Raw genomic sequence first — 72,089 nt, forward strand, 5'->3', positions numbered from 1 at the left:
CTTTGAACTCGACTCTGGTTTGAAAAATCCCGAGATGATTTTCTGCAGAAAAGTGCTTTTGATCAGTATCAGGAATGTTTCCACAAAATAATAGTATGTAAAATGAGGTCTCCTTCTATTGTGAAATTCTGGGGATTTTTTTGTTTGTTTCTTTGCTCATTTGTTTGTTTATCACAAAGAAGACACAGGTATTTACAGTGAGGAGGGACACTATGATTTTCTATTCTGAATTTATTAGTATATGACCAGAATCTTGAACAGATCGTTGTTTTGTTTTTTTGTTTTTTTGTTTTTTAAGTATTCCATATTTAGCCATTCAACAATCTGGTTTATCTCTTAGAGAGTTTCTATTAAGACTGCCAGTATGTTCACCCAACACATAAACGTTCTGTAAAGTCACTAGCAATACAAATTCCTCATTTCACCTCCTTCTATATCTGTGGCGACTGCAAATTCCATTCTCATTGATCAAAGTCCAAAGCAAAGAATAATCCCTAGTAATTGCTTACTTATTCAATTTGCTTTCTAACTCAATGTTCTAGTGAGATTCATTTTGAAAGGTCAGCAACTTGTCTCCAATTCATTTCATTAAATATGAGAGGGAAAGAAAGGAGCTTTATATTATTTAGTAAGGACAAGGTGCGTAATCACAAAGTGAAAGGTGTTAATATCTATTCTTACCCAAAATGGATTACAGCAGTTTTCATCTTCCATCAGAACTTTAATTGGCATTTGAATGAGAATATCTTATAAAGCCACTGCATGGTAAGGCAGACAATAGTTAGCAAGAATCCCCATTATTGAAGAATTCTTTTCAACATCTGAAAGTGGAAAGGCTTAAAATAGGTTATTAAATGGCTATGGTTATAGTTGTAGCAGACCAAGAAGTTATTAAAAATGTGGACTCTTATTAGCAAACTCTACCTAAATTTGATTGAGAGATTAATAAAAAATTTATTCATATATTGCTTTTTTTTTGAATGGGATACAAAATCTCATTTCTATTTTTATCTCAACACCAACCATATGCTCCAGCAAGCACGGGTTAGTGTTCAGAGGTTAAGGTTTAGTTCTTAGATCAGACCCTTTCTGGCCACAAGATCTTATCAAGTTGTGGGGAATAAATTTAGAAATTTCCTGGGCTTACACCAATGGGTTAACAAGGCATAAAGAAGTACAAAGCCATAGGTTGCTCACATCCAAGTTTGGGTAAATAAGACTAGGTGAATAAGGATTGAGGGGGGCGGCTAAAGCCCCCAGAATAGAGAGGGGGCAAAGGTCTCCAATACAAAGGTATATGAAGTAAGCAAGATTAGGTATTCAGGGCAAAAGTGCCCCCCCCAACTTAGTACTATAGCAGAAAGCTGCTTTTACAGGAGGGAAGGACCAAGTTAGGTGAACAGGTGAATAAGGCTATAGACCACTGTGCTGCAGGTGAAGCTGCCCACAGTAGAGATGATTTACAAAAGAAAAGGTGCCTTGTTAACCCTGAGGTTATTCCCCCTGTCTGTCTCATCCCCTAGGCTAGCTAAATGAAACAGACATTGGAGCCTCCTGTCTGCTGTTAACAACCATCTGCCCATCCGACTGGCACCAGGATTTTGTTTTATATTGACCCAAACCCCAGACACTGTATATCTTCAAAACCCCCTTTCCCTCATGCCCATGAGTTAATGTTCACATATTCATTGCCTCTTTGTGCATGCCCACCGTTTATAAGCCTTCTGATCTTAATAAATATGGAGCAAGCATCCTTATTCGGGGCTCTTGTCTTTTCCCGGACTTTAGCCATCACTTGTTTTTCATCCTGCGTCCACTCTTGTTGGCCAAGAGAGAACTTTAGACTTAGAGCCTATAACATCAAGTTATTTATCCTCACTGAGCATGGATTTTCTTATACGGAAATAAGATAATGAAATGCACTCTTGTACCTGTTTCATAAAGTTGTAGTGAACACTAAATCATCCATGTAAACTGCTTTGCACAGGCTGGTGATGTAGTCATCATAAAGATGGAACTTATTAGCATTGTTATTCCATAAGCACATCTTTTTTCAAAACTTTCTTCTATGCTCATGATGATATAGAAATGGTTTCCTTGAATGCTCTGCCATGCCTCTCCACTCACACAAATGTTTTCAGCTTCTTTAGTGAATACCTATCTGATTAACCCGCAGTGTTTATATTATCAATATTACATTCTTTGCAGTCTTAAAAGTCTTCTTTCTCTATTTGGATAGTTTCTCTTCCCATATACATTTACCTATTTCTCTACATTATAACTTTTAAAACTTTCATTCCTTGGAGCACCTGGGTGGCTCAGTTGGTTAAGCATCCAACTTCAACTCAGGTCATGACCTCGTAGTTTGTGAGTTCGAGTCCCAAGTCTGGCTCTGTGCTGACAGCCCAGAGCCTGGAACCTGCTTCAGATTTTGTGTCTCCCTCTCTTTCTGTGCCTCCCCTGCTCATGCTCTCTCTCTCTCTCTCTCAAAAATAAATAAACATTAAAAATTTTTAAAAATAAAATAAAAATTTTATTCTCTTGAGTCTTAGTATTTGTTGACAACTTGATGAAAGCTGTGAAATATTTTTTGGAAAAATGTATCAAAAACATGTATATATGATATATATGTGAGATATATATGTATATATGTATGTTATATATATATATATGTATGTATATATATATATATATATTTGTACAAGCACACATACATAACTTTTTGCACCCAATTTCATGGGAGTTCATAACCTATATCACATCTCAAATCCATCTAGAAGTCATGTAGGGGTCCATGAGCTCAACCTTAAATATTGTGAAATCTCTTGATTTCTAGAGTTCTTCCAATGGAATACATCTGATTCTGGATTAGAAGGCTCCAGTTTCTTTTTGCTTAAAATTACAGAAAAATGCAGATATTGTATAAGATACTTGGAAATTCAATGCAAAGTCAATTTGAGACCAGAGTGGATATTGTCTTTAAAAGAGGGAACTAAAGTCTTACAAAGGAGCTAAGGGATGTGAAGATATAGCAAGTACAGACAATATTGTGGAAAGGTTTAAGGTAAGTGAAAAAAGACATACCAGTACCTTGTTCAGAATGGAGATACAAAAGGGTGCCTGGGTTAAACATCTGACTTCGGCTCAGGTCATGATCTCACAGTGCATGGGTTTGAGCCCCGCATCAGGCTGTGTGCTGACACCTCAGAGCCTGGAGCCTGCTTCAGATTCTGTGTCTCCCTCTCTCTCTAACCCTTCCCCACTCATGCTCTGTCTCAAAAATAAATAAACATTAAAAAAAAAAAGGAATGGATATACAAAGAAAGAAGGGTTCACCGTGGATGCCCAGCAGAGGAGATGGACAGATTTGGGGATGTTTGTGTGTAGGAGGGAAGCTATCAAAGGGTAGTGAAAGGTAAGCATATGCAATCACTTTTCTGTTTCTGTATGTTGGGCCAAGTCAACAAATTCCAACTGTAACTGTGGGCTAATGCATCAGTGGAGATTTACCAAGACTATTAACTCTTTGGCACATGAAAACATGTCTATTGGTGGAGATGTTTGCTTCAAGACATTAATTAAGCAAATATTATCCCTCATTTTACTTCTTTTTGTCTGTCCTAGCAACCAGTACATATGAATGCTCATTAACTATTTGTTGAGTGGTTTTACTAAATAGACATGTGCCTGTGCAAAAACCTGGCCGGCTCCACCATATATTAAAAGTTGTCCAGCTTATTTTTGCTTTACAAGAATCTTTCTCATCAAAGAGAGGCCCAGGCTTTTTGGAAATCAGTGTGGAAAGACAGTGAAGAGCCAGAGAGAGTGAAGGAGTAAAGTGCCCCTATGTCTAATGCACTCAGGTGGAAAATTAACTGTTCACCATCTAGGTCATTAGAATGACTTGGGAAGACTCAGGTAGGCTTACTGATTAGGCCGCTGTAGTAGGAAATTCAGAAACCTCAATTTTGTTACTAGCTTTCTGCCTTTTGACCTTTTGAAAAAGTAATTTCAGATCTCATTTTCTCTGGCTCTTAAATAGAATCATACTTGTCCATAAGGCAATTTTAAGATACTCAGATGAATGATGTTACACGTGTTTAAATGCAATTCTCTGCTGATTCACTGGAAGACATATATTTCTTTATTTGGAAAGTGTCTTATATATTTTCTTAGCTCTTGCTATATAAAAACATCTGACATAGGCTACTGGTAGAATCCCCACTTTGCCGATATGTAAACTGAATTATCGGAGTACAGATAAAAGTCTCAAAAATCAGAATCTCAAAAATCATACTTTGTCATTTATCCCCAAAATGACAGTGAATAAAAAACTTTGATAAATCACAACATTGAACTCTGGATAAATTGTCGTCCTGTCCACTATACCTACTTAGGGTTAATAACAATAGTTAACACAAAGCAATGATTATATATGCAGGCACTGCTCTGAGTATTTAACATATATTTAGTCAGGCACTCTCACAAGAACGCCGCAGGATATATACTATTGTTGTTCTCATTGTCCACTTAAGGAATCTGAGCCACAAAAGAATTATCCAGTAAATTTGAGATCAATAAGTGGCAGAGCCAATATTTGACCCTGGGAAAAAGGATTCAGAACCTGGCCTCCTACCACTTTATGCATCTATGCATCTATGCATCTAGTTGGATTGCTTTCATAAATTGTTAGGTCACAAATCCAAAAGTTATTTCTATTTCAACATTGCTTACCAACTCACTTCAACTACTTTAAAACTTGGTTAAAAATATTTTTTTTAAACATGAAATAATTTAATTCCTACAGTGTGTAAGGGGATAAGTTGTATATTGACTGAATGAAAAGGTAAATAAGACAGTGTTGATTTCTTGATGTTTTCTACATCCTAACCAGAAGCAAAAGACCCCACTATCAGCAGGAAGAGAAGATAACAGCAGAGTCAGATATTTACTATTAAAATGGACCTAATTACCCCATCGCCCAAGATTTATTGATTGATATAATAAGACTAGGATGTGAAACTTATGAAACATATTAACAGTTCCATGAATATTTTGTTTTGTTTTGCTTTGGCTTAAGACTAAGTGTTTCGGGGTGCCTGGGTGGTTCAGTTAAGCATCCGACTTCAACTCAGGTCATGATCTCGCGGTTCCTGAGTTCGAGCCTTGCGTGGGGCTCTGTACTGACAGCACAGAGCCTGGAGCCTGCTTCAGATTCTGTGTCTCCTCCTCCTCTCTCTGCCCCTCCCACGCTTGCTCTCTGTCTCTCTCTGTCTTTCCAAAATAAATAAACGTTATAACAAACAAACAAAAAAAACACTAAGTGTTTCAATGATTTTCCTAAGCTCCACTTACTTAAGGCTCACATACATTTTAAGGAAAACTATTGGAAGTGACACTTTGCATTTTAGAAATATGTGACAATAACCCCAATATTTTAATTGCTGGTGTGTTAATGGCTGATTCAAAACACAGGTGGCCCAAACATTTGTAACAAATGAATGTATAATCAAGCTGACTTAGAGAAAGCATGTTTGGACTCACAGCTCTCAGCCTATAGCTCATCCACTGCCACAGGCCAACTCTACCTAATTAAAACTTGGTTTCAAATTCTGTAAGGTTTGCCAATGGATTTGAAGGAGTATTATTTATGTGAACACATCTCAACAAGTTCTTGTAAATTTGTTTCTTAAACGAGCCCATGACTATCCTTTATTAAAATGCTCATGGATTTTCTTTTTTTTTAATATTCTAATCATAATGGGTGGCTCAAATTGCTTCATAAACCACATTTTCTAAATCACTTCAGCAGCTGAGAGGTCCTGCTTATGTGTAAAACAGTGCATTATTTTCATGTGTTTACTTTTGTTCACAATAAAAAAGATTTTGAGGAAATAATTTCACCAAAATTGTTTTTTAGCTACCATACAAAGTGCATACATTATTTTAGTTTCCAAACTGTGCCAAACTATATTCCTTGGCTTTCCATTTTGAAATCTTGTGTGCACATAAAAATTCTTCTACTTTTTTTTTGTTGTTCTACTATACAAATTATGTGCAGCTATTTACTTGAAATTGTGTTCAACTTGTTAGGAATGAGGTATAATGAATATAATTAACTGAAATTATATGCATATTTTTTTCTCTCAATGGCTACAATTTGTGTTTAGGATACTACTTATGTAGTCTGGATATATTTATGTGTTGCTTCTTAGAGGAAAATGAGAGAACGAGCACCACAATTTCTAAGCAACTTAGATTACAGTGTGAGACAGGTATTGGTCTTTCTAAGATAATGTGGTATATGGTGCATGACCAGTTAGTCTCTTACTTAAATTACAGACTAATCTATATTGCATAATGCAATGGAAGTAGAAGACTTTGATTCAAAAATGGTAATTGTAGAGTACAGGTTGTAGGGGTTACATTCAATAACATAAAGGCAAATATCAGCAGGGAACACATTATTTCTGTTTTTCTTTAGTAATATCAGATGCAAAGAAATACAAAGCTTTGTGTAATAAACACTCAGTGCCTATAAATAGAATAATGTAATAAGGCAGGTGCAATAGACATAGGTCTATAATTTAAATAAATAGGAAAACCAATTTGGATATCTGTCATGGAATATAGGTTTGATTTTACAAAGATTGGAGGAATAAATCTTATGTTATAGCACAAAACCAAATAACCATAGAGTCTAAATTCTTAAGTGGATTCATAGTTGAAGCAAATTGTTACTTCCACACTGTGAATAAGGACATCTCAGGGTTTTCTATACTGAATCTGGGGAAAGTGGCACACCTTTTCCCTCCTATTAGATGTTACAGCCTCATACTAGTGGAACAGACAGATGTGCCTTTTGTGGCTTTCCTCTGACAGAATGAATACTATAATAAATACTAATAAAGGAGTTCAAAGTAATTCTTTATGTTCCTTATGATTTCCACCATTACAGCTTATCAAGTCTCTTGTTCTTTCAAACTGGATACTACTAGACCCTCAGAGATAATACAGCAGTGTTCTCAATCTGCCCTTTGAATGGGTATATTGAGCAATGTTCCATCAACCACCCTTAGTTGTATGGGAAAAAAATTACCACTTCACACAACAGACAGGATTCTTCTTTTGAGACCAATGTATGGGGCTGCCAATAGACCGCATGCTTCTTTGCTACTTGTGCCATTTATTTTATTTCATTTTTTACAAGATGCTTCTGCAATTATCCCATGGGCAGCTGCATTGCTGTGCTACAAATATAGAGTGATGCTGCACAAAGAATGGGCATGCTCAATACAACTGTGTTAAATGTGTTTGGTTAGCAGTTCAGAAGAGTTACTTGAACTTAAGGCACGTGCATTCAAGTCCAGTTCTGCCACTGTAAGCAATATAACATGGGCTCATTTATCTCATCTGCACGAAAAGGATAATGATGCTTAAATATGTTGTTACGATGGTATGATGATAAATGTGGTAGTATACGAGAAAGGGGCCTTGTGAACTCTAACGTGGATCTGAATTTAGCTACTTAAGTGCCCATTTTAAATTCTACATGTAATTGTATTTTATAAAATACTTTGCATTCATACAAATTATTTCATCTATGAGCTGCTTTTATTCATGAACATCATAAAAAGTTTAATTTTTTAATATAGAAGCATCAGTCAACTCTTCCAAATTTTTACTAGGTCAGGAACCAATGAATTTACATAGATTCACTTTGTCTCCAATTTTGTATGTGCAAAAAACCAACAACATTAGTCAAGAGTATTTGTGATTGTAAAGAGCCCAAGTATTAAATGAATTGTTTTCAAAGTGTTAATTCGTTCTAATATAGCGTTATTAAGTTCTTCACTCAAAGAACAAATATGCATGAATAAAGAGACACAATTTTTTGAACCATTCTCTGTCACAGAGAATTAATTTTTCAAGACATAAAAACTATTAGCACAGTAAGAAGCAGTCAATAGTCATCCTAAGCCAGATAATACGGCATTCTAAAGAACAGGCAGAATCATTTACTTTACTTGTTTCTATGTTTCAAGTAAATGTGACATTGGCCATCAATGTCTTGTTTTGAAACTACAAAAGAAAATAGTGGGCATCACTTATTCTGCTCAATGGGTATTAACTGTAGAGATATCTGTATTTGAGAACAGGACTTGAATTGAACTATTCAATTATCTGGGGTTGAACTTTTGGTTTCATTTTAGTACTGAAGGAATGCATTCAGGCAGAAAGACAATTTATAGGTCTTATAGGTGTCTTGTTCTTAGGACTAGTAGACTTGTATCCAGAGGCAAACGTCTTTTTCCTTGTTTTAAAACAATATATTGCAATAACCCTGTATGGCGACAGATGGTAACTATACTTGAAGTGGTGAACATTTCCTGACGTATATAAATGTTGAATCACTATGTTATACACCTGAAATAATATAATACTGTATGTCAACTATACTTCAGTTTAAAAACACACATGCACATAGTATAAAGAAAAATAAACAAAAATATATTATTTTATATTTTCCCTACTATTCTTCTGACATTACACGCACACATAAGAGCAAATACTCTGCAAAATCATTATGTGGCAAGCATTTTTCCCTCCCTTCATGCTTCTCCTGACTGCTTAGACTCTTCACTACAGTGATAGCTTTAGTGTGTCGCTCTACAGAAATAATTCCTGAATCAGGTTCTTCCCACCTTGTAAGTACTTGTCGATCCTGTATCTCCTATTCTGTGCATGGAAAAGAAAAACGATAATATGACATGATTTTTTTTTATTTATTTTTGAGGCAGAGAGAGACAGAGCATGAATGGGGGAGGGGAAGAGAGAGAGGGAGACACAGAATCGGAAGCAGGCTCCAGGCTCTGAGCCATCAGCCCAGCGCCCAACGCGGGGCTCGAACTCACGTACTGCGAGATCGTGACCTGAGCTAAAATCGGATGCTTAACAGACTGAGCCACCCAGGCGCCCCATAATATGACATGATTTTTAAGGGATGGATTCAAACATTATACTGCTATGGCACGATTTTTTAGAGGATTTCAACCCTTTCTCCAGTGATTACCAATGTAAACGTGATAATTTGGCAGGAAAGTCAAGGAAATATTCTTGGGAAGGAGGATATATGTTTTTAAAATCTTAATGAAAACACTATCATACATGTACATATCAGTATCATATCTTCTTCTTTCCAATTAAATAATGAACCATTGATCTTAATTTATACTTATGAAGAACAAACAAAGGTTAATTGGCAAATAAACCTTCGCATTGTTAGCTACCCACTTTAATAATACTGGCACAGATTTTTATAAATCATGGATTTTAATTACCATGGAGAGGAGCTATCTAATATTTTGCACTACTGAATACCTTTCTTTTATGTTTCAGAGACACTTTCTTTTTTAGAAGACAAGATATTATGTTGTATTTTAAGTTAAACAGTATCTCACATGGCTCTGATTCATTTGGAATGATTGTACTGAATATGGACAGAAGAAATGCGTTAAGTACCCATTTTTCTCTCTGAGTAAATATAATTCAAAGAACTTTCTTTACTCTGTTATCTCTTACAAATTATTTTTGGTGGTTTACTATAAATATTATATGTATAGGAGCTATTATGGTAAAAATAAAAAAGCTATAGTCTGTAGGAAAAGCTAGGAGAAATATTTTAAAATTCATTTTTGAAATCATAGTCTGTGTCATTGATCATCATTGACAATGAAAAGATTGAGGTGTAAAATGTGGGACTGGAAACTAATTTCTAAAGTTTCAATGAAATCCTGATATCTTTATGGAAACAACAGACAAATATTTGCCATAAGAAGTACATATGTGGCCATCTCAATAAGTATCTAAAAGAGAGATCTCAAATCTAAAAAGAGCAAAAGAAGCCTGTCTTTTTTTCCCACAATGTACATGTTTTAATAAATACTATGGATAAAGAATTGTCGATAGAATAATGATCAAATTTTCAGGTATGAATCCTAGTTTGAAATTTCCTATGCACCCAGGCATTTATGGAAAGGGAAAAGCAAAGGGTGGATTAAGTAAACAAACATACAAAACAATGAACAAAATCAAATGGAAAATAAACAATAATAAAAAATAAACAAATTACCTACCTAACTCAAATTCCTATCTTATTGTTCACTCCCCTTATCCCAGGAGATGTCGTAACAGAATTCTGGAGATTGGTCAAGTACAATAAGATTATTGTACATTATTAGATGCACGGAGGAGATGGTCATGCCAACTATTAGAAGATATAATCCCTGTTATATTGTAGATGAAATTGTTTTGGAACATCTGTTTCTCTCTGTTGTACCCTGGAAATGGCAGTGTGATGCAGAAAACACTGTACATGATCCTTCATAACTTCTAGATGAATACACAAGAAAAAAAATTGCAAACACAGAAATGTATTTCTCTACCTTTCTTTTATTCTATCATGCCAAAGAAGATATGCAATGAGTAGAAGAAAGTAGTTATAAATACCAGTTATAAATACCACCTATGACCATGTCATGAGTTACAGAAAGGTGGACTATAGTAGTTCTGATTTAAGTATGTTTGTATATTTATTAACCAAATATTTTTTTTCTTCTCTCCCATTGTCCTCCTACCTAACATTGAATTTTTTAAATGGCATTTGTTTATATATCAGTATTTATGTTACAAATATCAAAAAGGAAATGTGAATCAACTAAAAGAATGAATGAACATCACCCATCCACAAAACAAGGACTTTGTATACATTTCTCAGGGAGTTGTTATCATTTCCACACGGTAATTGAATCATGTTAGATGTAAGCATGACTTTGTTGTCTTTCTTTGGAAATAAAACATATTCTAAACATAAATGTATGAGTACAAATTTGATAATGGGTGTACTGCAGTGACTTTGTCATATATTCACTAGACTAGGCTGAATTACGTTTCTTAGATTAATTCTCTCTCCTTTATGTTTCCAATTAGGAAGAGAAACAAACAAAAAAATTGCCCGAGGCTTGGAAAATCGATAAGTCAGGGGCAGTTTATGTAGACCCAGTAGGGTAAAGCTAGCTGGGTTCCCAGTGGATTGGCTTATTTGAATAATATTCACAAGCTCCAGAGCATTCAGGCTAGCCATAGTGGTCTGAAATGTGGTCCCAAGGTGGTTAAGGCACAATGGCCTAGAATGTGAGAGTTCATTAATGGAAATGCTTGGAATATGGACCAAACTAGCTACCCAAGAAGGGGAAAACATCTGCCTCTAGCCAGTGGCTCAACACGTGGTCAAGCCAGTATTAAAAACAAAACAAACAAACCAAGTTACACTGCAGTTGAATCCTTGATGTCTTGAAATCGAATTTTAGCTTGAATATTTGGGATATTTGAGTGGCCAAAATAAGACAGGAGACTTTTAGAGAATAAGGTAGAAGTTGCCTTAAACACCACGGAGAACATCTTATTTTGAAAGTAAAAAGGAAGAACACAACATGTAGAAGTATAAAGAGTCTTTGTAGGCCAACCCGTTGCCATGGAAACATTTATACAACACTAGCCAAAAATAAATAAATACCAGATTTAAATTTTGATGGCCTCAAACAGTATCTTGATGGAGTTGTAATGTGTTTAAAGTAGGAGTTACGCATTTATGATAGTAACATATTGGTATATTCCTTAGATCGAGGTGGGAGGTCTTGCAGCTTCATTTTTAGAAGGCATGAACTAAAAGTTCAGTAAAGTATATGTAAAAGCTAGTTGTATTCATAACCAAGAGTAAGGGGCACATGTAGGAAATAGGCAGAACCTCTTGATAGCAAGCAGGAGGGCAGTAGAAGAGGCACAAAGCAATGGGAGGTCCTCTCCTCAAGAGGCTGAGAGATATGCCTATATGAAGAGATTGTTGCCTCAGGAAAGCAATAATTTCCACTTAATTTTAGAATGGCTTAATTCCACTTAATTTTAGAATGGCTCAGGTAGTGGCAACCTGTGTAAGATTCTTCTCTTAGGCATGGGGCAGAGTGTAGGGGTATATGTTCTGGAAGAGTGCAAGGTTCATGGGCTAAGCAAACAATGAGCTCAAGAAACAGAATCCCTGATATCGAAAGAAGAGAAGCAGTAAATGCGGTAAATGTCTTGTGTCCAAATTTGTCAGTGTCTTAGAAGAAGCAGTTTTGGATTAAGAGAGATTAAGACCCAGTTGGTGGGTTATTTTGTTTGTTTCTTGGTCTTTTTGTTTTTTTGTCTTTTTTCTAAGTTGTTGGGAAGTCAAGTAGGCATCTCAATCAAACTGGATGCGTGGGACCTACTGGAGAAATAAAAGTTCTATTGAATGCCTTTTCCAAGAGTGCAGCATTGTGTATTTTGAGAAGTGAAATGTGTGCATGGGCACTAAAGTTCATTGATGTCTGAAATGCTGAAGGAGATAGGTAGAGTCCTAGTGAGTCCTTGTATTGTCATCTGACCATATGTGGAGACATTTGTGACTTTGATTTCTATTTTGGGCATTGGGAGACAAGAGATTCCCAGAATTCCTTAACCTGAAGGGGACACCTCTTCTCTTAAACGATAGTCAGGAGTTTGTACAAATGTGCAGATTGCACCATTAGCTCACAAAAGCCTTCAGTCTTCAGAAGAATTCCCAAATTTTCACCAGATGTGCTGATCTAGGGTCCCATCCTCTATCAGGGACATCCCAGTTAAGGGATGGTAAGCTGCAATATTCTACTGAACTATATAAATTATGATGGCAGAAATATCATTGGTACAGTATATCGACTGATTGCTGTTCACTCAGTTTGTTTTAAGGCTTCCCAAGTAGCTAAGGGGTGTGGGGAAAAGTGATCTCCAGCACCATGATATTTGGCAAGGGACTGAGGACAGGGAAAGCCACTCCATCCTACAGGTGGAATATACCAGTAGCTTCAGATTTGGCTCTGTCCTATTTAAGAAGGCTTTGTTAACCTTGCCAAGCTTGTAAGGTGCAGTTTTCATGACCCAAGGAATAATGATGGAAAACTAGGTAAGGAGGGTTACAGTCTTAGAGTGTGTGGCAGCCTCTCTTTTCAGGAGAGCCCAGACTGTTGCCAGCAATCTGCACTCTAATGGTGCCAACAAGGGCAGTTGATTTTTGTTTGTTTTTTTCTTTTGTTTTTTTCTTGTTTTTGTTTTTGTTTTTTTGCCTCAGGACCCCATATGCAATTTAGGGCCATCATAGGTGGTCCAGAGACTCTAGGAGGCAGACAAGGAGGTTGCTAACGTCTTTACAGCGAAGAGTCTCTGAGAGCACTAATGGGAGTGCCTGTTGATTTTGATTTGGATGGATTCTAGAGCCTATTTTTCAAGGTAGGTTGATTTGTAAGTAGCACCATTAGTGAAATTAAGTAACATCTGTAAATGAGGAGTATAGTGCTTTCAGTACTCACAAAGAGTTTTTAAGAATGTGCCAAATGCATTTCCTCAGTGGAGGATATCATCAATGTGACGTCATACCTGTGCTCCTGAAGAAAAGTGGATGCAGTTAAGATCTTGTCTGCAAAGATGGTGTGCACATACATTATAGGGAGGCTAGTAAAGGTGTGTGTGTCCTCTGGAGGTGAAGGTTAACTTCTGCTGAGAGGTTATTAAGTAAGGATGTAGTAGAACATAAAACATATTAGCCCAGTATGTAATAGCAAAATATTTACTGGCTACTGATGAATAGAGTTAGTAATTTCAATACTATTGGGTGTTGGGGACTTAATGGATATGACCACAGCCTTAAGGTTGTGGTAGTTTACCATGACAAGCCATTTAATCTTTCCTTGTTTAAGAACAGGCAAAACGAGGCTGTCAAATAAAGAAGCAATGGAGATAATCACCCATTCATTAATTAGGTCTTATATAATAAATTCTGATCCTTGAAGACCCCGTTTTGATTTATTTGGGGATGTATTAACCATTCTAACTAGGGGCTTATGGGGTCCCATTTTATCAAGCCAATTTGTAAGTGTCAAAGACTTAATTTAATTTAAATTTATTACTCAATATGTCAGAGTGTTTATGTCTAAGATGAGCTATTTCAGGGCAAAGGGTACTATGACTATGGGAAATTTAGCCAAGGTTGTAATTAAAATGAGCCATGGCTATTTTTTTGTCTAATTTATATTTAGTTATTTTCCCAAGATTATTTGGGATACCATGTTTAAATTTAGTGGGACCCAGGTATAATTATAATTTAAGTCCCAGTATTGATTAAGTCCATGAATCCTTGTCATTGGTGCATTTTAGCAAATGCAGTTAATCTAGAATCTATGTAGTAGAAACACAAAAAACACTTCCTATTCTTATATATTATTGCTATATACATTTTTAAAATAAATTTTGGATTTTTAATTGGCTCACATTATGGATTTTTATTTTAATGAATTTTGTGCATGTGTATTCTGTTGTTAGTTCCCCCACAAGTATCTTGGGTTTTGGTTCTATTTAATCCCTCTCCCCTATTTTTTTTTTTCCTGTTTTGAACTTCTAGCAGCCTAAAGCCACAGTGTTCAGTTTCTGTGTCTGTCTGCTAAGTCATAGTGAGGACTTTCTGTGTGATTACAAGAAAGGGGAAGGAGAACGGTAGCCTACCTCATAAGCAGCCATCTTTTGTTCTCACCCTTCCCAGTCCACCTCCCAGGGACTGGGGTCTATACTTAGAGAGGTGTAGCTGGCTCTCCTTGGGACAACACAGCCCCTTATCCAAAGTGTCAGTCAATCCACATGTTGACATGGTGTGGCACTTCGTAAAGCACAAGTACACTGGACAATGCTTTTTTTTTTTCATTATTTATGCAATTGGGTAACTTTGGCAGCTGCGGGAGGACAGAGGTAAGATATTCAACTCTGGTCTAAACATTGGGCCATTGACCTAGATGCAACCCACAATACCCCTCAGGATCTGGGCAACATGAAGTTAGTTGACAACAGCAAGGTGTGTAGCAGCACAGAAGATGGGCCATCTAAGCAACATCAACAAAAACAGAGTGTCATTCCTTCTACTCTGAGGAAGTCTGGTCGATATCTTCTTCCACAGGAGTCACCAGAAGTGCATGGATAAACCAGAATTCTGCCTCAAATAACAATTAAAAAAACAAAAACAAAACAGCACTGGTGTTGAAGAAGTGACAAGACCCTGAAATAAGCCTCTGCTAAATGTAGGAAATGACCAGGAAGATACTGGAAAACTGCCCCCAGAATTGCAGCTCAAGTGATCCATCATTCCTACTGCCCTAAGGGAGGACCTCACCTTGGCTGGTATGCAGCCAGTCCCCTGAGTTTAGTCAGTATTTTGAATATTCCATCACCAAGGACATTTGGGTAAAGAGAGACGTGGAAACCACCAATAGACACAGATTAAGTTTTTGATGGCAGGACACGACACTGACACCAAGATAAATGACAGGCAGGACTCTATTATAGACATGTCCAAATGAGAAAATGGTGTCAGTCAGGGTCATACAGAGGGTGTGCCTGGGGATGGGGTAAGAGAAAGGTGGAGCTGTAAGCGGCAGCTTATGTACGGTAAGTGGGGTGGGGTGGCTAGGTTTCTCTGCCTCTTCTGAATTGGTTTGTTTGAATAAGTGTTCAGTTTCTGGGTGTCAAGGCTGTCCCTAGTCGTCTGACACCTGGCCCTAGGTCAATGAGCTCAGGTACATAATGACCCAGAGTGTGAAAGCCTATGAATGCAGGTGGTTGGAGTGTGGACTTAACTAGAGAAACTGGCTGGCTTCTAGCTAGGACCTCAGAACTAGGTCAAAACATATTTAAAACAAACAAACAAACAAAAAATTATATTACAGGCCTCATCCAGTCCTACTGAATCACAATCTGCATTTTGATATCTCCAGAAGATGCCAATGCACATTCAAGTTTTAGAAACATTGCTGTATACCATGCCTTTTCAGGAACAGTTGAAACACTGGAAGTATTTAACTTGGAAAAGAACAAGTTTGAGTTGGATACTGAAGAGTGAGTCAAACCACTTTAAAAATTTAAATATATAAGGGCTCTCATGATATGAAGGATCCCTTAGTAAAGAAGGGATATTAATGACCAGTTCAAAAATATAGATTTTGTTAAGGTAAGATCATGGTTAAATGACTGTATTATTTGGTGACCCTGTCTATGGAAGAATTGTACACCCTCATTCTGTTTAACTTATGGCCATATAACTTGTTCTGGCTAACGAGATGTGGAGGAAAAAGACATTTGTTATTTCTAAACTTTAAGAAGTGGTGAATATTTCACCATTTTTTTTCCTTTCTTGCTTCTGGGAGCATGGTAGCATATGCCAAGATAGAACTTCTCACAACTTATATACCTCAGGAAATGTCATAAGCAGTGTCTTGTCATGCTGCAATGGGTACATAGGGTGAACAAGAAATGTTTTCGTTTTAAAGGCCTACTTTCCTCCCCTATTTTTAAGCCTCTAAAATTTGGACGGTATTTGCAATTGGTATAGTATAAGTTAGGATGACCTGACTGATACAATGAGGAACTTTCTAAAACAAGAATTATACAAAAATGCAATGCACTTTCTTCAGAGGAATGAGAATAAGGCTGGGCAATCAATTAGACGTGGATTTAAATCTCAGCTCTTTTGTTCCTAGCGAATTACATGTATATGGTCGGGCATCTCATGGATATTTGATAAATGTTATTTTCTCTCCATTAATGCAATAGTTTCCAAATAATCCTATGGAGTTCCATATTTCCAAAGTAGTGCCTGAGGGATCATAGCTCTGAGGGGATGCTAAAGGTATAGAGTTGTGGGTCTTCTGTCACCTATTTAATCAGTGTGACCCTACTTGAATATTTTTACATACCTTGTGGTATTTAAATTTAGCTGACTAAAAAATCCCTAAGGGAGCATAGAATGTAAAAACTGCTCCTCTAGAGAATTCCTTGTGAATGGAAATGTTCTAGGCATTTCAGGTAACTGTAGTTGAGCATAGCTAGAGTGGCCAGATGTCCTAGTTTTCCCAGAACAGGCCTGATTACTTCATTAGTAATCACTCCCTAATTTAATTTCAAAGGTTGCCCGGTTTGGATGATAAAATTATACGGCCACCCTAATAAAAAAGTTGAGTATAATGATATGAATAGATGATGAGGAGGACAACAAATAGTTAACATTAACATACAAGTTTACAATATACTACAGATTTATTTTTAAAAAGTGATTTTTGGGGCCCCTGGGTGGATTGGTCAGATAAGCATCCGACTCTTGATTTTAGCTCACGGTCTGATTGAGCCCCTGGTGAAATGGAGTCCACGTTGGGCTCCACACTGGAAGTTTGGAGCCTGCTTGGGATTCTCCCTGTCCCTTTCTCTCTGCCTCCCACCACTTCCACGTGATCTCTCTCTCTCTCTCAAAATAAATAAACTTAAAAAAAATTAAAATGTGATTTTTTTAAAAAGCAATTATTTTCTGTCTGATGAATAAGTGGGCTAGATGTACTTTAAAACATGTTTCAAACTTGGAGATTCTCTCATATTATACATATTAGAAATAACCTAGAATAATCCAATCTCTTTAGAGGATGAAGCAATTCATTGCTAAAAATAACACATTTTCATAACACCAAATAAGCAGAAGCCCTGAGAGACATGAAAATTTCAACTGGACATCATTTTCATACTTGAAAGTACTACTTGGTTCTAAAAGAAGATGTGTCTTATAAGGATGCAGGATTTCATCAAGGTCTAGTATCTTTAGAGTTGCAGAAGAGAGTCAATTACATAAGAGCAACAGAAACAATATCCTAACCGAGAGCCAGAGCCATCAGGCACTAAACATGGGTCCCAAATCTTAGGGGCATGTTTAACTTCACCACTTCCATCTTTTTGTGATGGAGTCACCAACAATTTTAAATAGCGTTTATATGTATCCTTGGTATTGCAGTCAAGGGTTCAGCTTCATCCGAACCAATAGTTCTAGTTCTTAAATACTCAGGAAATCAAAAGGGCAGTTCCAAAAATATTGCTTTAGGAAAGCAGCCCTCCAAGTTGTGTAGGTTGGTATAATTGCGGTGTCAGTGGTAAGCATTTAAAATTTTATGAAAGTTTAGAATCACACAAAATGTAATTGACTCTATATTATTATATCAGATTAGAAAATCTAAGCTTGTACATTTATATTGATATTTTGACTGTTTAGGACAATGTGATCTTTAGAAAAATGTTTTCGATATGTAACTCCAATTTCAAATGTAGAAGCAGGAGCTTAGATTTCAAGTTAAAGTCTTGCTAAATTTAAAATCAATGTTGGAGTGTTTAAGGTAACTTTGAATCACTCCATTAAAGACCTAATGTATTGCAATTTTAAGGATCACCTAAGTGTTTGCCAACCAAATAATGGAGGAAGTTAGAAAGGAAATCAAGTATTTCAAAGTATCTGATTAGTAGAGGGACTATATGTAGAACCTATCATAGTTTGTTTAAGTAACTCACATTGCCACTTAAATCCTGTGGCTATTATAAATGGAATTTAGAAAATTCATTCTTTTGTAAGCAGCTTTGTTAGTGGAAGAAAAGGCAATAATCAAAAGTAGTTCAAGAGATATCAGTGTGCATTCTTCTAAGTAGCCATGCATCAATTTTGTTTCCTGATAACTTCCAGTCTTACTTTACAGGTGTAAAAATAATGGCATGTGGCCCACATAATAAAGTTTAAGTATTTAAATATCATCATAAAATTGACAGAATAGTAGCCTCTTGTGAGCAATAGGGATTTGGGAATAAATCTAATCTTCTCCATGTAGAACATTATCTCTATATTTTATTAATGGAAATAGACAATTTTCAAGGATTTTCAAATCATAAATGCAACCCAGTATGAAAAGTCTAAAGCTCAGACCTTGAGTTTTTATCCAACGGAAAGTTTAATCATGAAATCAATATTTTGTGAACAAAAATTCTGGTGAGCTGTGTGTGCCTGGGGAGAATATTTTCATGGCTCAGTGATGCTACTTAGTAAGTGAAAATCATTGAGGCATAACCAGAGAAAGAAATTTGTGAAATAAAACATTCAGCTGTTTTTACAAGATATTGGGCAATGCAAATTATTTTGTCTAACCACAGTGATTTTTTAAAGCTTGCTGATGCCTATATAATGGCCCATCAGGGCACTATAACTCATAGTAGTGTGATTTTCATTCCCTTGAGTTTATTGGTACCTAATGCTCCATTGTAAGTCATTCTGCATCACCATTGCATAAGCTTAAAGTTCTTAGAAGAAGAGATTTGGGGTGGAGAATAATAGTGCATCATTTTCTCTTCTCTACTTCTCTTCTCTTCTCTTCTCTTCTCTCTCTTCCCTTCTTTCTCTTTTTTCAAAGAGGAAGAGACTAAAAGAAGTTGCTCTGTGTGGGGTCATATAAGCACCCACAAAGCACTGGGGAATCTATGGGGAAAGAATGGGAAATGTAACCAACACCTTCCCATCTGCCATAAAGCTCTACAGTGATGACTCATTTGGTTGTGCTCAATGTACTTGAATGGTGATTTCCTTAATTCTAGAAAACTAAACAGAACAAGCAACAGAAAGATGTTTCTTTCCTTGTAAGAGTGAAAATTATGAGGTTAAAAAAATGAAGGAATGAATATGAATATAAGTAAGCAATATAAATGTAAATAATAAATATAAATATAAATAAATATAAATACAAAAAATACAAATATAAATATAAGGGGAAGTCTGGTGAGACAAGATGCAACTTACACAGGGGAAGATAAAATAATTAAAAACTTGGTTGATGCTTTCTATGTAAATCAATGGGTATGCTGATCTGTCACAAGCTTCATTCATCTTTTTGTTTCGGGGTTTTCTCTTTTCTCTAATTGTCCTCACTGTCGATGAATTCATGGTTTAAGTTTCTCTGGTGGGGAAGTAGCACAAACATGTGATGTAACTCACCAGAAACAGAATCTGCATCAAGTCCCCCAGCAGTGTGTGTTATCATTATCTCATAGAACCTAAGCCCAATTCACTTCTTTTCAAATACAGCTGGTAAATCTAAGTGTGATGGACAGGGGTGTGAGCCACCCAGATCTCCTGCAGAAAGGACAGCAACCTGTCCCTAGTGACCCCAAGGATATATCAAAAACAGGAGGAACCAGAAAACCAGGTAAGCAGAGGCACAGAGACAATATTTTTGAATAATCAGAGGCAATAGAAATATAATGTATTAAGATGACTTAAGGGGCGCCTGGGTGGCGCAGTCGGTTAAGCGTCCGGCTTCAGCCAGGTCACGATCTCGCGGTCCGTGAGTTTGAGCCCCGCGTCAGGCTCTGGGCTGATGGCTTGGAGCCTGTTTCCGATTCTGTGTCTCCCTCTCTCTCTGCCCCTCCCCCGTTCATGCTCTGTCTCTCTCTGTCCCAAAAATAAATAAACGTTGAAAAAAAAATTAAAAAAAAAAAAAAAAGATGACTTAAGAGTCTCAAGTCTATGTGAAAAACAAAACAAAACAAACAAACAAACAAACAAATAAAAACCTTAATTTTGACCTTGTGACCCACAAGTATTTGGAGAACTGCTCACAAGTATGTATACTGTTTTCTCATTTTTCATATAGAATTCCCTGTACGTACCAAACTTCAGAGCAGTTCTTCAAAGCAAGCTGAAAGACTGTCTCCCAGGCTGTAGTCCTCAGTAAGACAAGGAATAAAGCATTTACTCACCTACTTTGCCATTGACTTTCTTTCAGTCGACACTCCTGAAAACACAAAGACTTACCCAAAACAAGCATTCTAAAATGCAAAGATCCTCATAGCTTGGTAGGCTAGAAATCTTTGCAAATGTTTGGAGGGCAGGAAAGTTTCCCTAGAATCATTTTAACACCCCCTTAGGAGGCCACTCATTCTATTTTTTTTTAAGTTTATTTTTACTTATTTTGAGATACAGAGCAAGCTGGGTGGAGCAGAGAGAGAGAGAGAGAGAGAGAGAGAGGAAGAGTATCAATCAGGCTCTGTGCTGTTAGCACAGAACCCAATGTGGGGCTCAAACCACAAGATCATGAGCTGAGCAGAAGTCAAGAGTCCAATCCTTAACTGACTGAGCTACCCAGGTACCCCACTGTTCATTCTTTATCAACCATTTTATCAATACAAACAGAAAGAAAACATCAAATAAATCCCTATGAAAAGACAAATGGTTCATTTTTGATAATATATATAATTATTTTAAAACCAACAATGTGTCAGATACTTTATTAACTTATGTATATTCATTATCACTAATCCATTCATGGATCAATCTGTAACTTTATATAGATAAGGAAACTGAGGCTCAAAAGAAAATGAATGAATGAATGAAGAGTATAGCAAAGGAAAGACATAAGCCAAAATATATATCTGAATTCCAAAGCCTATGATTCTGGCTTTTGGGCAAGGGGTGGGGGAATAGGATAAAATTTGAGAAGAGGAAATAATGCTGATACAATTACTAGTTCACCCAGTGGCTGAGAGCAGAGGTAGGCTAGAAAGAAGGAGAAATGAAGTTTAGAGGCCTAAAAGAATTTCACAACTGTTTTCCTTCGAAGTTGCCGCAACCAATGTCAAAACTCTATCAAATTACTTTTGCATGAAGTTTGACATAAAATAATATAAATAAAATATTTTAAATTGGGCTTCCTATTTATAAACTAAAACTTTTAAAAATGTAAGGAAAGATTAATATAGTCCTATCAAGACCTTTGATAATCACTGACTAAGCGTATGACTAGAAGCTCAGCATTATCACATATTTTTGTGAGTCTCTGGAAAATACCACGTGAAACACAAAGGCACATTACCTTGATAGCTTTTATTATTTACATGCAGTCAAGGTTTTCATGTATCTAATGATAAACTCCTAAAGGCAACACACAACAGGATGGTTACCTTGGCAACTGAGCCTGGCCAACCACAGAAACATTTTAATAAGGCAGCCGCACCATCAGGGATAAAACAGTCCCAGTTTGACAGGGGAGTAAAATTGGCACACTGAACCTGAACGGGGCAGGAACACACATAACATGGGCACAAGCAGATGCTGTAATATGATGTGTTCTAAAATTCCACTTGCAACAAAAATCATTACTGCTCAAAAGCTACACTAGTTACTGAGGAAAGCTTAATATTCTGCTGTGCACTGAGTTCTCCAAGGTTGAGATTTTGGTCTGCCAAGATCTTTAACATCATCCTGGATGGTCTCAGTCAATTGAGTCTAAGCACACAGATGATATTTTGAATGGGGCTTGCAAGGACACTGAAAAACTTGGTACTGTGCTCCATGAATGCCTTTGAAATAAATAGATTTAGAGATAACTCTAAAAGATCTAGAGATAACTCTAAAAGATCAAAGCTTGGGATGCCTGGGTGACTCAATTGATTAAGCATCTGACTCTTGATTTCAGCTCAGGTTCATGATCTCATGGTCATGAGACCAAGCCCTGCATCAGGCTCTTCTGCACTGGGCATGCAGCCTGCTTAACATTCTCTCTCTTCCTCTTCTCCTGTCCCTCTCCTGTTTCCATGTGCTCTCAAGAGCTTTCTCTCTCTCTCTCTCTCTCTCTCTCTCTCAAAAATAAAAAAAAAATAAAGGGTCAAAGCTTAATCCACTGATCTCACCTATTAAGTAAGTAGGTGTGGAGCACTGGGAAGTGAGAACTGTGCTCTTCCTCAGTCCCTTCAAGCATATCACATGGGCATTTCCAACACTCTTCCTTTGTAAGTCTGAGTTTTAGTTGATGGTCTTCTGAGAAAGTTAATTGGAATGTTATTTTTTGTAGACCTGACTAATACCCTACAAATTCGCTTTGGCACCATAGGATAAGGTAATTCAATACATAGGTAATACGCCAAACAGAGGAACCCAAATCCTACACTATTATTTCAGTATGTACAGGCAGCTGGGTTGCAAACACCACACTGTAATTAACATATTCACTCAAAAATATTTCAACTGTTTAGGCTGAATGAATATGTGCATAATATCCTCCAAAAAATGTGCTCTATATTCCTTGCATTGAATCAGTGGGCCCTGTTAGAGGTAGTGAGACTTCCAGTGTGTTCTCTGACCTAACTCCCAAGGCTGCATTGGGTACCCATTTTCCACCTGCTTAAAGAACCCTATAAATAATACTATTTATCACATTATTTTGCATTTTTGTATGCTGGCTTGTGTCTTCTTTTAACTGAAAACTCTTGGAGAATAGTAATCCTATTTGTATAAACGTATATCCCCAGGACTTTATCGGTATCTGGCTCAGCATAAGTGCAAAGTAAATGTATTTTGACTGAATCAGAAAAATAGGAGAGAACACATGTGAATATAATTCTCCTTGCTAGTGGAACCCCTGTTGACTTCTGATCTTTCCCGGGATGCAGTTTCCTCACACAGTCACTTGGTAACTTGGGTTTTCCTGATTTACATGGAAATAAATGCAGAGTGAGAGGACAGCTACTATTTCCCCCCTCTTTGTTAGATTACACTTACTCTGCATTATCGGTTATCTAGTCTTACCTGCTGGAATTTTCCCTGCCTGAGTACCCCAGATATAAATCTCAGAGTTAAGACCTTACTTTTCAATGTGTCACATATACTGGTGTCTCCTCGTGCTCGCTGTCGACTGGCTGCTTCCCTAAGAAGCAGCTGACTAAGCCCACTTAGGCTGTCTAATCATAGCCCCTGAACTGTGTCTGCCTCCAGAGCTGTTTAACAAATTATTAACATGATGAACAAGAGTTTTGCTTTTTACATTTTGTGCATTGTCTTTTTGCCAGGAAATGCCTACATATTACATTTTGCCTTCATGAAAAGCCAATCACATGTAAATGAGATCATACAGTATTTGTTGGTCTGTGACTGGCTAATTTCACTTCTATTGCTCTCCAAGTTCATCCATGTTACCACAGGCTCCTAATGCTATAATCCGTATGAGCGTGCAGATGTCTCCCTGAGATAGTGATTTCATTTTACTTGGATATATACTTCACTGTGGGCTGAATGTTTGTTTCCTCCCCCAAATACACATGTTGACATCCTAGCCATTAGCGTGATGATATTTGGGGGTGGGATCACTGGGGGTAATAAGGTCATGAGCATGGGGCACTCGTGAATGGGATTAGTGGCTTTATAAAAGAGACCCTTAGCTCCTTCATTTTATGTGAGGATAAATCGAGAGGAGTGGAAGAAGTCATTCCATAATGACATCCTGATCTCAGACTTCTGGCTTCTGGGATTGTAAGAAATAAACGCTGTTTGTAAATCATCCAGTTGGTGACATTTTGTTATAGCAGCCCAAACAGACGAAGACATACACAGAAGTGGGATTGATGTGTCATATGATAGCTCTATTTTCATTTTTTGAGAAACCCCCATACTGTTTTCCATCATGGCTGTGCCACTTTCATTCCCCCCGACAGTGTGTAAGGATTGCCTTTCCTCTACCTCCTCACCAACACCTGTCATTTTTTTTTTTTGTCTTTTTGATAGTAGCCATTCTAACAGATGTGAGGTGATATCACATTTTGGTGTCAGTTTTGCATTTCCCTCATGATTGGCGATACTGGGTACCTTTTCATAGACCTGCTGGCCATCTTTATGTCTTCTTTGGAAAAATGTTTATTCAGGTCTTTTTCCCACTCATAGAAGCAGAGAGTAGAATAGGCACTGCCAAGGGTTTGGGGTGGGGAAAATAGTGAAATATTGGTCAAAGATTACAAGTTCAGATACGCAAGGTGAATAAGTTCTGGAGATCGAACGCACAGTGTAGTGACTATAGTTAATGATATTGAACTGTACACCTGAAATTTGCAGAATAAGAGAATAAATCTTAACTCTTCTCACCAAAGGAAACAAAACTAACTTTGTAAAAAGTATATGAAATGGTGGATATTTAGTTTGATTGTGGTGATCAGTTCACATTATATATGTATGTCAAACATTATATCGAAACATCATGTGTGCACCTTAAATGCGCACAAATTTATTCATCAATTATACCTCAGTAAAACAGGGGCAACAGGCCTGCCAATCATCTGTTCGAAAACAGAGTGTAAAGGCTCACTATTCCATCTTGATCTTTTAAATTTTTTTCAGAGAGTAATATTTACTTGAAAGGTATCATTCAATCTTTACATTAAAGTTGTTGCACATAAGATTAATATTATATCTATTTTTCAGGTAAACAAACTGAGACTGAATGGAAGTTGTGTGTGATCTAGAACTACATAGAGTCTGGACAAAAATCCAGGTTTACTTTCTCTCTGAGAGTCCTCCAGGCTCTGCAAATAATATCCCATCTCAGAAAAAGAACTTAACATGTTTACGAATTCCATTTGAGTCACAAGAAATGTTGTATTATTCATATTGTTCTTAAAAGGAATGTTATGATAATTTGAGAGGATTTAAATATAGTGGTGAAAACTTAGGTGCGCGATAAGAAACAAAAAGACTTTTGTATATAATTTGTCAAGCTATTGTGTTGTGGAAAAGTAGAAAAGGCTTTGAGGAATATTTTTTTTTAAATGTGGCATATATAACTTTGTCCCTGTTGTATATGGCATAGTTTGTATGTGGGAAAGTCCTCCTATTAGACATCTAATAGCTCATTTGGGGGCCACTGTTATATTAGAAGAGCTTATCTTTATATTTTTATCCATTGTCTCATTTCCCTTAGAAATCTGTGCAGTTTCCTTTCCAGGAAAAATATAATCTGATTGGATGAGCTAAGAAGCTATTTCATAATAGGCTTCTTGATAGATAGACTTAATAAACATTTATTTAGACTTACGTCATAAAGACCAAACAAATGTCATATTTTTAGAAAAAAATACAAGATGACCTTTTGAAACAAGGCTAACAATCTCCTACCAAGATGCCTAAGCGATATAGCTAATGTTACATCTCATTCGTCATGATTTACAGGCACACAAATGACATTTGTATTTGAAAAGGTCAGGATGGATGATGTTATTGCTCAGTAAGAGTAACACCGACTACAATTTAAATTAGATATTTTACAATTGCATTACTGGAAATTTTTAATGGCCGCTGGGGACAATTGATGATACTTGCATCTGAAATTTCCCCATTTGAAAATTATCACAGCCGTGTGTAATTATCTGTGATCGAGAGTGGTGAAGATGTTAGGTCTCAGAACTTTTCTTCTGGGTCGTATCTTGGGTCTATGTAAAAATCTCTTTGGGTCCACCTCTGCAGAACTTGCATGGCCCATGCTTTAAGTGTGTGTCTTAACGTTTAAAGTGTGTGTCTTAACGTTAAATCATCACAAACTCGTCTTCCAGTCAATTGATTGTTAAAAATTTAGGATCGATGGTGGGCAAACTTTTCCTGTAAAGCACTAGTTAGTACATTTTGTACGTTTTGTGTTATTCATCTCTAGAGTTGTACTGTGAAATACACAAACAAATGTGTGTCTGTGTTCCAGGAGAACTTTATTTGCAAAACCAATGGTGGCTGCATGATCTGTGTTTTGACTCCTGATGGACTATCAGAGTTCTACAGTTTTGATACATAAAAGTTATTCTGAAATCTTAACGTGCAAATTGCCAAATAATCTACCATGAACAAAATTATTCTTAGGGCTTTTTTATTTATTTATTTATTTATTTTTTTAAGGAAAGCCAGTCCCTCGTTCCTCTTTACCCAAGCTTTTTCTGAAGAGCATAGTATTTCTGTGAAATATCGTTAAGTAGTTTTGTGGTAAGTTTGGGATAGTTTCATGGTGAATTTGGGAAATACCGACTTAAAAAAGCATAACAGGTTTCTCTGGAGGAGAATGTGCAGGAACTTTTAATATAATGAAATGGACCATAGAGCAAAAGGAGAAAGGAAAAAAAAATTAAAACTTATCTGGTGTGTGAGCCTTTTTCTTTTTTTGTTTTTAACAAAACATTTTACACTGAATCATCAGTGGGACACAGTTTGCAAGAAAATTAACTTCAGTTTAATTTGTGAGGGAGTAGGTAGTAATTTAATTATTTAAAATGTTACCTTAAGGTTTTTTGGTTGATGTTTCTTTATAGAATTGGCAATTATCCATGTTAGTTCATAAGAAAATTGTGAGGTAACTCACAATATCTGTCATATAAATCTTTGCCTTTAAAGAAGGTTTGGAAATAAGAGAAAATAAAAGAATCGAAAGGAAAATTGACATTGTTGTCTTCATACTAATGATAACTTCACAAGTAAAAGCACCCTACTGGTTCAAAGGACCCCTCACAATTACACTTCCATGTTATAATGTTTGGGGACATTTAGGTAATGGAATCTCTTTATACCTTTTTCACTGCAGCCTGTTAGTGAAAACAATTTTAATAATATTAAAAATAATGTGATTTAATGAAAGTATACCCAGAAATATTTAAGTAAATTTTTCTTTTGTTAACTCAATCTCTAAACTTTTAATTTTTTAAAAATGTCATTTTTATTAACAACACAGTAAAAAATAGATGTTGACAAGGATGTGAAGAAAAGGGAATCCTCTTACACTGTTGATGGGAAAGCAAACTGGTGCAGCCGCTCTGGAAAACAGTATGGAGGTTTCTCAGAAAGTTAAAAGTAGAACGACCCGGTGAGCCAGTAATTGCACTACTAGGTATTTTTTTTAAATATATGAAATTTATTGTCTAATTGGTTTCCATACAACACCCAGTGCTCATCCCAACAGGTGCCTTCCTCAATACCCACCACCCACCTTCCCCTCCCTCCCACCCCCCATCAGCCCTCAGTTTATTCTCAGTTTTTAAGAGTCTCTTATGCTTTGGTTCTCTCCCACTCTAACCTCTTTTTTTTCCTTCCCCTTCCCCATGGACTTCTGTTAAGTTACTCAGGATCCACATAAGAGTGAAAACATATGGTGTCTGTCTTTCTCTGTATGGCTTATTTCACTTAGCATAGCACTCTCCAGTTCCATCCACGTTGCTACAAAGGGCCATATTCCATTCTTTCTCATTGCCACGTAGTACTCCATTGTGTATATAAACCACAATTTCTTTATCCATTCATCAGTTGATGGACATTTAGGCTCTTTCCATAATTTGGCTATTGTTGAGAGTGCTGCTATGAACATTGGGGTACAAGTGTCCCTATGCATCAGCACTCCTGTATCCCTTGGGTAAATTCCTAGCATGCACTACTAGGTATTTATCCAAGGGATACAGGTGTGCTGTTTCAAAGGGGCATATTAAGTACATATTAAATATAACCAAAGGTCCTAAATTATTGAAAAAATTAATGAACTTGAGAAAAAATATGATTGCACTTTCTTACAAATGATTCTTTCATATCTCTTGTCCACCACCCATCACACACTGTCAGCTTCTTTCTTCCTTGCTGGTGATTATAGCATAATGCTATCATATTCCATATTATGCACAAACTATATGTTCATGTTCAAATGGCTCTTTACTTATACATACTTACTTTTTTTAGTTCTGCTGATATTTTTTATTTGTAATAATTGTTTGACTTATTTTTTGTTTAGGATGAGATGTATTCTATTTTTCCATAAAATTAATAAAAGTATATTTCTATTAATGATTTTTATTCAATATATTTCTATTAATGGCCTTTATCCATTGGCAGAAGAAAATATCAGAATCGTTGGACTGAGGGATAGATGTGATATGTTTCGTTTCTATCAGTGTTTGTCAAATATTCCTAGTTAAATTGAAAATTCTAAAATGCGGCTCTTACATCTTCCCAAAGACATAGTGTTATGCTGGGTATTTGGTAGACTGATGAGATGAATCCTCCTCAAGGCGCAGCTCATGCGGCTTTCCTGGGGATCACAATTCTTGAGGAATTTCATTTAGAAAAAAACAATCTCAATGAAAAGGCTTCTTTATAATGAAGCCTTGTTGGAAATTACAGCAACAGAAACAATGGGCAGAATGCACGAGGACTTGACTTTAAGTTCTCGCCATTGTGGTTATACTAGTTATATCACCATTCTCAATTTAGTTAACTTTCCCAAGCCTCATTTAGCTAATCTTCTAAATGATAATAATAGGACCAATTTTTCAATATCACTGAGAAACTTAAGTGAGATAATTAAATTACACAGGTAGAGGAAAAATGTGTCATGTTTCTACATCCCAGATGGACAAAACAAGCACAAGTCAACAAATAAATACATGAAAAAATTAACTAGTGAATAAAGAGCAAACAAAGTGTCAAAGACCTTAGAAGAGAGAAAATTATCTTTAACTAATGGATGTCAATAAAGAAGGAGGTGGTGTAAGAAGTGGGTATCCCTTTACTGACTGTTTTAAATAGAAAACAATGCAATATATATCAAGTATAAAAGAAAATATCTGAATAAATGCAGGTGGGCATGTGATGGGTAGAGAGAAAGACACATTAAGGAAGAGAAATTAGGTATGTGTGGCAAATCAGGAGAGAGTGTTTTGAAGAAAGTTGTAAAGGTAAATTTACATAGATCTGAGCTGATCATGCTATCATAATTATTTTAAATTTCATTTAATAAAGATAAAAACTGGATGGTATCAGCTTCTAGTAGCAGAAGCTCTAGGATATCATGATTAACTGGATGTGCATTAAAAGAAGGTAAAATTGGGGCACCTGAATGGCTCAGTCGGTTGAGCGTCTGACTTTGGCTCAGGTCATGAGCCTATGGTTTGCGGGTTCAAGCCCCATGTCGGACTCTGTGCTGACAGCTCAGAGCCTGGACCCTGCTTCAGATTCTGTGTCTCTCTCTCTCTCTCTACCCCTCCCCTGCTCATGCTCTCTCTCTCTCTCTCTCTCTCTCTCTCCCTCTCAAAAATAAATACTAAAAAGCATTAAAATTTTTTTTTGAAAAAAAGAAGGTAAAATTGGAGTAAAGTTTTCTTCAGTGTTGCCTGGGATATACGTGATAGTAATAACAGAAAAGGGAGAACAGTAAGAGGTGCAGATTTTAGTCCCAGAACTGGAAAAATAAAGATTAATATAGAATAGCATAAATATATGTATGAAACCAAATAATTTAAAAACACATAGAAATTGCGTAAAGTCATATATTGGGACTTGCTTATTTTTGAATGGGCTAAGATCCTTTAATTATAAACACATTTTGTAATTTCAAGTTTATTTACCCAATGAGATAGCATTTAAAAAGCAAAATAAAGCCTTGATTAGTTGACCCAAGTGATGTGTGATGGTAATCCACTGTGTGGAATGGCTGACTCCACCGTATTCTGTTTTGTTAATTACAATAAGATAACAGCAGCTTTTAAATTTCTATCTCTGTAAGAAGTTAAGCAATCACAAAACTGTACAGATGAATTCTCAATCATTCAGTCCAAATTCTTTATTTCACAGATACCCAGATGACTTACTGAAGGAATCAGAGCATGCTCTCCAAAATGTGAGTTGGTAATCTTTTCAAAACATGATTTAAAACTATTTCATTTTCTTGTAGAAAACATCACAGTATATGGTGATAAAGTGCATAAAATCTGTTAGCATTAAGAGAATTCAGAAATCCTTCCTACCTCCCCAGTGATCCCTTAGGCAGGTTTTCAATGCTGTACCCAGGGTTTATGAAGTTTATGCACTTACTAAAAGACTGAAGTTATGAATGTGTCAGTCTCTCAAAAAAAAAAAAAAAAAGCATCAGTCTCTCTTTGCAGAGTAAAAATCCAAGAAAGAAAATTGGGAAGAATCTTAATGATAAAAACAACAGTGTATATGATTACTTTATGCAAAATATATATGCAAAAATGAAAAAAAAGAAAAAAATCTGAGTTATCAAATAAACTCCATGGCAAAAAAACCCCACAAAAAACAGAAAACAACATGCTCACACATACACACACAAAACAAACAAGAACAACAACAAAAAAACCCTACTAACCTGATTTTAAAATGGGCAAGGAATTTGAATAGGTATTTCTCCATAGAAAACAAACAGGTATAAGAAAATCTGCTCAACATAATCATCAAGGAAATGGATATCAAAACCACAATGAGATATCACCTCACCCTGTTAGGAGGGCTACTATCAAACAAAAAAAAATGAAAGACAAGGGGCGCCTGGGTGGCTCAGTCGGTTAAGCGGCCGACTTCGGCTCAGGTCATGATCTCACGGTCTGTGAGTTCAAGCCCTGCGTCTGGCTCTGTGCTGACAGCTCAGAGCCTGGAGCCTGTTTTGGATTCTGTGTCCCCCTTTCTCTGACCCTCCCCCATTCATGCTCTGTCTCTCTCTGTCTCAAAAATAAATAAACGTTAAAAAAAAAACATGAAAGACAAGTGTGCACTAGAATGTAAGGAAATTGGAATCCTCTACACCTTATTGGTAGGAATCCAAAATGGTATAGTCACTAAGGAAAACAATATGGAGCTTCCTCAAAAAAATAAAAAATAAAGCTACCATATGATTCAATAATCCTACTTCTGGGCATTTATCCAAACAATTTAAAGAGATATTAGCACTTCCATGTTCACTGTAGTACTATTCACAATGGCCAAGATGTGGAAACAACCTAAATATCCATCGATGGATGAAAGGAGAAAGAAAATGCAGCATATACATATAATAGAACATTATTCAACCTAAAAAAATAAAAAGGAAATCCTACCATTGTGACAGTATGGAGCCATCTTGAAAACATTATGTTAGGGGCACCTGCGTGTCTCAGGTCATGATCTCGCGGTTTGTGGGTTTGAGTCCTACATAGAGCTCTGTGCTGACAACTCAGAGCCTGGAGGCTGCTTCGGATTCTGTGTCTCCCCCTCTCTCTGCCCCTCCCTGACTCATGCTCTGTCTCTGTTTCTCAAAAATAAACAAACATTGAAAGAAAGAAAAAAAAAAAAACGAAAACATTATGCTAGGTGAAATCAGCCAGTCTTAGAAAGAAAAATAATGTGGATTCCCCTTGTAAGAGGTATCTACCATAGGCAAATGCATAGTGTAGTGAACTATTACCTACTCACCAGACATATTTAGTCAAAAGCCAAGAAAGGCTGCACCTTTTCAAAGACGTTAGGGGTGCCTGGGTGGCGCAGTTGGTTAAGCGTCCGACTTCAGCCAGGTCACGATCTCGCGGTCCGTGAGTTCGAGCCCCGCGTCAGGCTCTGGGCTGATGGCTCGGAGCCTGGAGCCTGTTTCCGATTCTGTGTCTCCCTCTCTCTCTGCCCCTCGCCCGTTCATGCTCTGTCTCTCTCTGTCCCAAAAATAAATAAACGTTGAAAAAAAATTAAAAAAAAAAAAAGACCACAAGTAGCATAAATGTTTGCCAGTAAGAAACAGTGTAAACATAGTGCTATCCAAATTCTATGGAGTAATCTCCAAAATATTGTAAGAAAACCAAAGAGGTGTGCCTGGGTGGCTCAGTCGGTTAGATGTCCAACTTTGGCTCAGATCATGATCTCATGGTTCATGGGTTTGAGCCCCATGGGTTTGAGCTGACAGCTCAGAGCCTGGAGTCTGCTTCAGATTCTGTGTCTGCCTCTCTCTCTGCTTCTCCCCTGCTGACGCTCTGTCTCTCTCTCTCTCTCAAAAAAAAATTAAAAAAAATGAAAAGAAATATTGTGCCCATGGTTATTAAAAAAAAAAGAGAAAGGAAAAAAATAGGAAAAACATTAGAAGCCAAAGAGAGCCTATATTTCTCTAACTATACCTTAATTTGTGAAGTTGACTTTATAACTTGTAAATACATATATGTATGGATAGATAAAACTATGTGGAACATTTATGACCTCAAAGTCAAATACAGATACAAAAATTAACATATATTTCAAAAAATTAATTGAATTGTAAAATTAAAGCCAAAATGAAATAAATATCCTGTGTATCAAGATGGCAAAAAATCCCAGAAAAGAATATTTCAAATGATTTTACAAAATAGTAATTTGTACTCCTCCTACTATGCACTATTTTAAGAACAGATAACTGGAGAAAAGGTTTTTTTCTTTCTTAAACATTTGCTTAGCTATTTAAAATCCTTTGTACTTCCAAACAAATGTTTTAATTATTGCACATGCACACGCATGCATACACACACACAGGAATACGCACTGCTGTTGGGATTTTTATGACATTTCATATTATCTTTATCTTTCACTTTATTAATGTCTCTTTACATAATTAAATTTTAAATGTTTAAGTTATTATGTCATATATCGTTTCACTAATTATCATAAATTTCATAATTCGATGCAATATTATCATCATTAGAGAAAATAGATGCAAACTAAATCAAACATATCAAATACAAAACCCTATTCTCCCAAATTTAATCTTGAGATATAAGTATGAATTAGGGTATATTTTCTCCAAAACAAACACAAATAGTAGCAAAGAACACCCATAAACCAGACTACGGTATCTGAAAAACTACTTCCCAATAAAAAATACAAAGATGTATGAAAAAAATGGCTGATTCCAAGAATGGGGGAAGCACACAAGATAAGCCTGATCCCCATAACATGGTGGATCAGAATGCAAAGTAGTTATGAAAATCGACTGAGGGTCCAGGAACAAAGGTAAAGAGACTACTATTGGCCAAAAATAGGACTACTTAGGAAGCAGTGAAAGTAATAGTCTTAAAGTGAATTGTATCAAATACATCTAAATCTAAGTATTTATAATAGTTTGCAGACCAAAACAAAAAACAAAAAACAAAAAACAAAAACAAACAAAAAGAACACCTCATTGGCTACTTTCCTAAAAAATAGTACTTATGGGAGGAAAAGTCGAATTTTTACCCTGTGTTGTATGACCTCTGACCTCAGGGTATTCAAATAGTTAAGGGAGATGTTTTTTGTTTTTTTTTTACAAAAAATATTCATATAATAAATTAAGAAAAATAGTTGAATTAATATCTCACAGTTTTGTAAACCCCAGCAAAATAATGTAATGACAACATGTTTCTTAATGACAACAACAACAAAAAAGTACGGGGAAAACAAAAAGGTAGGGAGTAAAAATGAGATTAAAAATATTTAAAGTGAGAAAATCTTGATTAGATCCTGATTCAAAGAATCCATTTTTGAGATTTCTGGGGAAACTTGAATCGTCACTGACTGTTAGTGATAATTGTTTAGTGTGTTTTTAAGGATATGGTTATGGTATCATTTTTATGTTGTTGTTAAAGTCTAATCTTTTATTGATACTACTGAACTATTTGCAGGTGAAATGGAATGGAAGCCTAGGATCTACTGGAACATAATACCTTGCCAGGGAGAAGATGGTATGGGATGGCCATGGGATAGTAGTTGTTGAAACTGGATGACGTGTCCACGGAGAAGAAAGGCTCTATTGCATTCTTTCTCTATTTTTATGTATTTGAAATCTCTCAAAATATTTCTTACAGTATTCTCTCCCCTTTAAGATAAGATAGTCTGTCCACCCTAGTGCCAAACTCCGTAGATAGGCGTGTAGCTCCAATGTGTTAGTTTTCTATGATGACATGTAATTTGATTCATTGTTATTGATTTTATACAATTTAATGGCAACATTATTTATATTTTTGGCTCCATTCCAGTTTGTTATTTTTTGAGAGAAAGAGCGCAAGTGGGGGAGAGGCAGAGAGAGAGAGAGGGAGAGAGAAAATCCCAAACGGGTTCTGTGCGTGGTCAGCGTTCAGAGCCCAATGGCAGGGCTCGAACCCATGAAACCATGCGTTCGTGACCTGAACCAAAATCAAGAGTCAATCGCTTAACCAACTAGGCCACCCTGGTGCCCCAGCTATATTCCAGTTTTTACAAAGAATGTAGTATACTAGAAAGAACAAGTGCTTTGGCTTCCGACAGTTCTGGGTATGAATCACGGCTCTAACACTTACCAGCTATGTGATTGATTTTTCAGAGTTTACTTAATCCCTGAGCCTCTGTGTGCCATCTGTGTAACAAAAATATAATAAATGGAATGCTGTATGTATTTTGGCAAGATTTCCTAGCTTAACTTCACCTCTGGTTTCAGAAAAATCTGAGAACATATGCGTCTGTCAGTTTGGGTTGCTGTTACCAAAATACCATAGACTGGCTGGCTTCAACAATACACAATTTTTTCTCACGCTTCCAGAGGCTAGGAAGTTCGACATCCAGGTGCCAGTAGATTTGACTCATGGTGAAGGCCCTCTTTCCAGATTGTGGATGCTGATGGTCACCTTCTTCTATAGCCTCACGTGCTGGAGAAAGGAAATCCTGGTATTTTCTTCTCTTTTTCTAAAGGCTCCACATCCTATATCACCACCTTGGAGATTAGTGCTTCAATATATGAATTTCAGAGGGACACAATAATTGTGCATAAAACTATGAAAAATAGAACAGTAGTACATCCAATTTCCTTGCAATGGAGGGTTTGGAGCCGCTGCTAAAAGAACATGTTCTTCGGGGAGAAAGAAGTAGATATGCCAATAGGGCCACTTCAGGTGGCTGGTTGTTGAAGAGGATGGAATTCGTGATGCAGAGAATAGTGGCGGTATATTGAGAGGTCTAAACCTCCACCATTCACCTGGCACATGTGTAAGTAATAACATGATCGCAGAAAGAACTATTTAACGGAAATACTCTCTGACCTTGAGAGCACAAGATGTGATCTTTGAGACCTCCTCTGCAAAACTGTAACACTAAATGAGCAAGAGAGGAAATTCTGCCCACTTTGAAACAAGGTAACTGGCAGTCAGATGTCTTGAGGATATTGATGTGATTATAAAGTGTGATGGTAGAAAGGGGTTGCTAAATGGACCTCATGGTTTTTGTCATTTATTTCACTAAAAGTTATATGTTTATACCTATTGTATACCATTATATTTGTAGTCATAGTGGTGATTTTGGTAGGCTAGAAATATGAAGACAAAAGGTGGCTTCAACCTGCAAAAGCTTACTATTTTACTTGTTATTTTAAAATATTATATCACATTTGAGAACTATTTCTTTTAATGTCAAGGACAAGGATACTATTATACCGCAGGTACTAGTCAAGCAATTAAGAATGAGACAACATAATGGGTAAACATTTTAAAAAGTTGGCATAAAATTATCATTAGTTTTCAATATTTTTGTACGCTTGAAATTCTAAAAATAATTACATGTAAAATTAGTACAAAAAGTGAGATAATTTTGTGAAGTGGCTAGGTATAAAATTAATATGCAGAAAAAAAGAGCCTGCATGATTGTAAATAATAATCAGGAGTTACAATGGATGGAAAACAAGACAGTTTCAAGTACTTAAGAATAAATTTAAGAAGAAAAGCAGAAAATCTGTATGAAGAAGAATGTAAAATACCGATCAAGGGCAAGAAAAAATATCATCATAGGAATGGAAGAGCTTGGAGAAGACATAAAGCTCCATGCATGTGGAGCCCCATTCATTGACTCCATTCATATGACTCTCATATTATTCCAGTTCTCCAGAGAAATAGAAACAATACAATACGTGCCTAAATAGGAGATTTATTGTAAGTAAGTGGATCATGTGATTACACTAGTTAATGAGTACAAAATACACAGTGTGAGTGAGCAGACTGGAGATCTAGGAGAACTGATGAAGCCAACCAGCTGTTTTCTGGAGCATTGGGAGGCTGGCCTTTTTGTTACATGCAAGACTTCAACTGATTGGATGAGGCCCATCCACACTATGGAGAACAATCTGCTGTACTCAGAGTTCACCAAATTAAACATTAATGTCATCCAAAAAACACCTACCAGGTGGACAAATAAAATTAATAATAACTTTGCTCTCTCTCTCTCTCTCTTTCTCTCTCTCTCTCTCTCTCCCTCTCTTGAGAGAGGGGAGGGGCAGAAGGAGAAGAGAGAGAATCTCAATCAGGCTCCACACCCAACACAGAGCCCAATGCCAGCCTCAATCTCAGGACCATGAGATCTTTCATGACCTTAGTGGAAATCAAGTGTCAGATGCTTAACTGACTGAGCCACCCACGTGCCCCTCTCAGTTTTTGAGTAGTTTCCTTTTTTTCAGTGTTTATGAGATATATAATATTGCATAAATTTAAAGTGTACAAAATGTGCTGAATTGATGCACTTAAATGTTGTGAAATGATTACAACTATAGCATTAGCTAACACCTTGCATCAACTCACACAATAACCTTTTTTCTAATGATGATATATTTAAGATTTACTCTCGTAGCAACTTGCGAGTGTACGATACAGTATGGTTAAGTATAGTCATCTGACTTTATATTAGATCCCTGAAAGTTATTCACCTTATAACTAAATGTTTTACCCTTTGACCAGCATCTCCCCCTTTCCTCCACCCCCAGGTTGGTAACTATATTGTGCCCTCTGCATGTAGGAGTTTGGTTATAATTTTTTTTTTAATTCGTGAAAAAAGATCTGTTTACCAACATGATTCAGTACATCTTATCTCACAATTGTAATAGTTCTTTCAAAAGGTGGAAACAAAGATGTCTGTTGTAATATAATCTTGTGAAAAATAAGATGAGAGTAGAAGTCATTGGAAGAGCCTCCTAGGAAAGTCCTTTGTAAGAGAAGGGCCTCTCACTGGCATGCCCTTTCACTTATTCCTAAAATGAAGATGGTGGTGGTAAAGCAGCTGTTATGTAACCATGAGGTGACAAGATGGAGGATATAAACCACCATCCCAAGATGACTGAGTGGAAGTTTTGACAGTACTGTGTCACTGACCACATTCTCAAACCACCATATTGGCCCCAGATGAAATACTTTTCAGTTCTTGTTACATGAGAAAAATTAAAATCAATTTAGATACGATCATTACTTAGATCTTCTCATACATTCAGACAGGTTGATGTCTAATATAGAAAAGTGCATTGCCTTGTTTTAGTTACCTTATTTAGTTAGGTCAATTGTCCTCAACTATCCCTTCTCCATCCTCACCAAGGTTGTCCCTTAGGACGGTCTCAGACAGTCCAAGTGATGGTGACTCATGGTCACCCTGGTAAATAAGGGAAAGACTTCAGAGTGTGTGCCCCTGTATGTTCAAGGCAAACCTAGACTTATTTCAGCAGTATCCATTTGAAAAAAAAAAAGATTTGTAAAAATCATACAAATTTTTACAGCTTATACCAGGGTACTACTCTGTCCTTTTTTTAGAGTCTGGAATGATGACTATTGTTCTCATCCCTTCTCCTCTTAAAATTTTCTCCTGGCTATAATTCAGCTAAACCAACATAGCATAGCTATTTTTAGTTGGAATCGCTTTTATGTGATTCCCCCCCTTCTTTTCACAATGAACACATTAGTGTCCAATACTAATATTTAGGAAGTTTTTCTAAACATTTCACAGATTTTTCTCTCAGCTTTAGAATAGATGGGAGCCATTCAGAGATTGAGAGAAACCAAAGTTTTGCACATTTTCCAACAAAAGAAATTATAATAAAAAATTAGTTACGAGCAGAAACATCGTTTCTTGCCTGTTAATTATCCATGTTCAAATCCAGTTAAAAATACCTCACCCACTGTATTCTTTATTCCTTATTTTTATCCAGAGAATAATTAATGTTGTAATATGCTGTAAAGAAAGGCTGCTGTCCTATACCTTTTTGAAGGAATGAAAGCTGAAAAGAGGGGGTGAAAATGATTTGTTTAGCTCGGTTCGAGGTGAAATTGCTTTAATTTTTCCAGCTGCATTGCTGCAGTAATTTAAAAGCCTGAGCACGTCTCTCTGTATCATTAAAACAAAACTGGAATTAATACACAGCCCACTCAATCCATACCATAAAGCAGTCAAGGAAATGCTGATGGTGGTTGAGCTATTGATACCTGGTTAGGTTTTATAAACTAATAGAGTATATATCGTCAACAATAATGCTGATAATGAATTGATGATGTTACGCTTAAACAAAGAAAATGACTTGCCTGAAACATTTGCTATTTGAGAAATCACTGTTTCTTTCACTTCATGCCTAAAGCATGGATATGGGCGGGGAAAATAGTACCCACGAGAGGAGATACTATCACATCAGTAACCTCAAATGCGAAATGTGTCAGCCAGATAGAACATTTGGGTTCTACAAAAGCATTGTTAGAACATACCATTTTCTAGTGGGGATGTGTTAATTTTAAGTTCTCGGCATTACAGACAAAGCTCCCTCTCTACAAAACTATCTCTGCTTTGAATAGTGTAAGGAGCCTCATATTGTTTTGTACGCCTCTCCTTTAAGGTGTGTGTGTGTGTGTGTGTGTGTGTGTACAACCCAACAATTTCAATTCTATAGATATCTATAGATAATCTGGCATGGGTGCATAGAAGACATATATAAGAATGTTTGTTGTAATATCTAAAAAAAGTGGAAACAGCCTAATGTCATCAATAACAGAATGATTATATGAATAATCATACATTCATTCAATGAATAGTATGCACAGTGAAAATAAATCAACAAGCCATGCGTGTCAACCATGATGAATCCTAAAAATGTGATATTAAGAAAAGGAAGCGAATTATGTTTGAAACTTTATGGTATTTTCACAAATGCATAAAGTTCAAAAGCAGTTAATACAGCTCAAAAGAATGCTCGACATGAATTTAAGGAGAACAGCTGCTTGTAGGGAGCAACTGTAAGGGATATGATGAAAGGGGTAGAAAAAGGCTTCCAAAATACAGTAAATATTCAAATTTTTAAAATTTTTTTGGTGGAAACAGAAATGTTTCTTACGTACAAAATGGAAATCATATATAAAATGTAAAACACTGCTATTGGCTCTCTTTTCCTCTCTTTTCATGATATCATGAAATAAATTTTCACAAAGTGCCATATATTACTATTATTCCATTTTCTGTAAAGCCAAGCTTAGGCACATATTAATATTGCCAAGGTCACAGAGAGTGAATTACTTAAGGTAACACAGCTGGCAGGTTTCAGAACCCTGATCCAGACCTTCCTAATTTGAGGGCAGAGCAAATGCCTTTAATGCCATGATTATGGACATTCTGCCCTCATTGCCACATCTAAGCACATGCATGATTTTAATGTGGTTGCAATCATTTTACGTCCTGAATTTTAGGTAACATTGCATTCAAGAAAGTAGTGTGCATCATGAATAGCTTTTGAAAATATCCATAATATTGGTTACACATTATTTAATCCTGTCCTGCCATACTTTATTTAAATAACTTGTTTATTTCCAATGCCTCAATATAATATTGTTTGGGGGACATCCTTAAACATATCCTCTATTTTTACAGCGTAATTTGTAGAAATGTAATTACAGTAAAAAATACATAATTTTAAAATTCTAATTGTTCTCTAAAGAATCTTTTATCAGTCAGTATTCTCACTAGCAGTTTATGAGAGAACAAGCATTTCGAAAATTTGAGGATCCTCTGGGTGGCTCAGTTGGTTGAGTGCCCAACTTAGGCTCAGGTCATGATGTCACTGTTTCTGAGTTCAGCCTTGCGTCTGGCTCTCTGCTGTCAGCACAGAGCCTGCTTCAGATCCTCTGTCCCCTTCCCCCAGCCCTCCCCGGTGCGCGCGCGTGTGTACACATATGCGGACTTTCTCTCTGTCTTAAAAATATTTAGAAAAGAGAAAATTTGGCACCTCATGATCACATAGTATTTGTTTTCATTTCATCTGCATACATTTAATAAACAATGATTTGGAATTTTTATATTCTTACTGATCTTCCTTTCTTTTGATGATCTTAGACTTCTTTTCTGTAGATGTATTACCATTTGCATTTGTGTTTGATAAGACAATTTTCCTTAAAAAAGATACTAATTCTTTTTCATGGTTGTCTGTTTTGCTATTGTACATATATCATTTAATTTTACTTTTGACTTTGTGTTTTTATAATCTTTGAAAATCTATGTCGCTTTAAAAGAATTTTAATATGTTTAGGAAATACTTTCCTTCACAAAATTCCATATATAGACACATCTTTTTCTTTATATTTTTTAAACTATAAGTTCAGATATAAGATGTGAATGACATTTTTTATATTATTTCTTAATTTTTTGACAATGTTTTGTGCTTTTTTTAAATTTTATTTTAGAGAGAGAGAAAGTATGAGCCACAGAGAAGTACAGAGGGAGAGAGAGAGAGGGAGAGGAAGAGAATCTTAAGAAGGATCCCCGCTCAGCATGGAGCCTGACTTGGGTTTAATCCCATGGCCCTGGGATCATGACCTGAGCCAAAATTAAGATCCGGATGGTCAACAGACTGAGCCATGCAGGTGGCCCAAATTTTCAGCAATGTTTGACAATTACTGAATTTAATTAATTTGGGTATTTTAAAACTTATGCATATATATATATATGTATATATACATATATATATATATATATATATATATAATGTACACATTGGTCAATTTCTGAGCTGTCATTCTTTTCCACTGTTTTCTCTGTCAACTTTTGCCCCAAGGACCTTTAAATCGTCAACTCATCTATCAATTTTTGTATCAATACTATATTGTTTTTTAACATATTGGTAGACCAAATCATAATTCTTTTGGTAGAAGATTCTATATTTCTAGAATATTCAGCATTATAAATTTAGTAGCATCATCAATTTGCACTGCACTCCATTTTCAATTCTTCACCTAGCAGCCAGGGTGATCCTTGAATAAGTTGATCACATTTCTCAGTGTAAATATTCTAGCATGTTTTACTTCATTTTACAATTTAAACTATGCGTAGGTTACACATCTTCATGGGATATGACCACTCCACTTTGGCCCCATTTTTGGACTTAATTCTCCTTTCTCTCATTTTGCTATAGTCACTCTGGCCTTCTTTGTATTCTAGTGACAAACTAAGTATATGTCTTTCCATACAAAATACAGTTGAAATTTCATAGTTTTCAGTGTGTCTGTGCTTATGGCAAGAGTAATTTGGAGGAGAATAAACCAGCTAGCTCTTTCAGTACATTTTAATCAGAAAATACTTCACAAAATTTATAGATCTTAAACTGATGTTGGCATTAATTTAAAATCATACTACTGTTGTTTTCCAGTATTCCATGAACTAAATGTGAAACAAATTTGTAAACAGATAATAACTAAAGTCCCTGGGTCAAAAACTGATCACAAAAATGCTATGGAATTTGGGAGTGACTATATGCCCAGTTGATAATCAGGGACAGGAGAAGCTCAGAAATATGCCTTAGCCCAAGAATTTTGGAGATATTAGCTATATCACACAGGTCTCACCCTCAATTTTGTTATGGCAAAACCTATAATGCAAACACATCCAATAGTCATATTCTATCTGTGAATGGCTCTGTGTGAATTAAGCAGAAGTCACTAGCTAGCCCAAACAGTTAGAATTTTGTTTTTCTTACTAATCTTCAAAACAAATGGAAAAGGAAATTATTATCAGGCTTTGTTTATGGATGAAAAGCGTAACAAACAAATTTTCTATGCCTCAAGTATCTTTATTGGGCATAAATTTTCCTAAGCAAAACCTCAGTTCTTTAAAAAAAAAAAAAGTTGTTTAATGTTTATTTATTTTTGAGAGAGGGTGAGCAAGCATGAGTAGGGGAGTGGCAGAGACAGCGGGAGACAATCCAAAGCAGGCTCCAGGCCCTGAACTGTCAGCACAGAGCCAGAAGCAGGGCTGGAACTCAGAGTCTGTGAGATCATGACCTGTGCCGAAGTCCGACATTTAATCGACTGAGCCACCCAGGAACCCAGCAAAACTTCAGCTTTTAAGAGACATTCTCTCTCTCTCTCTTTTTTTTTTTTTTTCATTTTGATTAACTAAAATTCATTTGTAATTCAGGCTGTTATTCCACCAGAAGAAAGTAATTTAATCTAAGTTAGTTGAGGTATTTTTTGTGTGTATCCAAGGATCCACTCTCACAATATCTCCTTTCCTCGGGGTTCATATGTACTTCATGGTAGGAGTAGATTACAAAAAGGGCATTGTATCGTCATTACCCATGTGGATATGGGCTAGGCACCCAAGTCCACATCGGTTCTGAATTCATGAGGCCAGGCAGATCAAAGCCGTGATATTTGGTCTTAATTACGTGGCCACTTTAGAGCCTGCAATTTTTCAGTTATTTTGATGGTCCAGTAGAGGACATGAAAATGATATGTGACATCAAAAGCTAACATTAAGTGTTGCCATTGGTTGCAGCCGGAGCAGCTAGAGGGGTCACGGCCAACAGCGAACACACCTTCATTGCCATCAAGCCCAATGGGGTCCAGCACAGCCTTGTTAGGGAGATCAAGCGTTTTCAGCAAAAAGGATTCCATTTCATTGCTATGAGATTAATTCAGGCTTTTTAAGGAACACTGCATTGACCTAAAGAACTGACCATTCTTTGCTGGCCTGGTGAAGTCCATGCGATCAGGACCTGTGGTTGCCATGATCTTAGAGGGGCTGGATGTGGCAGAGACAGGCTGAGTGATGCTCAGGGAGACCAATCCTGTGGGCTCCATGCCTAGCATCATCTGTTGAAACTTGTGCATCCAAGCTGGCAGGAGAAGCTTATCCATGCAGCAATTCCATGGAGATTACAGAGAAGGAGATTGGCTTGCGGTTTCAGCCTGAGGAGCTGGTAGATTACAAAAGCTGAGCTCAGAACTGGATCTATGAGTGGCAAGAAAGCAGACCTCAGTGCTTTGCCCATTCCGTTCCCTGTCCCTTCCAGGGGCAGGGGACCAGGCTCTAGCAAAGCTGGTTATTTTTGATAACTTCCTTATAAACTGGAAGGGGACTCTTGGAGCTAGAAGTACTGCCTGTATGGTATCATGTGCTACTGTCAGATTAAAATGTTCATCCCAATGTTAAAAAAAAAAAAAAAAGCTAATGCTTGATAAATTTTGTTTCTGAATTTTTACAAAGTAGGGTTCCATTCTGGGAGATGGGAAACAAGTAAAAGGCAAGAAAAATTATTGAGAATGAAAAGGAAATTCATCAGTCTCCGTTTGAAATGAAACTACTGAAGAAAATAAAATCAAAGATGAAAGCTATTGTTTTTCCGATTTGTGGTTTATGGCATTGAATAAAACTAGCCTGATTGTAATACAAGTGGCCAGAATGTCAACTGAACTGTAGTTGTACTTGCCACCTTTTGAATTTATCTACCTATGTAATCTCAACCAAGAATCATCTTGGATATATGATATAATGTATGGTTTCATATGTGGATATATTAATAACCAACAAATATCCACATATAAAACTAACACATCTGAAAATCAAATGAGCTGAAAAAGTAGCTCTCAATACTCAAGTGCCCTTTGAATCCTACTGTCTTTCCTCTAATATCAAGTGCATTTCTAAATTTTGCGCTTATGAGTCTTCTGCTTTTAAAAATAGTATTACTGGGGCCCCTGGGTGGCTCAGTCAGTTCAAGTGTCAACTTTTGGTTTCAGCTCAGGTCATGATCTCATGGTTTTGTGAGTTCAGCCCCACATCGACCCGCTTGGGGTTCACTCTCCCTCTGTCTCGCTCTCTCTGCCCCTCCCCTGCTCATGCTGTCTTTGTATCTCTCAAAAAATAAATGAATATAAATGATAAAAGTATTAAAAATAGTTATTACTATAAATGAGTGTTTTTAAATATAATACTGTTACATTTTGTATGTGTTGAATTTTGTATCAGTAATGTTATACTAAATGGATTATTACCTTTTGCTTTTTTCACTCAACACTGAAAATTATTTTCAGGTTTTATTTTTTAATTTATTTTTAGAGAAAGCGAGCATGTGAGAGGGGGAGGGGCAGAGAGAGAGGGAGAGAGAGATTCCAAGCAGGCTCCATGCTCACAGGGCAGGGCTCAATCTCATGAACCACAAGATTATGACCTGAGCCAAAATCAAGAGTCGGCTGTGTAACTGACTGAGCCACCCAGCAGCCCAACATTGGATTTTTTTTTGACATTTATCTGTTATTTTACACATATCTACTCGATCGTTCTCAATGCCATAAATATTTCATTGGATGGATATTGTACAATTTTTAAATCTATTCTAACATGTTCTGCATGATATTACTTTGGAACTTTTTTGAGATATGCTTTTTATCTAAATGCAAAAAAAAATCATAATTTAGTTCATAAGCAGGGGTACTCTTGGGCAAAAAAAATGACTGAATTGACTATTACGGATCAATGATTCTATGAATTATAACCTACTCATCTTCCCTCTCTGATTTCATGTTCTGGAAGCAACCTTATCTGTTTTCTTCCTAGGTAGATGTGACTATGGGGAGGCATCAGTCCTGCCGTCATGAGGATCCCAACCTGTTTGTCAGAATTACTTTTCTCCTTGTAACCAACAAATGGAACTTGTACTTTATACGTCAGTCTCTTGTGAATCTCATGATTTGGGGCTGGTATAAGCTTGCTCCAGAGATATCAAATCCATTTTCTGGAATGGCAAACCCAAGGATCAAAACCCTGGGTCTAAAGTAATTTTGTTTCTGTAGTAATCCGTCCATCTCCCTTGTTACTTTGCCGCACAATTTGTCAGAGTTTTCCTTCCCTGAAAATTACAGGAACACTGACGCTAGCTTTATGCACAGAACTCAATTGCATAATTAATAAAGTGGTATATATGACCAAAACAAATAAATAAAAGTCTTCATTAGGTAATACATTGCACTATCTTTATTCTTACAAGATTTAGGTCAGCTTCAATATGCATTAACACACAATGAAAATTTCTTTTCTTCTATTTATTTTTTTTGTTTCTTACTTCTTTTTTGTTTGTTATTTTCCTCTCTCATTTACTGTTACTTTAATTGGCTTTCTGTGTTGATAATTGAGAAAAGTTAAGAAGATTTACATTTACATTGTGAAGGGAAAGCAGTAGAAAATAATCATATGCTATTTTAAAAATTAATATGTATTGTGCTAATTCATCAGATAAAGAGTGGCAAAACTCTGTTGAAACCTGAGAAATAATTAATGTCATTCAAAGATAATTGGTGTGAGTCAAGATAATTCCTAATTAATAATTGACAGTTAAGTAGAACCAGATAAAGTAAAAAAGTATGTTGTTAGTTCAAATTCTGAAATAGGATTTTATCCAAAAGAAGCATATTTTGACTTCCAAAGCTTAGATTTTGTCAGAATTTTTTTTTATCTTTGAGTGAACAAAAGTTGAACTTCCTTGTAGATTTAAGGAAAACAATTACATAAATATGATGCTAGTTCTTAATGAATCTACTTTTCAATGGTTTGCTTTACACTATCTTATGTTTGCCTAAGGATTATATTTGGATGTTATCACAGTAGCCTTGCTTATTCTGATACTCATATCAAGTCTATTTATTCATGCATATTAATGCTGTATATCAAATAAATTGTGTCATTGCCATAGGCAAAATTGTATGAACAATGGAAATCTCAAAGGAGACTGTCTCAGATCACATTAATATTGTTTTGTGTCTGTCTCATCTTCCTTTTGTCTGTAAGTAAATATTGAGAATGTAACTTTGAGGGTGATTTCTCCCCCACAGAATTATTTCCCAACAATTATGAAATCAAGTGTTGTAGAAATTCATATTTCTCCTTTTTTGCCAACCTCTCCGTATTTGCACACTTTCCTTTGTGAAATAATACATAACAAAATGTGACTATTATTTAGTACGCCCAGACTTTGATCACTCAAAGTCATTTCATGTTCATTGAGAGTAATAGTCTATAGTAATATACTTTATAGATGAAAAGTAACTATTGCTTAATTATTACTAGTGACTAGTTATGGCTTTTTCTATTACTGTTCTCTTTGTTACACTTAAACACAAAGCTAATAAATCATATGCAGGTGATGTTTAAATTTGGAAGCTTATCCTTATCATAAATTATAAACTCAAGTATTTAAACATGTATTCTCCAGTACTAATATTGTCAGATTCACTGTTGGTTTACAATGTATATGTCAGACTCATGTCATACATGAGGTAATTTTAAAATTAAAAATGGTGAGGGTTAAGATAATGTTATGTCAATGAGCAACATCTTTACAAAGCCTGAAGCAAAAAAGATAAAAAAGAATTGAATATATAGTTGACTTCTTTTATTTTTGAACAGGCAAGATACAGAAATTATACTGTTTATGGACAGTATTTTTTTTTACTTGCATGAGACCAAAAGCGTACATAAGACAGCATAGTAAAAGTAAGAGCATGACTTGGTAAATCCTAACTTTGATGGTCTTGAATCTTTGATGATAGGTTTCCTAAAGACATTTTTTTTCTTGAGCCAGAACATTCATAGAAGCACGGCTGTCATTACCATTCCATCTTATATGAGGACCTCTGAGAGGCTCATGCATGAAATATGAAATATTGTTGGATTTAAATAAATTTAACTTAAAGGTTATTATTGGGCGGACTCCTGGTGGCTCAGTCAGTTGAGCATCCAACTTGTGATCTCTGTTCAGGTCATGATCTCATGGTTCGTGAGTTTGTGCCCCACGTCAGGCTCTGCATTGACAGTGCAGAGCCTGCTTGGGATTCGCTTTCTCCTTCTCTCTCTTCCTCTCCTTCCCCCATCAATAGAAGTATATAAACTTTAAAAAAAAAGATTCTTATTTCATAAGGGAGAAATATGAATGCTTCATCTATGAACAAGGTGTGTCAAATGTACCAAACTATCACTTCATTAGCAAAAATGTCAATTTATTACTGGTTGGGTTGAATAGAGAGATTCAGAAATAGCCATAGGAAAAAATTCTGAAGATATGCAACTCTTTAAAAGAATAACTATGGTTATTCATCACTGTAAAACAAATTTGACTATTTCTGTGGAATTGACAGCTAATAGAATCACAATGTTCAACTGCAGACAATTTAATATACATGTAGTATCAAATCAGTCATTCTCTAAAGTCACATATGTGTGTGTGAAAGTGTGTAATTATACATATTCCTTTTAAAAAATATAACACTGCTTTTGTGGCACCAAATTAATATTCCACTTTTTAAAGCTCTTTTATAATTATATTTCTATTGTTCAAATTTTGCTAATTAGAAATGTTTTCCAAGTCGTATATGGCATGGCATGATATTTTAGAGTACATTCAATATTTATTAAAGTTATTATTTAAAGATCATTTGATTTTTAAAGGTAATCAATATGTTTAAATTGTAAACAAGTGTGGTAAAATATCAGGTCTAAAATAACAGGTAGGAAGTTGAGGAAGATGGCGGCGTAGGAGGACGCTGGGCTCACCGCGCGTCCTGCTGATCACTTAGATTCCACCTACACCTGCCTAAATAACCCAGAAAACCGCCAGAGGATTAGCAGAACAGAGTCACCGGACCCAAGTGCAGACGAGAGGCCCACGGAAGAGGGTAGGAAGGGCGGCGAGGCGGTGCGCGCTCCACGGACTGGCGGGAGGGAGCCGGGGCGGAGGGGCGGCCTGCCGGCCAAGCAGAGCCCCCGAGTGTGGCTGGCAAAAGCGGAGGGGCCTGACGGACTGTGTTGCGACAGCAAGCGCGACTTAGCGTCTGGGAGGTCATAAGTTAACAGCTCTGCTCGGAAAGCGGGAAGGCTGGAGGACAAAGGGAGGGTGAGCTGCGGAGCCCCCGGACGACAGAGCTCAGTTTGGCGGGGAACAAAGGCGCTCTCCAGCGCCATCTCCCCCGCCCATCCCCCAGCCAAAATCCCAAAGGGAACCGGCTCCGGCCAGGGAAATTGCTCGCTCCGCGCGAACACCCAACTCTGTGCTTCTGCGGAGCCAAACCTCCGGCAGCGGATCTGACTCCCTCCGGCTGCCACAGGGCCCCTCCTGAAGTGGATCACCTAAGGAGAAGCGAGCTAAGCCTGCCCCCCCTGCCGCCGTGCACCTTGCCTTCCCACCCCAGCTAATACGCCAGATCCCCAGCATCACAAGCCTGGCAGTGTACAAGTAGCCCAGACGGGCCACGCCACCCCACAGTGAATCCCGCCCCTAGGAGAGGGGAAGAGAAGGCACACACCAGTCTGACTGTGGCCCCAGCGGTGGGCTGGGGGCAGACATCAGGTCGGACTGCGGCCCCGCCCACCAACTCCAGTTATACACCACAGCACAGGGGAAGTGCCCTGCAGGCCCTCACCACACCAGGGACTATCCAAAATGACCAAGCGGAAGAATTCCCCCCAGAAGAATCTCCAGGAAATAACAACAGCTAATGAGCTGATCAAAAAGGATTTAAATAATATAACAGAAAGTGAATTTAGAATAATAGTCATAAAATTAATCGCTGGGCTGGAAAACAGCATACAGGACAGCAGAGAATCTCTTGCTACAGACATCAGGGGACTAAGGAACAGTCACGAGGAGCTGAAAAACGCTTTAAAGGAAATGGAAAACAAAATGCAAACCACCACGGCTCGGATGGAAGAGGCAGAGGAGAGAATAGGTGAACTAGAAGATAAAGTTATGGAAAAAGAGGAAGCTGAGAAAAAGAGAGATAAAAAAATCCAGGAGTATGAGGGGAAAATTAGAGAACTAAGTGATACACTAAAAAGAAATAATATACGCATAATTGGTATCCCAGAGGAGGAAGAGAGAGGGAAAGGTGCTGAAGGGGTACTTGAAGAAATAATAGCTGAGAACTTCCCTGAACTGGGGAAGGAAAAAGGCATTGAAATCCAAGAGGCACAGAGAACTCCCTTCAGACGTAACTTGAATCGATCTTCTGCACGACATATCATAGTGAAACTGGCAAAATACAAGGATAAAGAGAAAATTCTGAAAGCAGCAAGGGGTAAACGTGCCCTCACATATAAAGGGAGACCTATAAGACTCGTGACTGATCTCTCTTTTGAAACTTGGCAGGCCAGAAAGAATTGGCACGAGATTTTCAGGGTGCTAGACAGCAAAAATATGCAGCCGAGAATCCTTTATCCAGCAAGTCTGTCATTTAGAATAGAAGGAGAGATAAAGGTCTTCCCAAACAAACAAAAACTGAAGGAATTTGTCACCACTAAACCAGCCCTACAAGAGATCCTAAGGGGGACCCTGTGAGACAAAGTACCAGAGACATCACTACAAGCATAAAACATAAAATAACAGGTAAAAAATGTCTTGTGAGTCATGCCATAAAGTCTGGGCTTTGTCCTAAGAACAATGTAAAGGGACAAACATGTTTTAAGTAGGGAAAATGTAGCATGTTTAGATTGCATTGTTCAATAATGATTCTTTCTAGAATGAAGAGATGAAGTTAAAGAAGGCAATGGTTTTAGTGGGAAAAACATTGAATGAAGTCAGCCTGGGATCACTGGGGTGGATGGAGAATTTGAGGATAGGAGAGGTGAAATTGACAAAGCTCGGTGACTAATTGTATGAAGCTGGGTGAAAAGAAAGATGTTGAGGATAACTTAGGTGTTTCTGGAATGAATGAGTGGGTAAATGATGATGGTACCCCTCAATGAGACAGAGAATATTGGAATGACAAACCGTTTTAGGGGAATATTATGCATCAGGTATGTTAAGTTCAGAGCACCTAGTATGCAGTTTAATTGTGGGTCTGCTACTCAAAAATTAATCAAAGCTGGAATTAAAAACTTGGAAGTTGTTCGCCTATAGCTGAAAATGGAAATCACCGGAGTGAATGAATTTGTTTAAAGGTGATATAGAGTGAGAAAAGGAACTTATTGAAATTAAAGGATTCGGAACCTCAAGCACTTGATTATTAATGCAAAGAAAGAAGAATAAGCAAAACGGATGGAAAAGAAGTTGTCAAAGAAGTAGAGGAAAACACGAGATTATGGCGGTATAGAAACTAGAAAAAGAGAACTCAAGAGGATTTTTTAAAAATCAAATGGTGTCTCAATTGCAGTAAAAGTTGTTTAAAAATTATTCTTAGGAACTTTTAGATATGAAGCCAGAGACACAGGTTGAGAATATGTTGAGGTGAGAAATGTGAGACGATGAATAAACAGGTAACTGAAAAGTTCGTAAGAGTTTTAAAAGGGGGGAGAAATAGAAAAGATAGTAACTAGAGAAAGGTGTATTGAAAGTATGTGGAAAAAATAATTTTTTAAAGTTTAATGTTTTTTAAAGTTTAAAGAGATCACGCATGCACGTGCACGAGCAAGTGGGGGAGGGGCAGAGAAAGAGTAAGAGAGAATCCCAAGCAGGTTCTGTGCTGTCAGTGCAGAGCCCCACGTGGGGCTCAAACCCAAAACCATGAGATCATGAGCTGAGCTAAAGTCAGACATTTAACCAACTGAGCCACTCAGGTTCCCCAATAATTTTTTTTAATATGGGTTTCATTTAAGCCTGTGCAAGTGCTGCATAGAGTAGTAAATAGGGAGGGTCTTGGGGGCCTAGAAGGAAGACATAACGGTACTCAGGGAATATTTCATGGGAAGGTAGGAGAACTAGGCAGTGAGAGTGCGGGTGCAAGGCTGGTCTTCCTGGGAGCAGAACACAAGTGAGAGACTCATCTCACGACCTGTGTGAAACTATCTCAAATAGATAAAATGATTAAATGTCATCTGGGAACTTGTTAGTTCTCAGGTTTCACTTCGGAATTAGCAACTCAGACTCTTCAGATGTGGGGCCCTGCATTCTCTGTCTTAGTGAGACTCCCGGTGGTTCTGCACACACTAGAGTTCGGAATCCACTGGAATACACCATTGAAGTGGCCACACAGAGATCTGGAAACATTCTGTTACCACAATTCAAAAGAGAGAATCTTAATTTGAAGGCAGCAGAAAATTGTTATCAACTTCTGTCCTTGACTACATTATAAATAAAAATACAATGACATCCTGAAGATGTAACTTGATCTCAACTACATGGCTCTAAAATCAGGTTCTTTCTTTCTTTTACTGCTGCTAGAGTTCTCAGGAGATAACCCCCTATAAAGATTTAGATTGTAGAGAGGTTTAGTCAATCACACATAGTAACATACCACGTGAGCAATAATGCAATGTGTCACATGCACACTTAAAACGCATGCTTATGCACAAACATTAAGTCTTTACTGAGGCTGCGTGATGGCAGGTATTGCCTCAGACTAGTAAGTTCAAAATTATGTATTTGTGCTTATGCTACAATAAAATATAGAAGGTATTTCAAAAACTACTTACCTCAAGGAAAAAACATATAAACATATTAATATAGCATTCTTTGCTTTCTGAGATTCTTTGTAGATGATATAAAGTTCCTTTATATTCTACAAATATTATTAATATGAGCTCTAGAACAGGGAAATTAGAATAACTGTAAATACTCATAAAAAATTCAGATGCTTAAAACAATAACGGAACAATATCTGGAGGTATAGAAAACAAAACTACATCTTGGAGACTTTAATAAGAATATCATTTTTATGTCTTGGAATTTTCCCCAAAGAACACTGTCTTCAGAATGAAACACAACAGAACCTGCTTAGGTAAATCTGTTCTAGATATCATCCACCACTGCCAATAACTTATTTTTTTAATATTTTATTTGTTTTTCACAATCTCCATCATGCCACCAGAAACTTACGTGATGAAGCCAAACCTTAGCAATTTCTTGGACAATAAGCCAGGTTCTCTTGTGACTTTATCCAGGTTTTAAAAATGTCTGGTGCAATATTATCAGCCTCAAGTCAGGATACTCTAAGTGACTTCTTGAATGTCCTCACATAGACCTCAAAGTAGAAAGATACCTGAAATAAATGAAAGATAGTGGAGTTAAGCCAGGAAAGTCTAAGGTTGCAGGAAGCATGATGATAACCTTGTCTTTTTTTTTTTTTTCCAAGCTAATTGCCTTTCTCTCATGGAGCTATTTTATAGGCAAGGCAATAACGATTAGTTTGAAGGAGATGCATTTTCTCCATTTTTCTCAAAGGATTTAACACAGACAAAAATTTAGAATTGGAGAAAGCAGAGCTACAAAGTGTGTTTACAGAGCAAGCAGCTGTGATTTTGACCAAGTTTTAATAATTCCAGTTTGAAAAATATTGAAAATTTGCGTTCACAAATGAAGTGCAAATTCCACTGTACTTTTGAGATGTCTCAGCTTTTTGATTCTGAAATGGACCACTTTGATCCAGTTTAAGGAATCATCTTCTATGATTTTACTGTTTTTGTTCTCTGTCATCAAGTTTTGTCCAGAGCTTGAGATCTGCCTAAAATGTTAGTGAACCTATATCCCGAGTGATCATAATTCAGACATAGTTGTAATTCTTAAAACCTCCCAGAATTGCTCTGCCAGCTAATCCAACCCTGAACCTTGTTGTATATTTAAAGGACAGACTCATGACATGAGAAGACAACAAAATTGTTATCTTTAGATGGTGAGCATGAACACATTTTAATAGATTTGAAGGAAACTTCCTGTTAGAGCAAAACTAAGAGCACATGGTTGAAGCAAAATTACCTATTTGTTTAGGTACAGTGCCTTCACTAGTTCAGGACACTAGGAGACATCCAAGTAAATTCTGTTATGGAAAATTCCATGGCCAGAGAAAGCAACTATCCTAATTAAAATGGTCCAGTAAATATAATGGGCCCAAAGCTAGGAACCTATTGGTAAGTGTTGCTTCTTTAGTAGAACACGAAGCAACACTACTTTCTAGGATATCACTAATTGAATCAGGTTTTTCATATATTTTAGGGCAATGCAAGAGCAGGTAAGAATGGAGAGAAGGGGGACAAGGGATGAAAACATCTTCAAACATGAAAACATATAATTTAAATTTATTTTTAGAGCTTCTAAAATATTAGAATATATTTTAATAAGATGACTAGGCCCATTAAGGGTATTAGTAGCAATGGGTGGTAGATAAAAATGCTTAGATCACTTCCTGTAAGTTTTTGAAGTTGTAAGATGTCCTCCATGTTTGCATATATATATATATATATATATATTTTTTTTTTTTTTTTTTTTTTTTTTTCTTCTGTGAAAACACAGATTCTTCTGGCTCACTGGCTGATTTTGTTTCTTTTGCTTTGGGGTTTGTTTTGTTTTGTGTTTAGTAAAATACACAAAAGAAAATTCATCATTAGCTATATTTAGTCACAATGTCATATGACAAGGACCCCACTAGGTTCAAGAACAGTTTCATCACCTCAAGGGGAGCCTCATGTTCATTATGTAGCCACTTTCCCTTCCTCCCTCCTACTTGCTCCCAGATGCCACTACTTTGCTGTTTGTTTCTATGGCTCATTCTATTCAAACATTTCATATAAATGAAATCACGTAATGTGTGACTTTTGTGTCTGGCTTCTTTCACTTAGCATGTTTATAAACTTTATTCATGTAGTAGTATGTACGTGCATTTCTTTGATTTGTATCACCAAATAATAGTGCATTATATTTATCATTTCATCAATTGATGGATATTTGAATTGTTTCCTACTTTTGACTATTAGGAATAGTGCTGCTATGAACACTTGTATATAAGTTTTGTTTGAGTACCTGTGTATAATTTATGGCTATCCAGTAATTCTATGTTTATTTTTTTAATGTTTATTTATTTTTGAGAGAGACAGAGACAATGCAAGTGGGTTGGGGGCAGAGGGAGAGGGAGACATAGAATCCGAAACAGGCTCTAGGCTCCGAGCTGTCAGCACAGAGCCTGACGTGGGGCTCGAACTCACAAGCTGTGAGATCATGACCTGAGCTGAAGTCGGACGCTCAACCAACTGAGCCACCCAGGGGCTCTAATTCTATGTTTAAGTTTTGAGGAACTGCCTATTTTCCAAAGTGGTTATACCATTTTGCATTCCCATCAGTAGTATGCAAGGGCTCCAATCTTTCCATAATTTTGGTCAGCACTTTTGTATTTTTCTTATGATATAACAAATCTTAATGGGTATGAATTGGTATCTCAGTGTGGTTTGATTTGTATTTCCTAATAGCTAATGGTATTGAAAATGTTTTCATGTGCTTCTTTTTAATTTGTAAATCTTCTCTGGAGAAATATTTATTCAGGTGTTTTGTCCATTTTTTAATTAGGTTGCTTTTCTTTTTGTTGTTGCATCGTAGTAAGTCTTTTTGTATTCTGGATGCTAATTCTTTATCACATAAGTGATTTGCAAATACATTCTTCCACTTTGGATTGTCTTTTTATTTTGTTAGTAATGTCCTTTAGCGCACAAAAAAATATTTGTTTTAATGAAGTCTATTATGTTTCTTTTTATTTTTTTTGCTTGTGCTTTTGCTGTCATGTGTAATTAATCATTGCCAAATCCAAAGTTACAAATATTTACCCCGATGTTTTCTTCTATGTGGTCTATTATTATAGCTATTATATTGAAGCCTTTGATCCATTTTAACTTTTATATATGGTTTGAAGAATCCAGCACCATTCTCTTGAAGGCGGATGCACATTTATCTCAGCACCATTTGTTGATAAGACAATTTTTTCCCCACTGACTGGTCTTGACACCCTTTCCAGATTTACTTGGTTGTAACTGTATGAGTTTATTTCTAGACACTCAGTTCTTTTTCACTGATGTATATGGGTGATGCAAACATCAAACTGCTATGATTATTGTAGCTTTATAGGAAATTTTGCAAATTGTTTTGGCTGTTAGAAACACTTAAAATTCTACACAGATTTTAGAGTAGTCTTTTCCATTCCTGGAAGAAAAGAAAAAAAGGTTGTTGAGATTTTGATGGCAAGTTCATTGGAAGTATCGAAAGCTTTGAGTGGTATTGGCATTTTAACAATATTACGTCTTCCAGTTTATTAATAGAGATTCCTTTTTATTTATTTCTGTTTACTGGGGCTCCTGGGTGGCTCAGTCAGTCAGCATCTGACTCTTGATTTGGGCTCGGTTTGTGAGATGCATCTCCCCTACTACTCGGTGCTTACAACACAGAGCCTACTTGGGATTCTCTGTTCCCCTCGTCCTCTGCTCTGCCCCTGCTTGCATGCACATGCACGCTCTCTCTCTCAAAATAAATAAATAGGGGCACGTGGGTGGCTCAGTCTGTTAAGTGTCCGACTTTAGCTCAGGTCATGATCTCTCAGTTTGTGGGTTGGAGCCCCATGTTCGGGCTCTGTGCTGACAGCTCGGAGCCTGGAGCCTGCTTCAGATTCTGTGTCTCCCTCTCTCTTTGCCCCTTCCCTGCTCGTACTCTGTCTATCTATGTCTCTCAAAAATAAACTTGGAAATTTTTTTAAATAAACATTAAAAAAATATTATGTCTTTCAGTCTATCAATACAGACTCCTCTTTATTTCCATTTATTTACTTTCATTTCCTTCAATAGTATTTTGTAGTTTTTGGTGTGTTATTTTTGTACTTCCACAGATAACTGTATCCTAAGTATTTTATAGTGTCTGATGCTGTTACAAATGGAATTGTTTTTACTTCCATCGAGAGTGTATAGAAATACAACTAAATTTTTCATGTTGGTCTTGTACTCAGTACCTTTCCTGAATTCTTCTGTATATAGGGTTTTTTTTTACTTCTTTCTTTCCAATTTGAATGCTGTTTATTTCTTTTTCTTGCCTTATTTCTCTTGAATTTCTAGTATAACTTTAAATAACAGTGGTTAAAGTGGGATGGTTTGTCTTGTTCCTGATCTTAGGGGTAAAACTTTCAGTCTTTGAATATTTAGTGTTTTGTTAGTTATCAGTTATTTATTATTATTTATTTTATTTTTTTAATGTTTCTTTATTTTTAAGAAAGATACAGAGTGTGAGCAGAGGAGGGGCAGAGAGAGAGGGAAACAGAATCTGAAGCAGACTCCAGGCTCTAAGCTGTCAGCACAGAGCCTGATGCAGGGCTTATACTCATGAACCATAAGATGATGACCTGAGCCTAAGCCGGATGCTTAACTGACTGAGCCACCCAGACACCCCCAGTTGTGGGTTACTTATAAACACTCTTTATCATGTTCATGAAATTTCTGTATATATCTACTATTCTCTGTTTTTATAATGAGCAGATACCAGATTTTGTCAAATGTGTTTTCCATGTCAATTGATACAATTATTTCAGTCTTCCCTTCATTATGTCAATGTGGTATATTATCTTGATTTTCATATGTTAAACCACTCTTGCAATCATGAAAAAATCCATTTATTCGTGATGAGTATTTTTATTATTCTATAAATTTAGTAAGTTACTACTTTGGTGAGGATTTTCACACCTATCTTCATGTGTGGTCTACTGTTTACTTTTCTTGTGGTATCTTTGTCTACTTTGGGATGATGTAATGTTAATCTTATAGAATAATTTTCTATTTTTGCAAGAATTCAAGAAGCGTTGATGCTTTCTTTTGTTTTGTTTTCAATCTCTGGTAGAATTCACCAGTGAAGTTGAGGTGTCTGGGACTGTTAAGCATCCAACTCTTGACTTTGGCTCAGGTCATGATCTCACTGTTTGGCCCTGTGTCCCTGTGTCAGGTTCTAAACTGACAGTGTGGAATCTTCTTGGGATTCTCTCTTTCTCTCTCCTTCTCTCTCTCTCTCTCTCTGTCCATCCTATACTCTATCTCTCAAAATGAATAAATAAATAAGAAAGAAAGAAAGAAAGAAAGAAAGAAAGAAAGAAAGAAAGAAAATCAGAGAAGTAACCTTGACCGGTCTTTTCTTTGTTGTTGTTTTTTTAAATTAATGAATCCGTCATTTATTTTTATTAATAAATCCATAAGTGGTTGGATTTTCTGTTAATTCTTGAGTTCATTTCAGTAATTTGTATGTCTCTAGAAATTTGTCCATTCTATCTAGTTTTTCTAACTTGTTAGCATACATTGTTGATGGTATTTTCTTATATTTCTTTTCAATTTGTGGGATCATTAATCATAGCTCTACTTTCATTTAGATTTCAGTTATTTCTGTCTTCTTTCTTTTTTTATAGTCAGCCTACCTAAATATTTTGTCATTTTTGTTGCTTTTTCCAAAGAACCATCTGTTGATTTCATTGATTCTATCACTTTTTATTCTCTATTTAATTTATATCCACTACAGTTTGTATTATATCTTTCCTCCTGCTAGCTTTAGTTTAGTTTGCTCTTCTTTTTCTAGTTATTTGAGGAACAAAGCTAAATTATTGATTTGACATCTTTCTTCTTTTTTAATGTAGGCATTTATAGCTATAAATTTCCCTCTGAGCACTTCACAGAGTATAAGAAAGTGTTCTATAGTGTTATGATTAAACCTTAGCCTTTTAGTAGGCCGCTTTCCAAAGGCTGTGACCTTCAGAAGTCACTTTTCTTTTCTTTCCTCTTTCACAAGTACTTCTCTCTCTCTCTCTCTCTCTCTCTCTCTCTCTCTCTCTCTCCTTTTTCCCCTCTTCTCCACATCTTAGATGAGACAGGAAGGTAAGAGCTGGGTAATTTTGGCACCTGTCAGCTCTGTGAGCCTGACTCCATACTGTGTTGTTTCTAGATTCTCACAGATTTGCTTATGGCTTTCAGGAAACTGACTCCTGCCTTACTCTGTGTTTCAGCCCAAGTGCCCTGAATCTCAAATGATGCATGTCAGGCAGGCAGAACAACATCCATAGAAGATACTGTCCAATAATTGGGGAAAGAGAAGTTTTGGAAAATAGGAAATATCGACATTGCCAAATGTGATGGAAATAGAAAGAAATCATGTCCAAAAGGTTTGGTCACACACACACACACGCGCGCACACACACACACACACAGCAAATGGTTTTTACAAAGTGTGAGAGACTATAATACTGGATACACAGATGGTGGTGTCATTGCTATTTAATTAGATTTATTTGATATGTCTAACTTTATTTTTTGTTTTAGACCTGAAGAAATTAGTTTCTCCTCCTTTGAATGTGTCTGTACCTACAGTATTCACTCATTTATCCCCAATTTCAAAAGTAAAAAGATTAAAAAATAATGTCTCAGCAAAGCAAAGGAATAAATAGATATCATATCGTAATTCAAAGTAAATGACTACTATCATTTTCCTTTTTAAAAAAAGAAGTTAAAAATCTTATGAAAGATGGTATCTTTGCATTGAAAAGTGACTTTGCCCATTTTCTCCCCAAAGCAGCATCAGTTCAATTGAGAATACATTATAGAAAACTGTATAAATACAGTCAGAATGCACTTTATAGAAATTCTCTTAAAATAACAACATCAAAAAAAAAACATTAAATTACACTTTCCATTAGAGCTGGCACATTTCTAAACCTTTACAGGTGCTCACAAATGTAATATCACATGTATATTTTTCAATGTCATAAGTTGAAAAGTTAGTGGTAAAAGGAATTTTAGAAAACATCATGATCTGTTAAAAGTCTTAATTTGCGCAGCCCTCATTTAACCTTTATGTTCACTGAATGACTGGGTTCAAGCTCAAATAACAATGAAATCCCTCAATCCCAGGGCATATAAAGAAGAAAAGTTCTGTAGCTATTTCCACAAGGATGCAGGGTGACAGGTAAGATAGGTTATAATTGATGCTAATTGGTGCTCCTGATTGCTGTGGCATAGCATCTTTATAATAGTATGTGCAGAATAGCTTGGTACTTTTCAAAGCATTAAAAACAGGTCTTGTACGGAATAAAACCACAGATATCTGTAACTGAATAGCAAACATTGTAGCAGAAAATGGAGGTGAAATTCTGAAAAATGCATTATTGCTTTAGAAAAATATTCAGAGGTAATGTAGGAATGCTATAGATTATATATAATGTATTCTTTTTAAAGTAACTTTTTCATTATAATATTCATTAAAAGGCAAACATATATGTTAAAAACTATTCTATCTGAAATATAAATATTCAGTCATGTCTACTCTTCCTGATGTATGTAGTCAAGTTTTTTTTTTCATAGTGATAGTTAAACAATTGAACTATTACATATGATTTTATATCTGCTTTTTATTCCTAATGCCTTCAACTAATAAGCATTTTCCTGGTGCACTCCATAATGTCACCTAATCACAATAAGCATTTTCAATGAATGCAACAGTTTTATTAGGTAGATTCATCACCATATTCATACTTTCCCCCTATGTTTGGAAATGTAAGCTATCCCTAAATTCTGCTTTATAAAAACACTACATTTAAGATTTTTGTGTGTATCAATGCTCCCAATTAATAATTTCTAGAGTAAACAGCTGTGTAATTTCTTGGATAGGCACAGAAACATTTTAAAATGCCTTGATACATGGATTTATGTTGACAAACTGCTTTATAAAAAGATAAATCTGTGGGGGCATCTGGGTGGCTTAGTTGGTTAGGCACCCAACTCCTGATTTCAGCTCAGGTCATGATCTCACCGTTTCGTGAGTTCAAGCCCCACATCGGGTTCTGTGCTGACAGTGTGGAGTCTGCTTGGAGTCCTCTCTCTCTCTCTCTCTCTCTCTGCTCTTCCCCTGCTTGCTCTCTCTTTCAAATTTAATAAATAACACTTAAAATGATAAATCTATGTACCACCCTCAAAATAAGGTCATATGAACACTTACCAACCTAGGTAATTTTTTCCTAATTTTTATATCCGCCTGTTACACCTATACCTAAGGAATTACCAGCTCATTGCCTTTACTTTGTAATCAGAGTCACAGTGTTTGCATCTTATTGCTGTGTACATGACCCTTGTTTAATAAAATATAAATATATCAATAAATGTATTCCCTATTTTTGATGGATATAGTTTGGTTACTATTTTAGATATGCCAGTTTTAAATTTTTATAAAGTGAAAATGTGTCCACCTTCTGCTTAATAATATCTTCCATTGTTTGAATAAAAATTAATCTACCTAAAGCAATTCCATTTTTATTCATTTATAATACTTTGCTATGTGTTGTAAGATAGGGCTCTACTTGTATTATTTTTCCAAGTAGTTAACCAATTATCTCAACACTATTTAATATAAATTCCTTTCTGACTTGATTTGTGCTTTTTCTTTTATCTTAAAATAGGCAGATATGTAATTGGTCTTAGTTCCTAGCTGTCAATTCTGTTTCACTGCTCTGTTCCTCTAATTTTATGTCAATTTTTTTATTCGGTTAAAATTAGGTCTGGGATGGCTAGTGCCCTCTCATTGACCTTCTAGAGTAAAATTCTTTTTGCTAGTCTTGTCTGCGTATTTTTCCTGATAAGCTTTAGAATAATTTGATTGAGATTCAAAACAAACTTTATTGGGGTTCCTAATAGAATTAAATCCATTAATGGATAGGATGTAAAATTTGTCAAAGAGTGGTTTCAACCCAAATTAAGGAAGCTAATATGGACCTATCACTGAAACTCCAGGGATTAGCAGTCAAAACCACCTTGGTCAATATTTCTTCATCATTGTGCTCTAAGATTTTTAAATATCACTGCTAATGCATAGAATTCAGCATTTCTAATTTATTCAATGTTACCATTCAGTGTCTGAGGTTAGTTAAATATGCAGGAATTATGGAATTTTAGGAGTCATCTCATCATTTCACTAGTCAGGACCCTGGGCATGGGGAGCAAGTAGGCACCGAGATGTTGTACTGAATGTTGAAGCAGACTGAGAGCCTTGCAAAATATTAATGAGCAAAATGCAAGGGTCACAGTCCAATGCTTACTGCTCCTGTTACAAGAATGTTACATATTTTCCCAGCAAAGTGGTAGTAGAAGAACACTGAATATTTGCAAGGGGAGGAAATATTGTCTCCTCTTTTTATACAAACACTAGTAAGAATGTCAATTTCTGAGCTAACTGGAGACTGCATCAGTATGCTATGTTCCAAGGTCCTTCTCCACAGAGTAACACTTGGATTCTACACAGTATTCAGGTTCTTCAAAAGTAGCTTTAGTAGTAGAAATATTGTCCGTAATATTTATGTGCATTTTCCCATGAGAGGTTTTATTCACAGATTCTTATTTCTGCAAGAAAAATTAAAAGGGCATTTGCAGTAGTTTTCTATCTTATTTATTCAATTATAGTCCACTTGACTTCACTTAAGACATGAGCGATCTTGAAAGGAATAAAGCAATTTTGCAGAAAAAAAAACCAATTTGATAAAAATCAGAGTCAGGAAAAAATACGAAAAGAAGACATGGTCAAAGGTGAGTAGCAATATAAGGTTTGTACATATTAAGTCAAAGTTCTCCAGGATTAAAGTTGAACTGCAAATCTGGATTAAATAGAATAAAGTTTCGGCTATGATTCACCTCATCCATCACACCCACACATAATGATTTCGCAGAGTCATTTTCTGGGCTTTTGTTAAGGAAGAAATTTCAGATGTGCATCTCATAATGGAGGAAAATTGATGATGTGAAAAGTGCTGGCAGTGATTTTCATTCACTAAACAGAATAAGAGGTTGTATGTAGTGTTGTTTTTTTATATTTCCTTTTTACAGTTATCTTAAATATTAGTCAATGTGGTGGTGCTAAAGTACTTATAATATAGGTTTACTGTCACCATTTGGGATGGGGAGGAAAACAAAGTGGCCAAAGTTCCTAGCTCTCTGGTCATTTGGCTTGATTTGAGAAAATAACAAGAAGATATGAGGTAGTTCAATTGTAAATTGCAGGCTTCCTTCCTTATAAATACATCAATTCTTTCAGCCTGACCTTTAACAAAAGTTAACATCAAACATTTTGAAATCATGATCTTTGGTCTGGTTTTATGTTGTTTATCACAGGGAATTTATATACTTTACCAATTATCTGGGAGGATAGTACAGTCTGTGTCCTCTCATGAAAGTATAGAAGCTGACTCCAGCCACCGTGTGTCTAGTCATTCTTCCTCTGAGAAGGAAAGCCGAGGATATTTTCTTTAGAGAATGAGCTCGTTCCTCCATTTGTTACAATTGTAGTTGATGTTGTGTATTGGAATTCTGCTACGTTTTCTTATTTCTTAGTTTGTTTCTAATATTGATAACTTTATTGTTTTAGGGTTCCATTGGATGGAGATCTTATCCCGATATGAAATTACCAGTGGGCATTTGCTCACCTTGTATTTATTTATTATCAGAAAATGCTACCTGCACTGGTGTTGACATAATCTGAAATCTCATCTGTAAGCATCTTCACTTATAAGATGCTCCACTCTTCAACATTTGCTCATTATCCAGGTGTTTGCTTAACTTTCAATTTCTGAGACAGAAATCATAGACCCCTTTGGCCAATGAATCTTCCCACTCACTCTCTAACCTATCACTCACTGGCTTTCATATTCTTCACAGCACTTACTATAACATTTCTCTCCCCAGTAGAATGCAACAAAACACAACAGGAAGAACTTTTAGAACTTAAAACAGACTCTAATACACAGTAGTGTATCAATGCATATTTGTAGATCAATGAAATAAGGAAAGATGAATGAACACATGCATAAAATGTTAATGTATTAACATTTACGTTAATGTTATGTTAATGTTATGTATAAATGTTAATGTATTAACCTTTCTAATGCTGAGGAATGTTCCTTCTATCCCTACTTTCTTGAGGGTTTTTACTAAGAAAGGATGCTGTATTTTGTCAAATGTTTCTTCTGCATTTGTTGAAAGGATCATATGGTTCTTATCCTTTCTTTTATTATTGCGGTGTATCACATTGATTGACTTGTGAATATTGAACCAACCCTGCAGCCCAGGAATAAAGCCCACTTGGTCATGTGAATAATTCTTTAAATGTACTGTTGAACTTTACCTGCTAGTATCTTGTTGAGAATTTTTGCATCCAGATTCATCAGGGATATTGGCCTGTAATTCTCCTTTTAGTAAGTTGGGGGTCTTTGGTTTTGAATTAAGGTAATGGTGGCTTCATAGAATGAGTTTGGAAGCTTTACTTCCATTTCTATGTTTTGGAACAGTTTGAGGAGAATAGATATTAACTCTTCTTTAAATGGCTGGTAGAATTCCCCTGGGAAGCCATCTGGCTCAGGACTCCTATTTGTTGCGAGAATTTAAAACTTTTTTCAATGTTTATTTTTGAGAGACAGAGTGACAGAGTGACAGCAAGGAAGGGGCAGAGAAAGAGGGAGACACAGAATACGAAGCAGGCTCCAGGCTCTGAGCTGTCAGCACACAGCCCTATGTGGGGATCTAACTCATAAACTGTCAGATCATGACCTGAGCTGAAGTCGGATGCTTAACTAACTTAGCCACCCAGGCGCCCCTGTTGGGAGATTTTTGATAACTGATTCAATATCTTTGCTGGTTATTGGTCGGTTCAAAATTTCTATTTCTTTCTATTTAATTTTTGGTAGTGTGTGAGTGTGTAGGAATTTGCCCACTTCTTCCAGATTTCCCAGTTTGTTGGCATAAAATTTTCACAATATTCTCTTACAATTGTTTGTATTTCTGTGGCATTGGTTGTGATCTCTCCTCTTTCATTTGTAATTTTATCTATTTGGGCCCTCTATCTTTTCTTTTTGATAATTCTGGCTAGGGTTTAATTAGTTTTATTTATTTTTCAAAAAAAAACCACATCTTTTAGTTTCACCGATCTGTTTTTTTTTTTCTTTATGGTTTATTTCTGCTCTAATGTTTACTATTTCCCTTCTTTTGATGCATTTAGGCCTTATTTGCTTCTCCTTTTCTAACTCCTTTTGGTGTAAGGCTAGGTTGTATATTTGGGACCTTTCTTGCTTCCTTGAGATAAGCCTGAACTGCAACGTACTTTCCTCTTTGAATTGTTGTATTTTCATTTTCATTTGCTTCATCATCCTCAGTGGGGAAAAACTTAGAACTCTCCCCCTAAGGTCAGGAACGTGACAGGGATGGCCACTCTCACCACTGTTGTTCAAAGTAGTACTGGAAGTCCTAGCCTCAACAATCAGACAACAAAAAGAAATAAAAGGCAAACTGGCAAAGAAGAACTCAGACTTGCACTCTTCACAGATGACATGATACTCTGTATGGAAAACCCAAAAGACTCTACCAAAAAACTGCTAGAACTGATATGTGAATTCAGCAAAGCCGCAGGTATAAAATCAATATACAGAAATCATTTGCATTTCTAAACACCAATAATAAAGCATCAGAAAGAGAAATCAAGGAATCAATCCCATTTACAAGTTGCACCAAAATCTATAAGATACCTACAAATAAACCTACCCAAAGAGATTAAAAGATCTGTACGCTGAAAAACTACAGAAATCTTATGAAACAAATTGAAGAAGACATAAAGAAATGGAAAAATATTCCATGCTCATGGATTAGAAAAATAAATATCATTAAAATTTCAATACTATCCAACGCAATCTACACATTCAAAGCAATCCCTATCAAAATACCACCAGCCTTCTTCACAGAACTAGAACAAATAATCCTAAATTTTTTTTGGAACGGGAAAAGACCCCAGGTAGTCAAAGTAATGTTGAAAAAGAAAACTAAATCTGGAGGCATCACAATTCCAGACTTCAAACTGTATTACAAAGTTCTAATCGTCAAGACAGTATGGTACAAAAACAGACACATAAATCAATAGAACAGAATAGAGAATTTAGAAATGGACCCACAAATGTATAGCCAACTAATCTTTGACAAAGCACAAAAGAGTATCCGATGGAAAAAAGGCACTCTCTTCAGCAAATGGTGCTGGGAAAACTGGACAGAAACATGCAGAAGAATGAAACTGCACCACTTTCTTACACCATTCACAAAAATAAATCCAAAATGGGTGAAAGACCCAAATGTGGGACAGCAAACCATCAAAATCCTAGAGAAGAACACAGGCCAGCAACCTCTTTGAATTTGGCCACAGCAACTTCTTACTAGATATTTCTCCAGAGGTCAAGGAAATAAAAACAAAAATGAACTATTGGGACATCATCAAGATAAAATCTGCACAGTGAGGGCAACAATCAACAAATCTAAAAGGCAACCGACAGAGTAGGAGAAGATATTTGCAAATGACATATCCAATACAGGGTTAGTATCCAAAATCTACAAAGAACTTATCAAACTCAACACCCAAAAACCAAATAGCCCAGTTAAAAAACGGGCAGAAGACATGAATAATCACTTTTTCAAAGGCAGCCAGAAGACTAACAGACACATGAAAAGATGCTCAACATCACTCATCAACAGAGAAGTATAAATCAAAACCACAATGAGATTCCAACTCACACCTGTCAGAATGGCTAAAATGAACAATTCAGGAACAACAGATGTTGGTTAGGATGCAGAGAAAGGGGAACCCTTTTTACACTGTTGTTGGGAATTCAGACTGGTACAGCTGCTCTGGAAAACAGCATGGAGTTTCCTCAAAAAATTAAAAATGAAATTAACTTATGACCCAGCAATTGTACTACTAAGTATTTAACCAAAGGATACAAAATGCTGATTTGAAGGGGCATATGCACCCCGATGTTTATAGCAGCACTATCAACGATAGCCAAATTATGGAAAGAGTCCATATGTCCATTGACTGATGAATGGAAAAAGAAGTGGTATGTATTTATACAATGGAATACTACTTGACAATCACAAAGAACAAAATCTTGCCATTTGCAAAAATATAGATGGAACTAGAGTGTTTTATGTTAAGAAAGTAAATCAGAGAAAGAAAATATCATATGATTTCATTCATATGTGGAATTTAAGAAACAAAACTGATGAACATAGGGGAAGGGAAGGAAAAATAAGATAAAAACAGAGAGGGGCGCCTGGGTGGCTCGGTCGATTGAGCGTCCGACTTCGGCTCAGGTCATGATCTCACGGTCCGTGAGTTCGAGCCCCGCGTCGGGCTCTGTGCTGACTGCTCAGAGCCTGGAGCCTGTTTCGGATTCTGTGTCTCCCTCTCTCTCTGACCCTCCCCTGTTCATGCTCTGTCTCTCTCTGTCTCAAAAATAAATAAACGTTAAAAAAAAAATTAAAAAAAAAAAGATAAAAACAGAGAGGCAAACCATCAGAGACTCTTAAATACAGAAAACATGGTATATTAACTAACTTGAATTTGAATACATAAATTTAAAAAGATATTAGTGTAAATGGTGATGTAGAAGGAATCTTAATTTTAAGATTGAATGGTAGCTACAAGTAAAAGTCTTTTAGCACTCTAAAATGTTCACCTCTGTTTTCTCTAATTATTACATGATGTGAGAATTGAATTTTATCACAATTTTAAGAAGGAGATTACTGCATTACTTATTTGACCTTTCAAAATAATGTATTTTACTAACATATATCCCAACATTCCTTCCATATTTGTGTAAACCGTTCCTAGAGGATCATCTTTAAATATACTTTTGAGTTCTCCATGTTATTATTTCATCACTGATTTGCACATCTAAACTTCACAATTTTTAACTCATCAAATATGTCAAACATAGACAGACTCATTGTTAGCTGTATGCCTTTCAAAAATATAAAAAATCTCCTTCCTTGACCACTTTCATTTTTTCTTTATTTTTGTGTAAGCATGAGCTATAAAAGGTCTATAAAAAGAATAATTGTGCTATTTTAAGAGATCAAAATTTTATTCCTTATGTTAGCTCATTTGAAAGCACCACTAATATTACATTGTATATAAAATATTTTCCTAAATATCTGTTTTAAATGAATATTTGAATTTATACTGAATAATTTCAAGTCAAATGAAAATTAATTTTTAATCAAAGAAATATGCTGTATATGTCATTTGCACAAGGTGTGTGTGTGTGTGTGTGTGTGTGTGTGAGGGTGTGTGTCCAATGTAATATCCATTATATTACTTACCTGTCAATATACCCAAGAAAAATTTGGGATATCTGCAATGGAAAATTAAAATAATAGATATTGACACATAAGTAGCACAACTATATAAATTCTATAATATTACACATAGATGTGTCAACCACAGGTACATTTATCTTTGTACTGGATGCAGTGTTATTTCTTCATGCATATGTGATAACACAAAGAAGACCTTAAGGAAAATGACATTTGAGTTATCAGCGGGAAGAACCAAGCCAATCTGCATCTGCACCAGAGGATGAGACGGTCCTCAGTCTTTGTGTAAATAATTTATTTTGGCATATTCCACAGTGCTTATCTATGTTCCTACCATGACAATCTCTAGTACTGTGTTTATGCTAATCAACTGCACCGAATATAGGACAGAAGTCTAGTATACTCAACCAGAGTAATAAAAGTTTCCCTGCCTTTTCCTGCCTGAGGTAATGTTCAGGGGAAGAAAAAATTCTTCTTGTATGATTTAATGGAGAATCAGTGATCTCTAAAACCGTAATAAGTCATGGCCAGCATATATATTACCTCGTGCTTGTAGATGGGCTAGAGAGAAAAAGAAAATGAAAACCCTTTCTTTGAACATTGCAGTTTGGAAATAATCTTTTATTGCACACCGACTTGACATACCTGTTAAAAGTACAGTTGAGAAAGTTGTAAACTGCAGTATTTCTCCACCATCTTACTGAACCCAATAAACATATGGAAGCATGGGGAATTAAAATGATTCAGGAGATACTGGGAACCTGCCTTCCTACCACTACCTGTCTCTCTGGCATTGGAAAAGGAAGTTAACCTCTGCTTCCATTTCATATCTCACTTACGTGACGTGATGGAGTTAGCTGCAGAGCGGAAGCTGGAAACCAGTGTGTAACCAGAGAAAGTGCTTTAATTAGATTTCAAGTGATTGAAACATAAAACCTTTCCCCAAACACCTGCTCTCTCTTTGCAGATGAATGTGTTTTTCTACAGGACACGAGTTCATTTGAATTCCTTTTTAAAAGCTATGCTTCATATGCCTATTTTTAGAGTTTTGTTCTATTAAAGAAATTCATTCAAATCTTGTATATCTATGTTTTGAAATGACTGACTTCTCTCTCATGAATTGTCTCCCCATGCAAAGAGTAAATAAGTAAAAATAGAAACTACATAAAACTGACAAAGCTAAGAAAGAGCTAAAAACCTCATGTATAGATTAGGCGTCAGTTTCCTTCTATATGTGAGGGGATCTAGTAAATAAAAGTAACTTATATATTACAGTCTTTCAACTGTGAAACGGCTCACTAAATGTGAATAGAAGTATCTACTTATAGTACGTAAATTCATGGCAATACATGTAGCTATTTCATTAGCAAAATTCACAGTTCTAGTTCATCCCATGCTATTTATTGAAAATAAAGCTTCTTCCTTTTTTAAAAAATTTAAACCTGAAGCATTATGTTAAAATCTTCCATGGGGGAGGGGAAGGGAAAAAAAGTTACAGAGAGGGAAGGAGGCAAACCATAAGAGACTCTTAAAAACTGAGAATAAACTGAGGGTTGATGGGTGGTGAGAGGGAGGGGGAAAGTGGGTGATGGGCACTGAGGAGGGCACCTGCTGGGATGAGCACTGGGTGCTGTATGGAAACCAATTTGACAATAAATTTCATTAAAAAAATCTTCCAGCAATAAAACTTCTGGAGTTTCGCCCCCATTAATGGGTGTTCCAGCTATGTCTGAATTACACAGAAGAAGACCTCTGAGCTTTGACTTCCCACCATCACAATATTGACCATGCAACACAGAATTGAGATATTGCCACCTTGCTGCTCAGAGCTGTGCTTCATTAGTGACTGCTGTGTCCCTTACACCGATCACATGCACCGTGGTGAGGGAAGGGGGCGCGGACACTGTGTGTGATCAGATGGCACACTTCTCTCTCCATTGCTCGTATGCCTCCTAACTTCCCACAAAACAACTTAAGGTATAAAATTAGCAAGACTTTACCAAGAATTTGAGGATAAACAGGAACATCAACACACACACACACACACACACACACACACACACACATCAAAGAGAATAACCTAAAGCTGCTACATAATAAACCTGCACCACATTAGAAGGTCTTCTTATTTCCCTATGTTGCTCCTTGCATCTCAGACCAGAAAAAACTACTCCAAACCTTAGAAACCTAGATAAATTGATCTCAGGCCCCAGATAGAAGAAATATTTAGTTCAAGCACAATTTTAAACCTTGCCTTAGGTCTTATTTTCTGCCCCTCACATTTTTTTCCCAAGCTACTTGGCATCAGTATCATACATTCCATGGAGGCAAATCTCCACCCTTGCATCATGCATGCTTGCTCCGTGGCCCTGCCAAAATAATTATGACATAGCCCAAAACTGATTCATCTTCTAAGGTCTGGATTATCTACTAGTCTTTAGCAATCATTGTATTGCAGTTTGAAGATTAGAATATTAGTTTATAATGTTTGCAAAATAAAAATGGTAAATAAACATTGTATCATTTTATAGTACGTAAATCTATGAACAATTTAAAAAACATAAAAACCTTTAATGTAGTCCCAACCATGTGATCGCTGCTATTTTTTTTTTTTTATTTTGGGAACACTGATTTATTTTTTTTCACTCTCTACAGCAATTAGATCATGGATAACTTGCTCTTGTTTACTAGATAGGTACAACCTTGTTTTAAACACATTCAGGAAATCTTGATAACGTAGCTATATAACATAGATATCTAACATAAATGATAAAGTCATGTGGGTATTTTTAAAAAACTTACTAGGGTTTTCAAGGTATTACTGTTAATGATTTCATTCAACAGACCTAAGTGTGGTGTGTGTGTTTTGCAAAGCTCAACAAGCATATACCAGAACAAGAAAGCTTTACACACTGTAACTTCTTAAGGAAGGGTTTATATTTCTCTGGGTAGTTTGTACCAACTTTATTTTACCTAACAAAATATGTCAGAAAGATAATTCTAGTAACATTCCTATCTAAGAATCTTTGAAGGACATTTGGGTTTACAGAAACTCTGAATGTTGCTACAGTTTATAGAGAAATACAACATCTTTTTTAAATAAAATATGAAGTTGCAGGTATAAGTGATGAGCTTCCAGATCATAGTGTAAAAACGTGTAATTGATTTTTTTTTCAGTTGATTCTTAAGGTGTTTTTGCAAAACTATTGTGGGCAAGGCAGTCGTGCTGTGCTACAGGACTCTTGAAAGATCTAAAAACAGCATCAGCTTGGAAAGAAGTTTCAATATGGCGGGAATTTGGTAGAAGAATGGTGCTGGGATTAGGCATGAATGTGAATAATTATAGGTAGAACATGTAAAATGTTCCAATATATTAGAAGGTTTTCACATAAAGAAATTATGACCTTCCATTGGAAGACTGGGGTAAGGATGGAGGAAATATTTGTATTGTGAGGACGATGCACTCTTTGAAAAAAATTACATTGAAGAGAGGTGAATTAGATGTAAAAGGTGAGTTTAAAAATGGAATTTAATTTTCTCTTTTATTCTAGAAATAATTAGCAAAAATATTCATGGCTACAACTCCTGGAGTCATAATAAGTGCTATGGGCTGAGCTAAGCACTTAGGGGACATTATTTTATAAAGTTATAACTAATTCTTTATAGGAGAGCATACCTTATTATCCCCCCATTATATAGGTAAGGAAACTGAAGCTTACAGAAAGAAAAAAAAAGGATATTGGATACTGTTTGGAAAGACACACAATTAGTAAAAGGTAGAGTTGACCTCAGGAAGCAAAATAAAATGTTGTTTAGTTTTAAAGACCAACCATTCTTTAAATTAAAAATGTATCATTTCTCCAGATAATTGGTGCCAGAATATGGCTTTGGCCGTTAGAACATCACAGGCTGGCTTGGCCCCAAACAGCAGATTCCAAAAAAAGGAATGGAAGGATTAAGGTTTATAAGCAGAATATGTGGTTTCTGAGTGTTATAATATTTTTAGCCTTGATGAGCTCAAATGTGTACTCCAAATAAGAATAAAAGTTATAAAATAGACCATTTGAAATATGCATTTAACTAGCTAACTATAGTTATGTATAATGCTTCAAGGTTTTATCTGTTGATATTATGATACCATAACAATTAAACAATTTTTAATTATTATATCTCAAAATTATTTTATGTCTTTCTATCTATTTGTGTATGCCTTTTACTTGTTTTTCTTGCCTAATTGCTCTGGCTAGATCCTCCAGTATAACAATGAATAGAAGTGATGAACAGAGGTGGTAAAAACAGGCATTGTTGCCTTATTCCCGATTGCAGACAGAAAACACATTTGGTCTTTTACCATTAAGCATAATGTTAGCAGTCTTCTTTTCATAAATGCCCTTGATCATGTTAATGTCCTTTATTACATATATAAACACGCTGACTATTCCTAATTTGTTCAATGTTTTTGTCATAAAAGTGTGTTAGATTTTTTTTTTTCAAATGCTATTCTGTGTCCATTGAAGTGATCATGTGGTTTTGTACACTGATCTATCGATGTGGTTTATTACACTCATTAGTTTTATGTGTTAAAACAACCTTGCATACTTGAGATAGATCCAATTGCTTCTGTATAATTCTGTTAATATGTTGCTGGGTT

General features: G+C 36.2%; 1 pseudogene; it reads left to right on the forward strand.

The window, feature by feature from the left end:
• Positions 1-14,932: 14,932 nt before the first annotated feature.
• On the forward strand, positions 14,933-43,607 carry LOC124507296 (nucleoside diphosphate kinase A-like; annotated as a pseudogene).
• The last annotated feature ends 28,482 nt before the right edge of the window (positions 43,608-72,089 follow it).

The sequence above is a fragment of the Lynx rufus genome, unplaced genomic scaffold (assembly GCF_022079265.1).
Source record: "Lynx rufus isolate CCGP_SWC_20201006 ecotype Redwood Valley unplaced genomic scaffold, mLynRuf1.p SCAF_11, whole genome shotgun sequence".
NCBI lineage: Eukaryota > Metazoa > Chordata > Mammalia > Carnivora > Felidae > Lynx > Lynx rufus.